The sequence below is a fragment of the Sminthopsis crassicaudata genome, chromosome 2 (assembly GCF_048593235.1).
Source record: "Sminthopsis crassicaudata isolate SCR6 chromosome 2, ASM4859323v1, whole genome shotgun sequence".
In the NCBI taxonomy this organism is placed as follows: domain Eukaryota; kingdom Metazoa; phylum Chordata; class Mammalia; order Dasyuromorphia; family Dasyuridae; genus Sminthopsis; species Sminthopsis crassicaudata.
Genome location: NC_133618.1, coordinates 431,471,058 through 431,543,146, shown reverse-complemented (window position 1 = coordinate 431,543,146; position 72,089 = coordinate 431,471,058). Strand labels below are relative to the sequence as shown.

Here is a 72,089-nt window from a genome sequence, read left to right as displayed (position 1 = left end):
AGCATGAGGTGATAACTTGCACCAGTGTGGTGGGCAGTATAAAAGGAGAGAAATGGGACTATACAAGAAATATTTAAAAAATAAAATCAACAGGATTTGGCAACTAAATGAATATAAAAAATGAAAGAGGTCCCTTGCCCTTGGGACTGCTGTAGTTCCACAACATTGATGGCTGTCAGATAACACTCTGTTGATCAATGATTACAAAGTTTCTGAGACAATAATGAGGGGAATGCCAAACCACTCCTCAAATCCACTTCTAAGCCAAAAAATTAGCCTAGCAGTAACTTGAAGCTCCTGGTCTTTCTAACTTTTTCCTATAAATTTACCATCTTGTTCCTGGTTTTTTGCCAAATTCTTTTGGAACTTAGCCCACTTTAACTGGTGTTACAATTACAACACACTTTGTCCCTTGACTTGGAGATGGGTCTGAGTCTGCAAATTCTTTTGAGGCACCTCATGACATCAGTTTGGAACCCCAACCTTTTTGGGGTCTCCTTTGAACCAGAACAGGAAGAGACAGTCATGGTATCAGAGACAACCAGGTGATAAAGAGCTGGCTGGAATCAGGAAGACCTGACTTCAAATCCAGTCTTGGATGCGTACAAACTCTGTGACTCTGGGCAAGTTATTCAACTCTGCATCAGTTTTATCAACTCAGTTTCACCAATTATAAAGTGAAGATCGTTTTAGCTCTTATTTCTTAGGATTACTGTGAGGGTCAAATGAGATAATATTTCTTGAAGTACTTCTCACACTGCCTGGCCTATAGCAGGCACTAAATCAATGTGTATTCTTCTTTCCCCTCCTCTCCCCCAATCATAGAATGGGCACTACTCTCAGACCAAAGAGACCTAGATCCAAACTCTGCTTCTGATGCTTGTGAGCCATGTGACTGAGCAAGTACTGGTTTCTTCATCTGTAAAACAGGGACCATATAATACCTACTTTGTTAAGAAAAAAGAGACTTGACAGCCTTAAATCAGTGCAAAAATTGGAATTATTGGTTTTATCATCATTATCCCTGCAATGTACTGGCCACCATTTCTCCAAATACAGTCTGACCCAAGGACATGGAGCTCTCATCTCTCTTTTTCCTACCAAAATATTATTAGCCCGAGTTATTAACACATAATAGCATAGGATTGAATAAACACCAACCACATACAATTGCAAATAACTGGCTCACTACCCAGAAAGTTCCATAGGATTTGGGCTAAATTGGAGCATAGCCCATGGGCTGCCCCTTCCCCACTAATGGGCCAATAACAAAGGTAGAATAATATTTCACAACCCCCCAATAGCTTCAATAAATCCAAATTTACTTCAGACCCCAGAGTCCACAAAAGCAGGAGAGTTTGCATGAAGTGTTCCAGAGTTAGGAGATCCACTTCCTCCTCATAATGACTACATTGGCCTGGTCCTCTTCACTCTAACCTTTCTATTGATCCTAGGTGAGTAACTATGCCCCTGTTCAGAACAGAGTTGGGGTTTTTTTGTTTTTGTTTTTGTTTTTTTGGAACTCTCCAATCCCTTGGCATCCTTAGAAATTAGATTTTACTAACTGGAATCCTAGACAAAACAGAATCTAGCTTTTCTTCTCAAAAACTGTTTCCTTAGATGTAAAATCCATGCAAGAAGAGAATTCAATAATAAAATGGAAAGTAGTACTACAGGGAAGGTTGATACTAATTAGAAATACTACACTATGACTTTTTTCCTTCTGCAGCTGATTGTTATAGACAAATCCACACAGAAAGTAGGATTTAACAGCTATATGACTCTCCACTTCAGTTCCCTTGTCTGTAATATAGGAATAATAACAGCATCAACCTCTCAGGGATGTTGTGAGGTCAAATGGGATAATATGTAAGGTTCTCTGAAAACCTTAAAGTGCCATATAAATGCTATATTATTAAATCCTAATTTATTGTGTATTTTTTTTTAAAAAGAGTACTGAACTTGGAATCAGTAGAATTAGTCATACAGCTCTAAAAATTTCTTAGCTGTTTGGCTGTGTATAGGTCACTTAACTTCTCTCCAATCCAGGTTTGAGCTCCCAGAACTGGAGGGATTTCTAAGTTCTCATTGTGCTCTAAATCCTAATTCTGTAGGCCATTTAACTTCCATAAACCACAGTTTGCTCATCTGTAAAATCAGAATAGTTCCTTATGCTATGTACTTGTGATCTTGTGGTAAGAAAACATATTTCAGTGCCAGACAAAAGTAACCTCTAAGAGCACAGAGGAATCACAGCTTCATAGTACTCATAGAGCTATAAGACCTAGGTTCATTTCTTGTCTTTGAATCTTAATGATTCCTTTCCTTCTTCCTCCTTGCTCTTTATTACAACTTCATTCTCTTGATGCACTTTTGAATCACCTTGCTCAGGACTCTTCCAGACTTAAAGCAACTCAAAAATAATCTTCCCTCTCAAAAAAAAAAAAAAAAAAAAAAAATCCATTCTTATCTGAATAGAGTCTTTTTACAAAATTAAAGGTTACTTAAGAGTTTGCCCCCTTCCCCAGGAGCCCAGCTTCCCTAATCTCTTGACAGGAGCTATAATTCACCTTTGTTAGCTTTTCCTGGACTGATTTCTACTAAACTCTCTCAGGGCAGCTCCTCACATTCCAGGTCAGTCTGCCTTAAGTCCCAGAAGAAGAATAATCAAATCTTAGAAGGTTGCCACATACACCACCAATCATTACCACTCCCCTTCAATTATGAGCTATATAGAGACTTTTCATTCTCCTAGGACATGAACCAGTTTTTGCCCAGCTCTGCCTCACTGACCCGAGCAGTCCTTCTAATTTAACCCTCTGACCACACTCACAGAGCTGAAAGGCACCTGACCTAGAGGACATGATGTTCAGTCCTTCTGTTTTACTTTGGGAGCCTGAGACTAAGAGAAGGGAAGGAGCTGGACCAAGATCAACAACCAGCTAAATGGCAGGCTTTTACCTAAAGGTAGATCTTCTGATACCAGGGCTTGTGTTCTTTTCACTTTCTCTGCAATAGATGCTATGGAGGAAATGAAAAGATTAATAAAAAATCTGGTCTTAGCCTCGAGAAGCTCATAATAGTTTGTGGGGAAAGGGAGAAAGAAGACACATACATAGAATAGTAGATCTAGAGCTTGAAGGAAACCATCTAGTCCAATAATATACATGCATTAAGTATCAATACAGGTCATAATAAGTCATAGATAGAGCTGGAAGGGGCCTTGGAGGCAGTCTAGTATGATCTTTTCATATTGTAGATGAGGAAACTAAGATCCAGAAACGTTATCATACAGGCAGTACATAACAGAGGCACGTGGATACATATAATTTGAATATTAGGTGGAATGTGAGCAAGGTCACAAGAGAAAAAAAGCCAAAATACTACAGGAGGATAAAAGAGAGAAATTACTTTCTTCTGGAAAGAATCAGGGAGAGTTTTATGGAAAAGAGAGCAATTTAACTGGTTTTCAAATTTAGGGAAGAACTCCAATAAACAGAGGTAAAGACAGGGAGGATCAAGGGGTATAGAATGAGCAAAGACAAAATAGCTTTATGGTCAGTGTGACCTAGGATGTAGGTTAAAGTCTCTAAGCAGCAGGTAGAGGTTTTCCAGCTTCCCAGGCATACAAGGATAGGTTCAGAGAATGTTACAAGGCTTTCTCACAATTCCCACAATTGAATAAAGTTCATAAGACAGAAATTGAACTAAATCCATAACTGAACAGCAACGGAACTGAGCCGACTCTAGAACTGAAAAACAAGATGGAGTCAGTGTGGTTTACTCAGTCCTCACTACTACTTGCTATTTTAATCTCCTCAACTCTACTGGTTTTAAACAGATACTGAGTTAGGATGGCAGTCCTGGAATACAAATTAAAAGAATGAATGTGAGAGAAGAATGACTCAGAAGATTTAGGACCAGAATGTAACTATATCTAGTTCAGCTTTTTCATTTTACAAATAAGGCAACTAAGGATCCAGAGAAATTAAACAACTTACCCAATACCCCATAGGTAATAAAGAGAAGAACTACAATTTTATGTCATTCCCTCTAATTCCAAAACTCATACTTTTACCACCAATATCAAAGAAATTAGTTCATTCTAAAATAAAAATCACAAGATTTCAGAGGAAGAAGGGAATGGGAAGATTTAATCAAACCTCTAGAATATCCTCCACCAATTAATAATTTGTTACTGTTGTTCAGACATGCTTAACTTTTCATAATACTATTTGAGGGTTTTTTGGCAAAGATATTGGATGCTTGTCATTTAACTTTTCAGTTCATTTCACAGATGAGGAAATTGAGATAAACAGAGTTAATGACTTATCCAGTCACATATATAATAAGAGTCTGATATAAGAACTCAAGAAGATGTCTTCTTGACTCCAGACTCTGTGCACTGGCACCACTGAGCTTGCCTTCCAATTGATTACATAATCGCCTTTTGATGATATCCAAGGATGGGTGTCTGATTTCTTCAGAAGCTATCCATTCCACTTTCCCACAATCCTAATTCTTAGGAACTTCTTCCTTTCATTTTCCCTCCAAGATCCTAGTTCTGCCTTATGAGATCAGACAGGAAAATTCTAGTCCCTTTTCTTCAGTGTAGTCCTTTCCAAAAATATTTGAAGACAGTAATCATACTCCTTTCAATTCTTCCCTTTCCAGGCTAAATTTCCCTGTTTCTTTACCTTATCTTTTTATGGCATAGTTTGCTATCCTTCATGTTATATGTCCTTCTTTACACACTCTGTGGCTTATTAGTGTCTCTCTTAAAATGAAGCTCTGAAAACTAGACACAGGATCCAGTCTGCCCCAGAATAAAGGATGGTAGGGAAGCCATCAGCTCCTTCATCCTATGTATTCTGCTTCTGCTGATGGGCCGATATCAATATCCAGGACTAGTGAGAAGTGACAGCAAGTTCCACATATTCAATGTACACTGAGGCTGGAGGCAGACACTCTTCCCAGGAGAGACTGCTCACCATCAGGCACTACAGATTACTTAAGAATCTGTGTGACCTCAACAAGTCAATTAATTTCTTTAACCCTCAGTTTCCTCATCCATGCAATGAGAGGCTTACATGAAATTATATTTAAGGTCTCTTCCAGTTCTAATTATATAAACTCACTACAATATGTGTTTATTAAAAGCACATACTATATCCAAGGCATTGTGCTAGTCCTTGGGAATAAAAAGACAAAAAAAAAAGTCATCTTGGAGGTTACATTCCAAAAATTTAATGGTGTAGGGGGAAGATATTACATATGCATAAAAAATACAAAGTACATACAAAATGACACTATGTAATTAAGAATAAGAAAAAACTAATAACTGAGATATCTGGAAAAGCCTCATGTAAGAGATTATATCTAAGAAGACATCCCTAGGGACTAATGGCAACCACAGGATTTGTTCAATCAGCTAATAAAAATGTATTAAGCCTTCCTTCTTGATCTGATTTTTTTTTTTTTTTGCACAACCAGAGAACTGTATAAATATGTATTGGATCTAACATGTATTTCAACATATTTAACATGTATTGGACTACCTCCTAGATAGGGGAGGGATTTGGGGGAAAAGGGGAAAATTTGCAACAAAAGGTTATGCAAAGATCAATGTTGGAAAAATTACTCATGCATGTGCTTTGAAAATAAAAAGCTTTAATAAATAAATAAATAAATGGAAATTTATTAAGCCCTACTCTGTGCCAGACATTGTACTAAGCACTAAGAATACAAAAGGAAATAAAAGATTGTCCTGTCCTATATAAAGTATAAAGTAAGAGACAACATAACAAAAAAAATCATACAAGTCAAGCTATAAGCTAGAATAAGGAGGAAATAGTTAAACAGAGGGAAGGCATTAAGTTATTTGGCATTTTGAAAAAGTCAAGGAAGTCAATAATTAGAGTGGAGGAGGAAGAAAATGCCCAGAGCCAAGAAATAGAGTATTTTGTTTGTAAAACAATAAAGAGGCTGGATTAAAGAGTACATGTCTAAAAGTGAAGGTTTATGAAAACTGGAAGGATAGGAGAGGGCTGGCTGATAAAGAGAATTTTGTATTTGATCTTGTAGGCAATAGGGAGCCAATGGGATTTGTTGGTTTGGCAGATAGGGGACAACATGATTGGACCTATACTTAAGAAAATTATTTTAGTGGTTAAATGGAGGATGGATTGGAGTGGGGAGACTTTCAGGGAAAGATGAGTAGCTCCATTTTGGACAGATTGGGTTTAAGGCATCTCTTGAACATTCAGTTGGAGATGACAGAAAGGCAGTTGGAAATGTGAGATCAGAGGTCAGCAGGGAGATCAGGAGAGGTAGACCTGTGAATCATCACTACACTGAGGGAAATTAAATTAATGGGATCTGATGCCATTCACATCAAGTGAAGTAGTGAAAAAGGAGAAAAAAAAAAAAAGCAGGACCAGGACATGGCCCTGAGGAACATTGACATTTAGGAGACATGATCCGGAAGAGGATTAAACAAAGGACACTGGGGCCAGGTCAGATACATATCTGGAGATAAGAGGAGAACTAAGAGAGTAATGTCATGAAAGCCCAGAGGCAAGAGTTGTTAAGGAGGGGAGTGGTCATTAATGTCAAAGGAGGATGAAGACTGAGAAAAGGTCATGGATTTGGCACCTAAAAGACCATTAGTAATTTTGGAGAGAACAATTTCAGCAGAATGCTAAGGTTAATATTCGAGAAGGCAGAACAGTTCCTCGTCCAGAAGAGAAGGTAGAGATACATCATGGCTCAAACAGTGACCACACCCAAGAGTAGAGTTGTAAATGCAGAGCAAGCTAATGAGTTAGAAACTAGAATGGTGATTCTTTAATAAAAAATGCACCCAAAGAAAAAGAAAAACAGGAGGAGTGCTCCCCAATGCCAAAGAGCATATATCTCTCATTAGAAGACTTAATCGGGATATGTGTCTTCAGGTGATCAAGGCAATAAAGAAAATTACCTCCCCACCCCTTAAATACAGTTTAGCTGGAGAGGACTGGTGAGGGGATTAAACAGATGGAACAAAAAATGCAGGAACTTCACCTTTGAGCAGAATCAGGAGACAAAGCAAAGGCTAGATTATAGCAATTAGAAGCAGAAATGCAACAGCTTCCAGCAAAAAGCTGAGGTAGGAGACAGAGAAAGGATTAAGTTAGAACCCAGGAAAGCAAGAGGTCTGGCCACAGGCTGAGGGGGAGAAGAGACAGGAGATTGCTTTGCAAAGACCAGCTGTTTTTCCCAATAGAATATAGAGAAAGCCACCCCTGAACAGCTTTACTGGAAGGTTTAATGAAGGCATCTGCTGAAGGGGAAGATATAGTGTCTGGGATTCTGACTGGGGCCTACAGGCCTATCCTGTAGAGAAAAATAGTTTGGGAGGTGGACACATGTTCCGATCCCATTTAAAATGTTAAAAGAGCTTGTGAAAGCTACTCCCGAACTCGCCATATATTATGCAGATTTTACAAATGATATCAAGTAGATATGCCCTTACCCCAAATGACTGGAAGTGTATGGCATCTGCTTGTTTTACTCCTGGTCAGTCAGTCATGTGGCTATCAGAATTTACTAAATCAGCTCAGAAATATGCTATAGCCAATGATCATCAAGACCCATAAGAGTCTGTGCTTATAATTACCAGCACAGGCCACTATTCCACAACTCAAGCCCAGATTTTGTACGATGTGAGTGTGTTTGCACCTATCTCACAGTGTGCTACGCAGGCTTGGGAGAGAATAAATAAGGAGAGGCTGGTACAGCGACATCTTACTTCAATAAAACAGGGCCCCGAGAGTCAAGATTATGTGTCCCAGTTAAAAACAGCAGTTGGGGGGGGGGACGGTGCCAAGATGGCGGAGAAGATACACGTGACTGTGTAAGCTCCTTTCTTCCCTTACAACCAACTAGATATAATCAGCCTCAGAAATAGCACTGGACTGATAGAATCCACAAGGACTGGAAGCATGACTTACCAGCTGAAAAGAATCTGGAGTTTCAATAGGAAAGGTCAGCACCCAGGGGAGGAAGAAGAAAGGCCAGCACAGACGGTGGGGTAGTGGCACGCTGCACTGATCGCACTGGGAAGGGCTCTGGGATCAGAGAAACCACTGAGATAGAGGAATCTGGCACAGGCTGTTAGCTCTTCTCTGCTTATAAAACAGCAGTTCAGAAGAGAAATCTAAGCCACTTTAAAAATTCAAAGATAGATTAGATCTTCCCGGATCCTGGGGGTGACTCAGCAGATCTCGGCACTGGGGGTGTGGCCCCTAGCTCCCACCTGAGACTAGTTAAGAGATTGAGAAGTGGGCTGTTACGGCCCAAGGCAACACACACTGCCAAGCTCAGCTGAAGGCTGTGGAACTCAGCGCCGGAAGTCCCAAAGAAGCGGAATCTTTGAACTAGGGACCGCGGTTTCTGGCAGACACTTCCAGTTTGAGTGCAGGGGCTTTTCACGTCACCTGCTACTGACATCCACGCCCCACCGGGACACATAGGTTGGGCTTTGTGTCGCCTTTACTGTTCAGTCTCAAACCTCAGGGAAGCCGCTAAAACACAGCGCCCTCAAAGCACAGCAGTGCTGATCACCTGTGAGACACTTCCAGGGAGGGGGTGGGGAACTCTCTCCCAGAGCTCTCTCTTAGCTCAGGCGCAGGGGCCGCTGCATCCATCCCGTCTGGGAGGTAGCTGGTAAAGAAATAAATAAATAATTTCCTACCCCGGGGACAGACCCCAAAAGATTTTTTAATCATGAGCAAAAAGCCAAGAAAAAATATAGATTCCTTCTACACAGAGAAAGAGCTGGTATCCAACCCCAAGGAAGTTAACAGCAGAGAGTCAGCAGATAACAGCCTAAAGGGGAACGATACCTGCCCCCCATCACATAACTCTCTCCTTGAAGAGACTATTAAAAAGTTAAGAGAGTTTGAAGAAAAATGGGGAAAGGAAAGAGAAGCTATGATAGAGAATAACAACGTCCTGAAATTGGAGTTGGAAAAAATAAAGAATTCACAGGAGATGCAGGGAAACAAAATTAATGAATTAGAAAAGGCAAAAAAATCACAGGAAAGTAGGATTTCTGAATTGGAGAAGATAAAAAAGTCTCAAGAAAATAGGATTTCTGAATTGGAAAAAGAAAATAATTCTCAAAAAAAATTAGGGAAATGGAAAAGAATTCAATAGAGCAAAATAACTCATTGAAAAACGAAATTGGGCATTTACAAAAAGAACTAAAAATTGTGAAAGAAGAAAATAACTCCTTAAAATTCAGGATGGAACAAATAGAAATGAATGATTCACAGAGAACCCAAGAATCGGTCAAACAAAACAAAACAAAACAAAAAAAAAAAAAAAAATGAAAAGCTGGAGAATAATGTCAAATACTTACTGGGAAAATCTATAGACCTGGAAATAGATCTAGGAGAGATAATCTGAGGATCATTGGACATCCTGAAAACTATGACGAAAAAAAGAGCCTAGATTCTATTTTACAGGAAATTATCAAAGAGAACTGTCCAGAGATAATAGAAACAGAAGGGAAAGTAGATGTGGAAAGAATTCATCGAACTCCTTCTGAAATAGACCCTAAAAAAAGAACACCATGGAATATTGTGGCTAAGCTGCAGAATAACCACACAAAGGAGAAAATCTGCAAGCTAGAAAAAAACAATTTAAATACCAAGGTGCCACAATAAGGGTCACCCAAGATCTGGCTGCCTCCACATTAAAAGATAGAAGGGCCTGGAACCTGATATTCCGAAAGGCAAAAGATCAAGGATTGCAACCAAGAATAAACTACCCAGCTAAGTTTAGTATCTTTTTCCATGGAAGAAGATGGTCATTCAATGAAATAGAGGAATTCCATATGTTTCTAAGAAAAAAACCAGACTTAAACAAAAAATTTGATCTACATCCACAAGACTAAAGAGAAACAGAAAAAGGTACACAGAACCCTTGAGAACTATATCTCTGTTGTGGGTATATAGAAAGTACGCATGGATAATTTGATTTTACTGATATAAAAGAAAAAAAAGGAGGGGGTATAGTAAAGGGAAGGGGGTAGTATTAGAAAAAGGGGAGGGAGTGATAAAAAGAGGGAAACTACATCCCAGGAAGAGGCACAGAAAATACACCATATCTGAGGGAATTTAGAGAGGGGGAGAATCATTGTGTAAATCTTATTCTCATCAGAAGAGGCTCAAAGAGTAAATAATTGTCATAGTTGTTTTTCAGAGAATTCTCTATCACCTCATTAAAAGGGGGGAGAGGAAAAGGGAAAAGGAAAAGGAGAATAAGGGAAGGGACATGGAGGGAGGGGGGAGGGATACAAAAAAAAAAGAAGGGAGGGCTGTGCATCACAAGGGGGATCTATAAATTAAATATTGGAGAAGGGGTTCAGGGGGGTCAAAGGAAAAAGCATAATCTGGGGATAATATGATGGCAGGAAATACAGAATTAGTAATTTTAACTGTAAATGTGAATGGGATGAACGCTCCCATCAAACGGAGACGGATAGCAGACTGAATCAGAAATCAGAACCCTACAATATGTTGTTTACAGGAAACACACTTAAAGCAGGGAGATACATACAGAATAAAGGTAAAAGGTTGGAGCAGAATCTATTATGCTTCAGGTAAAGCCAAAAAAGCAGGGGTAGCTATCCTTATCTCAGATCAAGCAAAAGCAGAAGTTGATCTAGTTAAAAGAGATAAGGAAGGAAACTATATCCTGCTGAAAGGTAGCATAAATAATGAAGCCATATCGATACTAAACATATATGCACAAGTGGTATAGCATCTAACTTTCTAAAGGAAAAGTTAAGAGAGTTGCAAGAAGAAATAGACAGTAAAACTATAATAGTGGGAGATCTCAACCTTGCACTCTCAGATTTAGACAAATCAAACCACAAAACAAACAAGAAAGAAATTTAAAAAGTAAATAGAACATTAGAAAAACTAGGTATGATAGACCTTTGGAGAAAACTGAATGGCAATAGAAAGGAATATACTTTCTTCTCAGCAGTTCATGGATCCTATACAAAAATTGACCATATATTAGGACATAAAGATCTCAAAATTAAATGTAGGAAGGCAGAAATAATAAATGCCTTCTTCTCAGACCACAATGCAATAAAAGCTACATTCAGTAAAAAGTTAGGGGTAAATAGACCAAAAAGTAATTGGAAACTGAATAATCTCATCTTAAAGAATGACTGGGTGAAAGAACAAATTATAGAAACAATTAATAATTTCACCCAAGATAATGACAATGATGAGACATCATACCAAAATCTGTGGGATGCAGCTAAAGCAGTAATAAGGGGAAATTTTATATCTTTAGAGGCTTATTTGAAGAAAATAGAGAAAGAGAAGATTAACGAATTGGGCTTGCAACTTAAAAGGCTAGAAAAAGACCAAATTAAAAACCCCCAACCAAAAAATAAACTTGAAATACAAAAATTAAAAGGAGAAAGCAATAATATTGAAAGTAAAAAAACTATTGAATTAATAAATAAAACCAAGAGTTGGTTTTATGAAAAAGCCAATAAAATAGATAAACCTTTGGTAAATCTGATCGGAAAAAAGAAAGAGGAAAATCAAATTGTTAATCTTACAAATGAAAAGGGGGATCTTTCCGCCAATGAAGAGAAAATTAGAGAAATAATAAGGAGTTACTTTACCCAACTTTATGCCAATAAATTTGATAACTTAAGTGAAATGGATGACTTCCTCCAAAAATATAGGCTTCCTAGATTAACAGAGGAGGAAATAAATTGCTTAAATAGTCCCATTTCAGAAAAAGAAATAGAACAAGCTATTAATCAACTTCCCAGGAAAAAATCCCCAGGACCAGATGGATTTACATGTGAATTCTACTAAACATTTAAAGAACAACTAGCCCCAATGCTTATAAACTATTTGAAAAAATAGGGGATGAAGGAGTCCTACCAAACTCCTTTTACTGATACCTAAACCAGGTAGATAGAAAACTGAGAAAGAAAATTATAGACCAATTTCCTTAATGAATATTGATGCTAAAATCTTAAATAAGATATTAGCAAAAAGACTTCAGAAAATCATCCCCAGGATAATACCCTATGATCAAGTAGGATTTATACCAGGAATGCAGGGCTGGTTTAATATTAGGAAAACTATTAGTATAATTGACCATATTAATAATCAAATTAATAAAAACCATATGATCATCTCAATAGATGCAAAAAAAGCATTTGACAAAATCCAACATCCATTCCTACTAAAAACTCTTGAGAGTATAGGAATAAATGGATTATTCCTTAGAATAATCAGGAGCATATATTTAAGACCTTCAGTAAGCATAATATGCAATAGAAATAAACTGGAACCTTTCCCAGTAAGATCAGGAGTGAAACAAGGTTGCCCACTATCACCATTACTATTCAATATAGTACTAGAAACACTAGCCTCGGCAATAAGAGCCGAGAAAGAGATTCAAGGAATTAGAGTAGGAAATGAGGAAATCAAACTATCACTCTTTGCAGATGGCATGATGGTATACTTAAAGAACCCCAAAGACTCTGCTAAAAAGCTATTAGAAATAATTCATAATTTTAGCAAAGTGGCAGGATACAAAATAAATCCACATAAATCCTCAGCATTCTTATATATCACCAACAAAAAGCAACAGCAAGAGATACAAAGAGAAATTCCATTCCAAACAAATGTTGAAAGTATAAAGTATTTGGGAATCCATCTACCAAAGAATAGTCAGGAATTATATGAGAAAAATTACAAAACACTTGCCACAAAAATAAAGTCAGATTTAAATAATTGGAAAGACATTCAGTGCTCTTGGATAGGCCGAGCGACTATAATAAAGATGACAATACTCCCCAAACTAATCTATTTATTTAGTGCTATACCAATCAGACTCCCAAGAAACTGTTTTAATGACCTAGAAAAAATAACAACAAAATTCATATGAAAGAATAAAAGGTCGAGAATTGCAAGGGAACTAATGAAAAAAATTCAGAGGAAGGTGGTCTAAGTGTACCTGATCTAAAGCTATATTATATAGCAGCAGTCACCAAAACCATTTGGTATTGGCTAAGAAATAGAACAGTAGATCAGTGTAACAGATTAGATACAAAGGACAAAAAAGGGTACATCTATAGCAATCTAATCTTTGACAAACCCAAAGATACCAACATTAGGGACAAACAATTCATTATTCGGAAAAAACTGTTGGGGAAAACTGGAAATTAGTGATGGCAGAAATTAGAGTATGGATCCACCACTTAGACACCATATACCAAGATAAGATCAAAATGGGTCCATGATTTAGGTTATAAAGAATGAGATAATAAATAGATATAGAGGAAGACAGAGAATAGTCTACCTCTCAGTACCTGTGGAGGAGGAATGGAATTTATGACCAGAGGAGGAAACTAGAGATCATTATTGATCACAAAATAGAAGACTTTTGATTACATCAAACTAAAAAGTTTCTGTACAAACAAAACTAATGCAAACAAGATTAGAAGGGAAGTAACAAATTAAAAGAGGGAATAAATAAGCTGTGCAGGAGTATAGTGACTGGACTCTCTAAACAAGCCCCTATCTCTGAAATTATAGATAGATGTAATGAGGTAATGGCCTCAGCTTTAGATCAGGGAATCACATAGAGGGAAGACAGGAAGATAGAAGGAAAGAAATGTTATAACTGTGGCAGAAAGGGACATTTCCAAGCCCAATGCCATAAGCAGCCAATAGGGGGCAGAAATCCTTTTGCTTTGCTTGTGGCAAGATAGGCCACGTGGCAGAATTTTGTAGGACCAGAAATACTTTGGTCCAGGGAAATTCTCCAGGGGGTCCCATGAGGACCCCAAACACATACTAGATAGATTAGTAATCGGAGTTTCAGACTGTGCACCTGTTATTATACATACTATGATATTAAAACATATGGAACCATCGAACTTAAAGGGAGATCATCCAATTGCTAAAGCACTCCCATTACATTCTTTTGGTGAAGTGAATTTTACTCAGATGATTAGGCAAGAAAAACCCATGTGTACTAATTATATAGAAAACAGGCCATCCTTAGGAATGATTGATACAGGAAAAATTGATTGGGCTCCTGAATAGCCATGCAAATTCAAATAGTAACAGTTAATGGAGGAGGCTTTATAGTCAGAGCCAAAAAAGACTTGTGATGTCCTGAAGACAGTAACTGCTATAGCATTCAGAAAGTTTTTAAAAACACAGCTCAGTTAGTATCTAAGCTGACATTGCAGTTAGAGAGAGTGGAGTTTTATACCTATAGAACTGCAAGGACAATCTCTGGAGAGTTGGAACTCTCCTTTGCTTACCTCATGGATTTTTCACTCCCATAGGTTGGCTTGATTCCCCAACCCTCTTAGTATTTATAAAACAGTGTTTATTTATAGAATGATTTGGGAAACTGCTGTCTCAATCACTAGTATAGATAGACTGTGTGTGATCTATGACCCAGAAGGAGAAGTAACATCAGATTTAATGATTTACACTCCTGAAATACAATTCAGTGCTAGTTATTCAAACTTTGACATTTAGGCAAAAGAATATAGGGATATTGTGGACCGAAGCTTTCATAGCCAATTGCTTTTTTTGCTCATTATCATTGCTTTATTACCATTGAAAAGGTTGGTAGACACAGGTGTAGATAATATTGCTATTAGATGTGCCAGCTCATCTAGTAATTGGTTAAAGACCACAGCAAATGCCTATGTGTCTGGCATAAAAGGATCTATAGTAGCTAAAAATTAGTGCTACCTCTTGGAAAAGGGAATTTAAATATAAGACAGAAAAGTTTATTTATTTTACAGTCAAAAGGTCCCCATTGATAAGTGGGGAAGAGACTTCTTAAAAAAATGGAAAAATTCAGATTTCATTAGGCATAAGACAGAAAAAATTTAACCAAGGATATTTACAAGCTTCTCTAAGTCCTTGGAATTCCCCCAAATTTGTTATCAAAAGAAAATTTGAGGAATGGAGAATGTTTATTGATCAGAGAAAAATAAATGGACACATGGAGACAGAAGTTCTTCAGCTTGGGCTTCCATCTCCTCAATTGCTTGAGAAATGGTCTCTTAGAATTAAGAATTATATCCCTCTAGATAAGGAGGATATGAAGGAATTTCTCTTTTCAGTGCCCAGCATTAATTCACCTGAGCCTTATAAAAGATTTGATTGAACAGCTTTGCCACATGGCATAAAGAACTGCTCTCCTTTGAGTCAAAGGCATGTGGCTGATGACCTTGCTTCTGTGAGAAAAATATCTCCAAGAGTTAAGGTGGTACTACTTTTATTTTTAATATATATTATCAGTTCTTTAAAGAACTTCAAGAACGAGTGAGAGAGCACTCAGACAAATATATCCTACATGTCCATTTTCAGAGTGGACTTTCAAATCATATCTTTTATAATCAGGCTGCTAGAACCTTATATTTGCAAATTGTGATAATTAAAGAGGAAGCTAAGAGCATAGCAAAAGGCTCTACAGCTTGTCCTTCTTTTAACTCTCCTATGCTCCCTATAAGACAAAACCCTTATGGTTTGAAACTTAATGTTTTAAGACCAATGGACGTTACTCATTTTAAAAGGCGAGCACCCATGTAACTGTGAATATACATTCTCAATTCTTTATGGCTTCACTCCAGTCTGGAGAAGCAGTTAGACATGTGATCAACCATCTTTCCATTGTACGAATCTCACATGCATTTAAGACAGGTTATGGATTGGCTTATGAATCTTCTGCCTTTAATTCTTTTTGCATTGAATTTGACTTTGCCCATTTCATTGGCATTTCTTATAAGTTTATAAGTTTAATGACTAGCGAAGTCATTACTGGACAGAGTATTTATACCCCCAAGATGTTCCCATTTAAACAAGAGAAGGGAATTTTGGGATATGTACAAGATGTGGCAATGCATTCATGTGATTGTAAAATCAAAATAATTTAAAAATTGCAAACATTTTTTAATTCTTTTCATTTTACATTTTTTAATTATTTTGATTTTTACATTTTTAAATTCTTTGGACTTTACTTTAGCAATGCACTTCTGGCATACATAGAAAGTGTAGCTAAATGACAGACTAATTGACAACGATAAAAATTTTCTTTCCACAGTGATGTGGAAAGGCTTAGATTGCACCTGGAAAGGCCCAAGTTGGGTCAGGGTTTGGGACCCCGGGTACATTCTTTCCTAGGTGCAGATCCAGCAACAGAGTTCATCCCCACCAAAGACATTCATGACCTGGAGATCCAAGAGAAGGACCAAACAACAGCCCAGAGGGACCAGCCAGATGTCAGCAGCCCTCCAGACGCTGATGTCCCTCCTGACCGTGACACCAGAGACAGCAGACACAGCTCCAGTGTAGCAGCTGAAATGGACTGTCTTGGGTGATGTGCAATATAAACAGACAGTTAAATGGGCAGTGGGGTTGTATGCTTCCTCCATAGCTGCTCATCATATGGTGGCTTGGGGAGAGGCTTTGACCTATGTTTTCTATTTAAGGACTATGTCTCTAAATTAGTGGATGAAAAACCAACATGCCCACCTGCCAAAGTTACTAACAAAATGTTACAGGACATCACTTTGCTTATGTGCACCGTTATTTGTGTTTTGCACCTTTATCTGTGATTTTTTTCAAAAGATGTATACAAATGCAATAGAATTGTGACAAGTGTCATGTATACAAGTGCATTAAAATTGTGACAAACTAAAATTGTGAACTAGACTTGTGAGAATTGTGCAGAATTGTGACATCCTACCATGGTGACATCCTATTTCATTGACATCCTGCCTCTTTGGTATCTTATCTCTTTGAACATGACACTATTGAGTGGGTTAAACACCATGTTATCCATGTTTGGTTAAGGCAACAGTTGAGCCTAGTTCTCACTGTCATACCTTTGTCTATTGGTCTGTTGCTTCCTACCTCCTTGAGCATGATACTAGGTGATCTCATTGATCAAGCAAACTATAGCTGATGATAAGTAGCTTAATGAGATGAGATCCCTGCTTTGAAAGAAAGGGGATTTGTAATCTATCTATATGCATATAAGTGTGTAAATAGATATATATAGATTGATCAGATCTTCAATCTATTGTTGTCTTAATCTCCAGATAATCTCTTGTCTGTGCCTTCCTCTCCAATGACACAGACACTGTCAGTCCAGGGTTCATCATCTCTTTACTAAAGTATTATAATTGTGTCATCTCCTAATTTGTCACATGCTTCTCTTCTCTCCTCTTTCTAATTTATCCTCCTTTTGGAGAAATTTCCTAGATTTCCTAATTCCTAGTTCCTAGAACACAGATCTATCAATTTATTCTACTCAAAAAACTTCAGTGGCATCCTACTGCCACTAGGGTAAATGCAAACTCCCACCTTAATAATTAAAGTACCCCAATGCGGAATATATAGTGAAACTGGCCCATCCCTTTCTTTTCAACCTCATTCTTTTCAACTATGTTTCCAGAGTACTAAATTGAGAGCTAACAGGAAATTTCTCCCATGGACTTCCTCTAGAGTAAAAGAGAAAAATATTAAATATATATTTATATATACAGCTCTGCATCTTCTTCTTCTACTTCTACTCAAAAAGGAATAATTAAAACATACTTCCTATCTTTCGTTGTTTCTATCGTGCTTACTTTAATAATTGTACAATTATAAACCACGAACAACTTCTAATACTACTAAAATGGTAATAAATAAAACGTATATATATATATATATATATATATATATATAAAAGAAAAAAAAATTTTTTTCATGTGCACAGCAGAACATGAGAAGATTCAAAAACCGTAACAAAAATTTCCATTTCAAGAATACATATATAATAATAGAACAGTGTATTCATAAATTCATAAATATCAATCTTTTCTTTGCTTCCCTGTAAGTTTTCTTTTGTTCTCTCCTATGCACTTTTTACTTTATTCTTTTTTCTCCTCTCTTCCCTCTCACTTCCCTCAAGCAGACTACAATTAAGTATGGACAGATAGACAGACAGACAGATAGATAATGTGGATACAGTGTGAATATGTATGTATGTTTATGTATGTATATGTGTATATTAACACTTTATATACACATACATATATATACTTACATACACATATATATGTATATATATATATATGCATTATCTTTTGATTCCTATTCCTAATTCTTTTGCTTTATTTCTAACCACTCACATAGCTATTATTTAACCTCTCCCCCATAAAAACTTCCTGTAACTTCTCCTCCTATCCTAACCTTCCCTCTTAATTCCATTTCCATTAATCTATATACTTTATCCCATTCCAGCTAATCTATAAACCCTTCTGTACTCTACCTAAACCCCCTTATTTCTTTATAGATTTTGGAGTGTGATATATCCTTTTGATATATATACACACACATACATAATTTTGTCGGATATATTTTGACTGTCAAGTTATAGTATCCTAGAACCTGTGATCTTTTATTGTAGCCACTGATAGGCCTTCTGTGACTTTAATTATAGTTCCAATATTGTTTTCTTGTTATTTCTTATAAAATTTTCCCTTTGATCTGGGGGTTATGAAATTTTGCAATGCTGTTCCTGTATGTTTTCTTTATAGCATCTTTTTTCTGGTAGTGATTGGTAGAGTTTTTCATCTATTTTTATTTTTCCTCTGGTTCTATTATTTCAGGAAATTTTTCTTTATTTATTTCTTGGATTATTGTTTCAGGGTTCTTTTTTTTTTTTTTTTTAATCATAGCTTTCAGGTAGTGTAATTATTTTTATATTTTCTCTTCTTGATCTGTCCTTCAGATTTGTTCATTTTTTTATGAGAAGTCTTATATTTTCTTATATTTTTTCATTTTTTATATTTTGTTCTATTATATCTTCGTCTCATAATTTGACTGGTTTCCCCTTACTTAAGTCTAATTTTCTTTGAAAAAAGAGTAAGGAAAAATGAAAAGAAAAAGGAAAAAGAGGACATTGTCATGTGCCCAGCAGAACATCAAGGAGGATTCAAAATATATAATAACACATTATTAGATTGAGAAAGTATATATATATATATGTATGTAAGAAATTATATTCATGAATGACCATTTTTTCTTTACTTACACATAAATTATTCTTTGGTTCTCTGCTGCTCACCTTATTTACTTTACTCTTATTTCCCCTTTCATTTCCCCACCACAACTACTCCCAAGCAAGCTACATTTAAGAAAAGATATATTTATGTATATGTATATAGATATATCAATACATACACTATCAATACATATACTAACAGCCACACCTACTCCATATATACACACGTCTTTCTTATCCTTGCTTCCACTGTAATTAAATTCTGCTTCATAACTTGCCTTGCTATTACTTAACCTCCCTCCATCCAAGGATCCATCACTTGACTTCTTCCCTCACTTTTACTTTCCTATCCACCCATCTCTCCTCCCTTATTTCTTTACAGATTTTGGAGGATGCTATATCCTTCGTGGTATATATGTAGTGTTACCTACTAAACCCATTCTTGATGTAAGTAGATTTTCACAACTACAAGCCCTCCTCACCCTTTCAAATGTCCCTGTCTATTCTTCTTCTGAATCCCATTTGAAATACATTATTATTTTTACCTTAACTCTGCCAGACTTACTTTTGAACTACCCTATTATTGATGTGAATCTTATATACATACATATATATACACACATATATACATATATGAAAAACATGAATAATTTGTTCATGTGAAAACAATTTGTCCATGTTAAGTTTCTTATAATTGATCTTTCATATTGGCTATTATATGCTAAATTTTCTGTTAAGGTTCTGTTGGGTTTGGTTGATAGAAAGTCCTGAAAATCTGCAAATTCATTGAATATCCATTTTTTTCTCATTAAGGATTATAGATAATTTTGCTGGATATGATAACTAGACCATAGGCCTAGTTCTTTTCATTGTCACTAGAAAGGATTCCAGTACATGCAGTCTTTATTATAGCTGCTGATGTCTTATACAATTCTAATTGTATCCTCAACATATTTGAATTGTGTCCCGTCCAGCGGGACAAAAACGTGGACCCTAGAAGAGAAGAATATGGAACAGGAGACAGGAGATGCAAAGAATGAGACAAGACAGGCTTTCTGATCAAGTCTCGTTTATTGTTGGGATAAGCATAAACTTATATAAGGTATAATGGAGTAAGACACAAAGGCTATTAATTCATAGAAAGTTCTTGTAACAGGAGTTATTCCAGAATGTAACTTGTCCGGAGGCAGAATTCTTTCCCCAGGTAGTCTACCTCTCAGACCTGTGGAGGAGGAAGGAATTTATGACCAGAGGAGAACTAGAGATCATTATTGATCACAAAATAGAAGATTTTGATTACATCAAACTAAAAAGTTTCTGTACAAACAATACTAATGCAAACAAGATTAGAAGGGAAGTAACAAATTGGGAAAATATTTTTAAAGTTAAAGGTTCTGACAAAGGTCTCATTTCCAAAATATATAGAGAACTGACCTTAATTTATAAGAAATCTAGCCATTCTCCAATTGATAAATGGTCAAAGGATATGAACAGACAATTCTCAGATGATGAAATTGAAACTATATCCACTCATATGAGTTTTCCAAATCACTACTGATCAGAGAAATGCAAATTAAGACAACTCTGAGATACCACTACACACCTGTCAGATTGGCTAAGATGACAAGAACAAATAATGATGAATGTTGGAGGGGATGTCGGAAAACTGGGACACTGATGCATTGTTGGTGGACTTGTGAAAGAATCCAGCCATTCTGGAGAGCAATTTGGAACTATGCCCAAAAAGTTATCAAACTGTGCATAACCTTTGACCCAGCATTACTGTTATTGGGCTTATATCCCAAAGAAATACTGAGGAGGGGAAAGGGACTTGTATGTGCCAAAATGTTTGTGGCAGCTTTTTTTGTTATAGCTAGAAACTAGAAGATGAATGGATGTCCATCAGTTGGAGAATGGTTGGGTAAATTATGGTATATGAAGGTTATGGAATATTATTGCTCTGTAAGAAATGACCAGCAGGAGGAATATAGAGAGGCTTGGAGAGACTTACATCAACTGATGCTGAGTGAAATGAATAGAACCAGAAGATCGCTGTACACTTCAATGCTGTATGAAGATGTATTCTGATGGAAATGAGTATCTTCAACATAAAAAAGATCCAACTCACTTTCAGTTGATCAATGATGAACAGAAATAACTACACCCAGAGAAGGAACACTGGGAAGTGAATGTAAATTGTTAGCACTACTGTCTATCTACCCAGGTTACATATACCTTCGGAATCTAATACTTAATGTGCAACAAGAAAATGGTATTTACACACATATATTGTATCTAGGTTATATTGTAACACATGTAAAATGTATGGGATTGCCTGTCATCTAGAGGAGGGAGTAGGGGGAGGGAGGGGAAAATTTGGAAAAATGAACACAAGGGATAATATTATAAAAAAAAAAAATTACTCATGCATATATACTGTGGAAAAAAAAATTCTAAATTAAAAAAAAAAAAATTCTTTCCCCAGGGATAGTAAAAATATAACCTTTGCCCCAGGCGTAAATTGTGTGGAGACAGACTTCTTTACCCTAGGTGGGTATTTACCTAGGAATATGACCTTTGCCCTGAGCTCAGTGCTGGCTCCCCACATTCTTGCTCCTTGCAAAATTTTCTCTTTGATTTGGGGTTTTTGAAATTTGGCAATGATATTCCTGTGTGCTTTCCACATAGGATCTCTTTGAGGTGGTAATCTATGGACTTTTTTCTATTTCTACTTTCCCCTGATGTTCTTGAATTATTTCCTGCATTATTATGTCAAGATTCTCTTTTTGGTTACAACTTTTTGGCAAACCAATTATTCTTATATTTTCTCTTGATTTGTACTGCAGATCTGTAATTTTTCTGATGTTTCACATTCTGTTCTATTTTCTCATTGTTTATAATCTGTTTTGTTATTTCTTGGTCTCTCATAGCTTTACTGGTGTCCCCTACCCAATTCTAATTTTTAAAGCATTGTTTTCATCTCTGAGACTCTGTACCTCTTTTTCTAGTTGCTTAACTTTTTTTTTTTTTTAAAGCTTCTTGTTTCTCTTGGATGATTTTAATTTTTTCTTTAGTTTTTCCTCAATGTCTCTCATCTGATTTTTGAATTACTTTTAAAATTCTTTTGTAAATTCTCTCTGGGTGGAGAACAATTTTGTTGGGGATTCAGGCTAATGGTGTGAAAAGCAAAGCTGGAGTCTGGTAAAAGAATTTACTCTTAATCGATTCTGAGGCAAAGAAAAAGAAAAGTTTATTTTTAGATCACTAAGCAAACTAACCTCTTAGTGGACCGTAAACTCCCAAAATGGGATTAGGAGTTCTGCAGGGTGGTATGTGTGGAGTACTTAGTTTTATGAACAGAATTCAGGTCTTGGGGGCTTTTGAAACAATAAGGAAGTTTGAGTTTGAATAGGCTTCAGTTCAACTCTATAGAAAGTTACAGAAAGTTTAATTGGTGTTACTTAACATTAATTCAGCTCTATTGAAAGTTAATTAGTGGTACTTAACTTTAGTTCAGCTCTATAGAAAATTTGGTTAGTGTCAGCTGAACTCTATAGAAAGTTTTAATTAGTGGTAGTTAACAGAGTGGGGGGTTTGGTCTCTACAGTAAGATAGGATTAAGGAATCTGAGTTCAAGGTGACTGACTTCTAGAAGCAAGGGGTTTCCCCTGTCAATTCAATTCACATTGGTCTTTGGGAGAGAAGCTTTTTTTTTTTTTTTTTTTTTTTTTTTAAACTAACGTGTCCTTCTTTGAAGATGAATCTCAGTCTTCCCTGTTCCCATAATATGGTTCAGTGATGGGCTTCTTTGTTTGCTGGTTTGTTTGTTTGTTTGTTTATCTATCTATCTATCTATCTATTTATTTATTTATGGTAATAAAAGGTATTAATGTAAGCACCATTACTCAAGAGCTGCAGGAATGGTGTCTCAAGCTTCCCTTCAGCTATCCATTCTGACCAGGAATTCCAAACCAAGAGCTTCACCCTCCTACAAGTGCCTACAACTAGAAGTGCCCCTAAATTACTGCTTCTGCACTCACCAGGTGCTGGTTCATTCTCAACCAGGGCTGAGTCACAGCTGGGCCTAATGTTCCCCATCAGTTGAAGTTCACTCAGTCTTCCTGGACACAATTCCTGACTCCACAAAGAATCTGGGACTCTAGAGTAGTTCCTGTTGAGGTTTCAGTTATAGCCAACTAGCCTGAAGAACCTAACCTGATAGCATTTCAAGCAAGTTAATTCTCAGCCTGAGGCCTTTTTTCAGATCTTCTCAAATTGTGTCAGGAGAACCCCTGTTCTACCCCGACTTTTCTTGATAACTCTATGTTTACCCTGAGTACAAATTTGTTCTATTTGTGGGGGAAATTAGGAGAACTTGAAATTTACTAACCTATTTTCTCTCTTCCCAGAATCCTCCCCTCAACTCTAATTTTCAAAGAATCATTTTCTCTCTTAAAATTCCGGATCTCCTTTTCTAGCTGGTTGACTCTCGTCTTCTTGTTTTTTCTTGGGTTGTTCTTAATTTTTTTTTTTCCCTCAATCTTTTTCATTTGATTTTAAAGTCTTTTTTGTGCTCTTCTATGTATCGTTTTGGTGCAAGTAACTACTTAACATTGTTTTTTGGGGTAGGAGAGACTTTTTGTACTTCAATGTCCTTCTGTGGAAATGAACATTGGTCTTTTCTTTTTCCATAGTAAAATTCTATAATTGGATTCTTTTTTCTTTGCCTGCTCTTAAAAAAATACATAACTTGTTAGAAATGTAATCACTTCTAATCTTGTGGTAGGGGAGCAGGGATGGTGCTTCTGACTTTATGTATTTCTTCAGTTTTCTCCTCTGGCCTGGAATCCCAAACCCAGAAATCGATCCTCCTATACCTACCTTCAAACAATAGCTTCTCTGCCTCATTGTTTCTGTACTCACCAGATGTGTGCTGATTCCTTCCCACCTAGGGTCACAACAGCTGGGCCTGGTGTTTCTTATCAGTACAGGTTCCCTTAACCTTCTCATACTTAAGATTCCTGACTCTCTACATTGTCCCAGAGGGGAAAGTTCCTGTGGTTGATGCCAGGATACTTCCAAACCCAACTAGTTGGCAGTTTTCAGTGGAGCTAGCCCAGAAGTGTTTACACTTCACATTGATTAAATTTTAGCCTTGTTTTCTTTTTTTTTTTCCCTTTGCCTTGTTCTGCCCCAAGTCACTTGTTTTTCATCTAAATTCTCTGTGAGGAGCAGTTTTGTTTGTGGGAGAAATCTGGAAAGCCTAAAATTTTCTGCCCTATTCCATCATTGTCTCAGAATCCTGAGCAAAATCATTTTCCCCAAATTATTCATGGTCAATCCAGAAGCTAGATAGATTTTTTTTTTTTTTTGCTTTTCTTTGAAATATATTTTAATGTATATATTGTATCTCTTCCCATTCAATGTATGTAAGGGGCCTTTAAATGGGTGCCACAGCGCATCAGGAGATTGAGGCACGGAAGTAATTTCTGTGGATATTAGGACTGCCCTTGGGCGGGATCCTGGCCATATTGAGATAGCTTCGTAATGGGTGACTCTCTTGCTGATTGGCTGTGTGTGTGACCTCACAGGCCCTATGTAAGCCCACTGCAGGCAGCAACCGCCCTCTTTAACTTCGTGCTCTTCACCCTGGCTCCCCAGCCTGGGTGGCCAAGCCAAGATGGGTAGCCAAAAGAGGTAAGGGTTTTGCTAGTGAACACATGGGTCTTCTGACCAGGTGTTCACTCGGGAACCAACAAGTCAGGGCATCAGTTAGGGCATTATGTGAGTAGGTATAATAAAGGCTTTTAAGATTACACGTGGCTGTTCTTGAGTGCGCTACCGGTTATTAAGCTATAGATTCAAGAGATTGTGGCCAGAGACCTTTGAAGGCCTCAGAGGAGGCGAGCCGGGTAGAGTTCACACTGCAAAGGACAGTGGTCAAAGGTACTCTGGTGGGTCTAGGACAGACTAGTAATTGTAACTGCCAGGAGAGCCCCAACGTGGGGCGCCAAATGCTGGAACTCTATCTTTCCAGAAATCAGCAGGAGTCAGGATCACTAAACGTCTTTATTCTAGATCTTTACCGTCGCCTCCAACGCCAGGTCAAGAGTGCAAGTGAGCGTGAGTTCCACCACCCAAGTTTCTCTTACTCCTCCCACACAAGTCACTTCCCTCTCTTTGTCTCACCAATCAAGTCAGCACAGAACAGCTGGGGAGGGTCAACCTTAAACAAGTTAATAGGGAACCGTCCAATTGGCAATTAGTGTCACGTGCTTCATCATCCAAGTGCATTGCTCAGTTCTAGCCCTTTACAAATGTAAAGTCCTTGAAAAGAGAGATTGTGTATTTGTACTTTTGTTTTACGATGTATGCCCAGAATGTGGTATATGCGTGCATCTACATGTAATTTGTACATAAAAATCTTTGAAATTGAGGAATTCCTTAACTTTGTATTTCCTAATTTTTTAAATGAAATTAAAAATCATCATCTATTTTCTGGTCACCATCTAAATACTCAATCTATTTAAAAACCAGTGATCAAATAAAATAATAAGTTTTTCACCCTTACCCTATTCAATCTCAGATATATAGATCCAAGTAAAGAATGAATATAGCTGTGGCCCAGAAATCAGAAAATGCAAGGATGAGTCCTGTTTCTGCTGTTAACTCATTATGTATGATGTTGGATAAGTCACTGAGGTTCCTATTAATAAAATGGCGACAGCATATTATAGTGACAAGTACGTCACACCTAAAATCATACTGCCTGAGATCCAACACTTACTCAAAAACCTTTATCTCTCCGGGCTATAAAAATGGGGATAATTATATTCACATTATTTGCCTTGTGGGCTTGTCATGAGGGAAGTGTTTTTTAAACAATAAAACTTTATAGAAATAAGAATAGAATATTGTTTTATGTATGCTAAGCCCTCAGTAAATATTTTCACTAATGGGTCAATAGGAATCAAGCCCACTCACTGCAGAAATCATTATCTCTTTTTTCATCAATCTCTTTTTTTCATTAAAACAACCAAAGATGATTTGAGAGTAAGTACTGTGATTTTGTTATATTCTGTTGATCAAAGATGAAAGAAATTGCCTAATAAGACTGTCCAATGTTTTGTTTTGTTTTGTTTTGTTTTTTTACAGCTGGATTGTAAGAGGTTTAACATACTGCATCCAAGCCAGGTGAGGTACTGTGATCTGATCTTTTCCCCAGGATGTGGCACTGATGGCACAACCAATGAAAACCCATGTCAGCTATGTATTAAGATTAAATGAGGGGATGAGCTCAAGAAAGGATTAAACACTCAAGAAAAAAAAATGTGCCATTTTCCCTAGAAAACTAAACCTGGAAAGTTTTAAACCTCAATGTCTTTCTAAGCCAGCTTCCTACCTGAGACAGGAATTTTCCTAATAGGCTCTTAAATGAGTATTCACTTTCACTTTCTGAGGGAAAACAATTTGGTGATGCCAGACTTAGGACCAAATTCTAGCTATTTATCTGTTTCCTACCTGTGTGATCTTTGACAATTCATTTGCACTCTTCATCTGTAAAATGAGAAAGTTGAACAAAATGTTTGCTAAGATCCATTCCAGCCCTAAACCTATGGCCCCAAGAGTCCTTTCTGGGTCTTGGTTTGCCAAGTGGTTTGACTACCAGGCTGCTAATTTCACTTCTATATCCCAACCACCCCCTCTGATGATATTCAATGATAGAAAGCATGGAGACATGAAAAGAACATCATTTCTGAATCTCAGGCCTTCCACTTATTCCTTATGAAGTCTCAGACAAGTCAGTAACCTTCTCTGGGCAACAGTTTCCTCCTCTCTTTAAAATGAGGGGAGTGGATTCAATTATTTCTGAGGTCCCTTTCAATTCTAAGTCTGTGAACCTCTGATTATTATTTGCAGAAACAGCCCACTCTCTCTAATTAGTTCTGATCCTTATCCTTGTGTAAAATCTGCCTCTAGGTGCCCAGCACCCCAACACTGCTCCTTGCTTTGCTCTCTCTGGGGCCAAACAGAATAAATGTCATCAGTGAACACAAAAAAATTCTTCAAATATTTAAAGACCACTACCAGGTCTGGCCAATTCTTCTCTTTTCCAGAATAAACATTCCCATTTATTTTAATTTACTCACACAGAATGGCTTTCCAGTGTCCTCATCCACCTTCTAAATGTACCAATATGCCAATGTCTTCACCAAAACTGTGATTCCTAGGCTTGCACATAGTTCTCAATATGTGGAGTATAAAGTGGAATTAGTCCAACTCTCATTCAAGGCTCAACTTATATTTATGCATCTAAACTCATATTAGCTTTCAGGATGGCAATTTTCTTCAAAAATACCTGAGAAAGCTTTTTTCCTCAAGAAGCTTGGGACAATGTAGCCCTTCAATGTGGTGGAGGAATATGGGCCTAAAAGTGGAAATATAGATGGAGATAAGGAATAAGACAGACAGATTATATAGCACACATGGAATCATGCATTATTACTTCCTTTAACTGACACTTTTAATGCCAGAATATTCTTTTCTTTATGCTATATGGCTATTTGAGCCTCAGTTTCCTGATCTGTAAAATAAAGGAAATAGTTTTTCCTTTATCTCTTCGTGGAGCTAATACAAGATTAAAGCTTTACAAAACTTAAGCCACTATAGATAGAATACAAGATATTATTTATGTTATGGTCTCTGACTGTGTGTAAATAATAACTGACATTTATGTAACATTTTAAAGTTTGAAAAGTATTTCCATGGTTTCATTATATTTATTAAGCTACTATTATATGCCAGGCACTGTTCCAGGCACTGGGTGTTCAAATACAAATATATACAGATGATACAAATGAAACAGTTCTGACTTTAATGAGTTTATTTTGTAATAGTGAGAGATAACATATGTTAGGGAGTAGTGGCCAGCAAAGAGAGTTTAGATCTCCAGAATGACAGGAATGAGGAGTGTAGCCTTAGAACAATCAGTCATCAGGTCCTGAAAGAAGCAGTGTAAATATATGGATATAATTATTTTTCCCAGAGCAAAAGGTAGAAAAGATGAGAAGAGTGAAAGAAAATACCTGTAGGAAAAGCCTGCAGACAAGAAGATGACCAGAATCAATAGTATGCAAATTGACCTGGACCTCACTAAACAAAATCTGCCCCTTGGAGTTGCAGGGGGTGCTCTGAGGATTGGGAAATACCACTTCTCCCTCACACATGCTCTAGCAGCATTCCACTATTGTTAAAGGGCCCCTATTTAGACCCACAGTTCCATCTAACCACTTACTTAATATATATTGGCTTTTACAAAAGGATATTTACGAACATAGGAAAGTTTACCTCTCAGACTTGTGGAGGAGGAAGGAATTTGTGGCCAAAGAAGAACTAGAGATCATTATTGATCACAAAATAGAAAATTTTGATTACATCAAATTAGAAAGCTTTTGTACAAACAAAACTAATGCAGACAAGATTAGAAGGGAAGTAACAAACTGGGAAAACATTTTTAGAGTCAAAGGTTCTGATAAAGGCCTCATTTCCAAAATATATAGAGAACTGGCTCTAATTTAAAGTGGAATTTGGGATCCTTTGGGCTATACAGTCCATTTCTCTCTGTCTTATTCAACAATATATCCAGCCATCAATTACTAGGTGCCTACTATGTTATAAAATATGATGTTAGTCACAAAGGAGAATATAAAGTGTAGCCAGGACATGATTCTGATTTTTGCAAAACTTGCCATCTGGGATTTTTTGTAATTTTTCAAAGTCAACAATAAATTACTCCAATGAATGGCCTTTGCAGCATGATCCTATTAAATAGCAAGGATCATTAGATATGCTGAAGAACAATCCCTTGGCCCAGCTTTCAGGTGCATCAGCCAACAATTGAGCAATCGGGGCTACGTCATTCACAGTGCTTAGGGCTTCTCTCAAGTTATACTTGTCTCTTTGCCTATGATTCAGATTCTTAGCTCTTGAGGCTTGCACTTAATCAAGGCCTTTCTCTCTTCTCCCTGTGTGATAAAGACTCTTCCTTGGAATTCACATATTACTGGCACATGAGGAGAAAAGTAAATCCCAGGAATAACTAAGTAGCACCACAGTAAATAGAGAGCCAGGCCTCAAGCCAGGAAAGTTCCTCTTCCTAAATTCAAATCCAGTCTCAGACACTTACTAGCTGTTGGACCCTGGGCAAGTCACTTAACCCTGTTTACCTCAACTATAAAATGATCTGGAGAAGGAAATAGCAAACCATTTCAATATCTTTGCCAAGAAAAACCCAATTGGGGTCATAAAGATTCAGACATAACTGAAGTGCCACATGAGGAGAAAAGTTGCAGGTGATACTACTGACCATCATCTCTCCACCAGAGTCACCATGAAGTCTTGAAAGCTTGGAACTACTTTTTTTCTATTTGTTTGGCTCTATTCTTTTCTGTTCTTAGACAAATGAATAGAGGAATCAGAATGGACCAGGTTATGACCTGGTGAGACTTGAAAGATTGAAAGACAAGAACCATCAGATGTTTGAGACTAGAGTCCATAGCATAGTAGTCCAGCAGTCAGATTTTGAGTTTCAAATTTTTCTCCCTCCCTGTCTTCTCCCATTGCCAAAACAGCAAACAATCTGATATAGGTTGTCTATGAACAATTATGTTAAACACATTTTCACTTTGTCATGTTGTGAAAGAAGATTCAAGAGCTAGTCCCTCCTTTCATAAATTCCTTCCCTTTCTAATATAGGTGTTTATGCCAAAAACAACTAGTTTTGCACCTATGACCTTATATTTGATGAACTTTGAGGAAATCAGTTACAGGATATACTTGAGCTTCAACTGACAACATAAGATATCTTCCAGAATTCCAGGGCCAAGAAACAAGAAGACAGGCTTTTTAACTTTTTTTTTTTTCTATCAGTGATATCTTTAGCAGAGCTAACACTAAAACCTGACATAAGTCAATTCTTTGTCCCAGTATAAAGAGAGGTTTTGCCTCTTCTCAGGTCTCTGGATATAGGGAAGGATGAGAGGAGAAGGTCACACCATTAGAGCTTTGTAAACAACCCTCAATGTGAAATCACAGGCTCAGTGTGAAAGAAACCTTTAGGATCTATATGTGCAAAAAATGTTTGTAGCAGCCCTTTTGGTAGTGGCAAGGAATTGGAAACTGAATGGATGCCCATCAATTGGAGAATGGAGAATGGCTGAATAAGTTACAATATATGAATATTATGGAATATTTGAAATTATCAGCAGATTGATTTCAGAAAGACCTGGAGAGACTTACATGAACTGATGCTAAGTGAAGTCAGTAGAACCAAGAGAACACTGTGCACAGCAACAAGATTATATGATAATCAATTCCTGATGAGCAACAAGATTATATGATGATCAATTCTGATGAGCATGGCTCTTTTTAAAGGCAAGATGATTTAGGCCAGTTCCAGTGATTTTGTGATGGAGAAAGCCACTGCACCTAGTGAGAAGATTGTGGCAATTGAGTGTGGCTAACAACATAGTATTTTCACTTTGGTGTTGTTTGCTTCCATTTTGTTTTCTTCCTCTTTTTCCCCCTTTTTTGATGTTTTTTTTTTTTTTTTCTAATGCAGCAAAATTATTGTGGAAATATGTATAGAAGAATGTGTAACATACACTGGATTATTAGCCATCTAGGGGAGAGAATGTTGAAAACAATGCATGTGTTTTGAAAGTAAAAAGTTTTATTAAAAAAAGAGAGACCTTTAGATCATTTCATGTGAGCCCAACTTCCTACAGATGAGTAAACTTGTTCAAATATAGTTAAGTCTATGGGTGAATATTTCTACTCAGCTTACTCATTATATCTCAAGACAGTGAATTCCATTTTTATATAACATTAATCATTTGGAACTTCTTCTTTATGTTGAGCCAGAATCTATTGTCCTGAAACATATGATTCAACCCTAGAATTCAGAGCTGGAACAGCCTTAAAAGATTATCTAATCAAACTCTGTCATTGTATAGATGAGAAAATTGAAAGTCAGACAAGTAACACTATAGTATCGTGATTCATTGCCTAAAGACCAAGTTATCAAGATCAGGTGGCTAGGATCTCTGCAAATAGATCTAGCCTCTCTCTAAAAGTATTCCCTCAATTTTAGGGGATAGGCAATTGTACCCTAGTTTCATTTAGCCAGTGACAAAAAACTTAGCCCTTACATAGAAATATTTACTTCTAAAGGAATAACCACAAAAAGACAACTTACTCAAAATGCAATGGACATATTCTTCCTTCTCTTCCCCCATTTTGTACCACTTTATTCTCTGAGAAGGAAAATGGATTTATAGCTTAATTAATTTATATAGAGCACATTCCCAGTTCCATGTCCAGAAATACTCTTCAGTCTCAAGTCTCAGGTACCCTGATTCTCATGGCATCTAATTTTGCCTGGCTGCTCTACCCTGCCTGCAGCCTTGGTTCTAATAGGGTCATCATTTGGGATCTTGTGGACATCACCTCTGTAACCTGAAACTGAGGAAAATTAACTATATAGAATGTAACAAATACCACCAGACCCATTTCTCAGAGTGAGGAAGATAAAAGAGAGTAGGGAAAGAAAAATTCTACTTCTCTAATCAGTTCATTTCAAGACATTTAATTACTCTGTGGCTTAATTGTGATTTTTGTCCTCTGGATGTAGCACATAAGAATGGGGAGAAAGGAGGTGGTGGAGCCAAGATGGCAGAAAAGACACACTTCATTCTAAGATTCCCTTCTACCCTCACTACTAATAACCAAATTCAGCCTCAGAATTTGTGCTTGACTGGTAAAATCCAGGAATATTGGGAGTATAACAAATTATCTGCTGAAGATAATTGGGAAGATTGCCAAAAAAGGTTTCTCCTGATTGGTGGGAGCAGGCCAGCACTGGCAGGGAGGGCAGAACACAGAGGCTAGCACATTGAGTGAACCTGAGCAGGGGTGTCTCCGTGGGTGGAGATTTTGTAGGGAGGACTCTATCACAGGTTGGCTGCTCTACTTTGGTTGCAAAGCAGTAGATCAGCAAAGAAGTTAAAGTCAAAGGTAGAGTGTACGTCAAAAAACACCAGAATCTAACAGGATGTGGCTACATCTACCTAGCACTGGAAGTGACTCCACACAGACCACAACACAGCCATGCAGCCTCATTCTGCAGTGGGCGTAGGGGTGGGGGTGGGGAAGGTGGGGGTTTGCCCAGGGCAGTCACACTTGTGATCACCAGGTGGGGATCTGCCTGTAGCAGCAACAAATCTGCACCACAGTGGGGCTTTGCCAGGGGCAACAGAACTTGCAGTGTGGCTGCACTTCCCAGGGAAGAAACACTTAGGCTGAGGGGCTCTTCCCAGAGCACTTCTGCGGCTCGGCAGCTCTTTGCAGCCCATACACTCCATATAGCTATTGCTGCTCTGCAGAAGAAGCAGGTAACCTTCTTGCTCTGAAAGCAGACCCTAAAGGCTTTTAAAAAATGAGTAAAAAAGCCAAGCATATACTAACCATCGATAGCTTCTATACAGAAAGAGAGCAGGTTTTCAACACCAAAGAGACTAATAGCAGACAGTCTCCAGACAAAACCCCAAAGGGGGATGTAATCTGGTCCCCATCACACAAAGCTCTCCTAGAAGAAATTATAAAAATTCTTTAAAAAGAGCTAGATGAAAAATGGGGAAAGAGAAACTCTGCAAGAGAGTATGGAAAAGACATATAACTCACTTAAAGAAAAATTTAATAAAGTGGAAAAAGAAAACAACTTCCTGAAATGTGAATTGGAAAAGGTAAAGAACTCCCAGGGAGTGCAAGGAAACAAAATTTATTGGCATAAAGTTGGGCAAAGTAACTGATTTCCTCTTTATTGGTGGACGGTTCCCCCTTTTCATTTTTAAGACTAACAATTTGATTTTCCCCTCTCCTTTTTCTAATCAGATATACTAAAGGTTTATCTATTTTATTGGTTTTTTTCATAAAACCAACTCTTAGTTTTATTAAATCAATATTTTTTTTTTACTTTCAATATTATTGATTTCTTTTAATTTTAGAATTTCAAGTTTAATTTTTGGTTGGGGGTTTCTAATTCGGTCTTTTTCTAACGTTTTAAGTTGCAGGCCCAATTCATTGATCTTCCCTTTCTCTATTTTCTTCAAGTAAGCCGCTAAAGATATAAAATTTCCCCTTATTACCGCTTTAGCTGCATCCCACAAATTTTGGTATGATGTCATTATCTTGAATGAAATTATTAATTGTGTCTATAATTTGCTGTTTCACCCAGTCATTCTTTAAGATGAGATTATTTAGTTTCCAATTACTTTTTGATCTATTTACCCCTAACTTTTTGTTGAATGTAGTTTTTATTGCATTGTGATCTGAAAAGAAAACTTTTACTATTTCTGCCTTTCTGAATTTAATTTTGAGATATTTATGTCCTAATAAAGGGTCAATTTTTGTATAGGTTCCATGAACTGCTGAGAAGAAGGTATACTCCCTTCTGTCACCATTCAGTTTTCTCCAAAATCTATCATACCTAATTTTCCAAATATTTGATTTACCTCTTTAATTTCTTTCTTATTTGTTTTGTGGTTTGATTTATCTAATTCTGAGAGTGCAAGGTTGAGATCTCCTACTATTATAGTTTTGTTGTCTATTTCTTCTTGCAACTCTTTTAACTTCTCCTTTAGGAAGTTAGATGCTATACCACTTGGTGTATATATATGTATATGTATATATATATATATATATATATATATATATATATATATATATATATATATATATTTAGTATTAAAATTGCTTCATTGTCTATGCTACCCTTTAGCAAGATATAGTTTCCTTCCTTATCTCTTTTGAGTAGATCAATTTTTGCTTTTGCTTGATCTGAGATAAGGATGGCTACCCCTGCTTTTTTGACTTCACTTGAAGCATAATGCATTCTGCTCCAGCCTTTTACCTTTATTCTGTATGTATCTCCCTGCTTTAAATGTGTTTTCTGTAAACAACATATTGTAGGGTTCTGACTTTTGATCCAGTCTGCTATCCATCTCCGCTTAATGGGAGAGTCCATCCCATTCACATTTAAAGTTAAAATTACTAATTCTGTATTTCCTGCCATCTTATTATCCCCTGATTATGCTTTTTCCCCTTGTCCCTCCTGAACCCCTTCCCCAGTATTGAATTTATGGACCCCACTTGTGATGCGCAGCCCTCCCTTTTTAGTATCCCTCCCCCCTCCTTTTAAGTTCCTTCCCCTTTCTTGTACCCTTCCCTTATTCCTCTTTTCATTTTCCCTTTTCCTGTCCTCCCTTTTAGTGAGGTGAGAGAGAATTCTGTGAAAAACAAATATGTCAATTATTTACTCTTTGAGCCTACTCTGATGAGAGTAAGATTCACACAATGTTCCTCCCCCTCTCTAAATTCCCTCAGATGTGATAAATTTTCTTTGCCTCTTCTTGGGATGTAATCACCCTTTTGTTTTATCTCTCCTTTCCTGTTTTCTAATACTATCCCCTTTCCCTTACTAATTCCCTTTTTTATGTTATATCAGTAAAATCAAATTATACATGTGGACTTTGTGTATATCCACAACAGAAATACAGTTCTCAAGAGTTCTTTTTACTTTTTTCTGCTTCTCTTGAATCTTGTGGATGTAGATCAAATTTTTTGTTTAAGTATGGTTTTTTTCTTAGAAACAAATGGAATTCCTCTGTTTCATTAAATGTCCCTCTTCTTCCATGGAAGAAAATGCTATTAGCTGGGTAGTTTATTATTGGCTGCATTCCAAGTTCTTTTGCCTTTTGTAATATCAGATTCCAAGCCCTTCAATCCTTTAATGTGGAGGCAGCCAGATCTTGAGTGACCCTGATTGTGGCACCTTGATATTTGAATTTTTTTTTCCTAGCTGCTTGCAATATTTTTTCCTTAGTCTGGTAGTTCTGAAGCTTAGCCACAATGTTCCGTGGAGTTTTTTTTTTTTTTTTAGGGTCTTTTTCAGAAGGTGTTCGATAGAATTCTATTTTCCCTTCTATTTCTATTATCTCTAGACAGTTCTCTTTGATGATTTCCTGTAAAATAGAATCTAGACTCTTTTTTTCATCATAATTTGTGGGAAGTCCAATGATCCTCAGATTATCTCTCCTAGATCTATTTTCCAGGTCTACAGATTTTCCCAGTAAATATTTGACATTAGTCTCCAGCTTTTCATTTTTTTTGTTGTTGTTTTGATTTGTTTGACTGATTCTTGGTTTCTCAATGAATTATTCATTTCTACTTTTCAGTCCTGATATTTAATGAGTTATTTTCTTCATTCACATTTTTCAGTTCTTTTTGTTTATGTCCAATTGAGTTTTTACATGAATTATTTTGTTCTGTGGAATTTTTTTCCATTTCACTAATTTTTCTTTTTTAGTGAGTTATTTTCTTTTTCCAATTCACATATCCTACTTTCTTGTGAATTTTTTATCTTTTCCAATTCAGAAATTCTACTTACCTGTGATTTTTTAACCTTTTCTAAATTCATAAATTTTGTTTCCCTGCACTTCCTGTGAATTATTTATTTTTTCCAACTCAAATTTCAGGATATTAACTCTTTATTATAGCTTCTCTTTCCTTTCCCCATTTTTCTTCAAACTCTCTTAACTTTTGAATAGTCTCTTCTAGGAGAGAGTTATGTGATGGGGGACAGGTATCATTTCCCTTTAGGTTGTTATCTGGAGAGTCTCTGCTGTTAGCCTCCTCGGGGTTGGATATCCGTTCTTTCTCTGTATAGAAGGTGTTGATCGTTCTCTTCAGTTTCTTACTCATTGTTAAAACTCTGTAGGGTCTCCCCTTGGGTAGGAAATTTATCAGCTTCCTCCCAGCCCAGGGATAGGATGCAGCAATCCTGTGATGGGCTAAGAGAGAGCTCTGGGAGAAAGTTCCCCTCCACCCCCTAGAAATGACTCAGAGGTGATTAGTAAGGCTGTGTTGTGAGAAGTGCCCAGTAAAGGACCCTCCACTGTGTGCTCTAGCGACTGCCCTGAGGTTTGAGGCTGAACAGTGAAAGCGTCACAACCCCACCACAGTCCCCTGTGGGGCCATGGATATTAGCAGCTGACCCGAGAAAAGCCCCTGCACTCAAACCAGAAGTCTCTGCTGGGGAAGCACAGTCATTGCTGCAGGAGTTTCGCTGATGGGGGAGTTCTACTGCCTCAGGCTGAGCCCCACACTATGTGGATTAGAGGCTGCCCTGGGCTGTGTCCCCTGCTGTTCAGGTTCTTAACTGCCCCAAGGAAAAGCTCCGGAAAGCAGAAGGTGGCTGCACAGCCGTGCCACAATCAGTGTCAGGTCACTTCTGGATTCGGGTAGTTATAGGATCTTGCGTTTTTTTTGTTTGTTTGTTTGTTTGTTTGTTTTTTAAAATGGCTTTGATTTCTCTTCTGATCTGCAGTTTTACAAGCAGAGTAGAGCTATCAGCCTATGCCAGATTCCTCTATCTCAGTAGCTTCTCTGATTCCAGAGTTCTCCCCAGCCCATTTGGCACAATATGCTAGCCCCTAGTCCAAACCTGTCTGTGCTGGTCTTTTTTTCCTCCCCTTGGAACTGACCTTTTCTGATGAAATTCCAGATTCTCTTCAGCTGGTAAGTTGTACTTCTAATCCTTGTGGTTTTTATCAGTCCAGCATTATTTCTGAGGCTGATTCAACTAATTGGTATTGAGGGTAGAAAGGAACTTAGAAATTCACGTGTATCTTCTCCACCATCTTGGCTCTGCCTCCCGAATTATTTTCTTCATTTACTTTTCTTATTTCTTTTTGTAATTGTCCAATTAAGTTTTTAAGTGAATTGTTTTGTTCTATGGAATCTTTTTCTATTTTGCCAATTTTACTTTTTAGAGAGTTATTTTCTTTTTCCAATTCACTAATTCATTTTCCCTTGAAATTGTTTACCTTTTCCAATTCACTAATTCTGTTTTGTAAGGATTTGATTTTTTATCCATTCCATCTTTAAATAAGTGGGATGACTTATCCAGATTCTTGCTAAGCTTCCCTTTTCTTTTCCCATTTTTCTTCTAGCTCTCTAGCTTGTGAAAGCCTTTTTAATTTCTTCTATGAGAGTCTTGTGTGGTGGGGACCAGATCATATCCCCCTTTGGGGATTCATCTGGAGACAGTCTGTTTTTAGTCTCCTCAGGGTTTAAAGTCTGCTCTCTATCCATATAGAAACTATCTATTATTAGAGCACACTTTAATTTTTTGCTCATTTTGTCAAAGAAGAATCAAAGAAAACAAACTAACAAAAAAAGCAAATGCAGTATGTTTTGTTTTTTGTTTTTTTTTGGGGGGGGTGGAGGGGCTGGATGGTATTACCGAGCTTCCTCTATAGATTGTAGGGGGCAGCAATGAAGCACTAGCAGGACAGCAATGGGTATGCTGTGTCTGCACTCTGAGACTCTCCATATGGGTGTGGCCAGGTCTCAAGAGACCCTAGCTTTTTAGGGTTATAATATTTACCCCCTGTGTTCATAGCTTCTCTGCTGATCTACTGGCTTGCTTCCAGAGCAAAGTAGCCACACTGTGGTAAAGTTCTCCCCATAAATTTTCTGCTGGCTGAGACCACACCTCACCACCCTCTGGTCTGCCATGCTATCCCTGCCTGCCTGTCTTCAGTCTGCACCTGTTCTAACCATTCCCATCCACAAACAAAAGCAGGCCTTTTCTGGCAAATTTCAAGGATATCTTCTGTTGGTAATGTATTTGTGGGGTTTTTCAGTCAAGCACTAATTGCAAGGCCTTGTCATGAAAAAAAAGTATTCTGAGGGCAAGAAGGAGCTTAGATAGATGCATGTGCCCTCTCTGCCATCTTGGCCAGAAGTTCAGTCTCATTTCATAATTCAACTTAATCACTTAACGGATTGTCTCAGTCAAAGTGAGATCTATTAAAGACCTCAGCCTTAAAAGGCCAAGATTTACCACTGCATCTGGAGCCACTTCTAGTCATGTGAACTATATCTTGCCATGGGTCTCAGAGGGCTCCTGAAAAGAGAGTGAGGTTCCTGTCTTTGCATAGACCACTCCCATTTAAATCCAATCTACTTACAAATCATGATATCACCTTCCCTGATCCTCTTGGAGAATGAAGAACAAACAATTAAGCAATAATTCCATAACATCTTACACCTGGCTTTTCACATATTAGGTGCTTAAAAATATGTGTGAAATAAAATACTGCTATTAAATTATGGGTTAAAAAAAACCTGAATAACTTATTACTATTAGAAATGTTTCTAATTTTACAGTTGCTGATAATAATGTTGATGATGCACATTGTCAATGATGACCTTGTTCAAAACACATCAAAATAGACAGGTGGAGCAAATAAGAGAAAAGAAAGAGGGCAAGTCACAAATTAAAAGTGAAAAACAGTCTATTATTCCTAGCCTGGTGCTACACTATAATCTGAAGAGAACCATAAAAAGTTAGATAATAATTTCTGGATCTTTTCAAACAAGAATATGAATCATCCAACAGGATATATGGAAGTCTTCCAAGCTATGTCAGCAGAGGGTGACTGACAAACATGAGATTATGGATCAGCCACAATACCATAGCAATATTTCTTTTTAAATCATTAACTCACATTATATAGGACTTTAAGATTTCAGAGCAATTTCGGCACTACAACTCCATGAGAGGGCAGTAGGAATAGTTCTATCACCATCTTATAAAAAAAGATATTGAAGACCAAAGATAAGAAAACATTCTCAGAGCTATATTTGTATAGATCATCACATGCAGGAAATTGGACCCAGGTCTTCTGAATCCATGTGCAGGATACTTTAAATATCATATAAAACAAATCATAAAAAGATGAAGGACAGGGAAGGAGAGGTAGAAAGAATAAGAAGCAAAGGAAGAGAATGGGAAAGAGAGAAAGGTGATTAAAAAAAAGTAGAGAAGATGGTTTTAATCTCCAATCTGGTACCCAGGCATTTGTCTTCTTCTTGAGTAAATTACCATGTCATAATATTTTGACTATACTTACAATGTGACTTTATCAACTCATTTTAATTTAAAGTTCTCAATTTTCCTCTCTATAAATGAGAAGTCAGAACCAGACCTCTAAAGTCTTCTACCTCTACAATTTGATGACTGTATTTTTAAGTTCACAATACTAAATTTTCTTCTAAAAGTATAAGGAATGAGGGTGGAGATAGAGAAGTCAGGTGATCAAGAGGACAATGGAAAGATGGATAACAGCAAGCTGGGGAATATAATCAATGACTTTTTTTTTTTTTTTTTTTTTGCCTAAGAAGTGTCACCATAAAAAAAATATCATCAAGAATATGTTCACAAAAGAAGGTGGATTTCTCATGTAGTGAGAACAAAGAATAGCAAATAGGTATCCCAAACATTATAGTATTAACTTTGTGATAATAAAAGAAAACAAAGAGGAAGCCTCTTAGAGATATATTTAAAAAGACTTAGACAAGGTTTACACAAGAGAAGAAAGTTCAAATGAAAGGCCTGAAAGCTATACCTCTGGATAGACTATACATACAAGGAAAATGCAGATAAAGCTAAGTATCTGTATAACATGGCTCATATTTATGTGGTACTTTTTATTCACAAAGCATATTCAGAAATTTTCATTCTTTTTTGGTTTGGTTTTATTTTTTTCCCAACAATCTTTTGACTGAAGAAAGGAAGAACTTTTTGTCTTATAGTTTATAGAGTAATAAGCCCCTTGATTTACCAAGTGGGGCAAAGTAACAATAATATTTGCCTTTAGAAATAACAATAATTAGACAATCACATGTACCTATCAAAGTGACATATTTAAAGAAATACTCTTATCTAGTTTTTGAAGAAGACCAATGACATCATGGCATAACATTTAGACTTGCATATGGACTGGATTTAAGTGAAGTAGACTTGCACAAATTCATCAGGCTCACTGTCTTCTAAAAACACCAAAGTTCAAGAGCAGGTAAAAAAATCAGGATAACTGGTCCAGGATGCTGTGTGTGATCTTGGCTTCTTTAAAATGCCTGACCAAGCTCTAAGCACTCTATACCTACTTTAGCCACCTTCATGGCCTTTGGAACAAACTATTCTCATTCACCTATTCCACCAGAGGAAAGTCTCTGCATAGACATCCCCCATGGGCATCAGACCTAGATTTGGAAACAAAATTCCTGAATGAAATTCTTGGCTCTGTAACAAATGACCTAAGCATCCCTGGGCAAGTCATTCCTTTCTGTTGGGTTTCAGTTTCCTTGCCCCTAAAATAAGAAGCTTAGACAAGACGTATCTAAAGTTGTTTCCTACTCTAATTATTTATATTCTAAAGTCAGAGTTTTTTTCTTAACTTCTGTAATGATGTGCTTACTTATTGCACAAATCTTCTTTCCCTAATAAGCCTGAGGCATCTAGTTTCCTTCCTATAGAACACATAAGGATAACACACTGTCTGAAATTGTGATGGAATTAGTAAGAAGCAACAATTCATCTTTAGATGAATCACTTAGAATTTTAGACTGGAAATATGCCTCTTTGTACTGTTCAAATAATGTTTTCAGTTTGATCTAGGAAGGGTGGCCTTGAATAAACAGCCTACTTTTTCTAGAATCTTACTACAAATTTCATTAAATCTTAGATGTCAATTATACAAAAGATTATCCAGTATGATTGGAATATATTTATGCTAAGAAAGGGGAATGATTCAACATAAAAATCTAAAAGCATAAACTTTTATATTAATAAAAAAGATTAAAATGTAATTATTTCAACATAAATAGTAAAATCTTTTGCTTAAATACAATATATATTTATGTTAAAAGTACAGAGAACCAGGGGTATAAATGGATCTTCTCTCAAAATAACAGGGTATCAAAAACTAAGAACTAATACTATCTTTAATGTGGTGGTTGTTGTCATTTTTCAGTCACATTCAGCTCTTCTTGACCCCATTTGGAATTTTTTTGGCAGAGATATTGATGTGGTTTGCCATTTCCTTCTTCAGTTTACTCTATAAATGAGGAACTGAGGTAAACAGGATGGAGTGACTTGCCCAGGGTCACATGACCAGTAAATGTCTGAGGCCTGAAATGAACTCAAGAGGATGAGTCTTCATGACTTCAGTCCCACCTTGCTTCCCCTACTATCAGTAATAGTAAAACATTAAAGGCCATTCAATATGAACATGAGCAAAGCAAGCATTCTATTCTCACTGCTACTATTTACTATAGTCCTAGTAATGCTAGCTATGGCAATGAAACAAGAAAAAGACAAGGATGAAATAAGCATAGATTCAGAAAACAAAAATATTATTATTTACAAAAGATTCCACAGGTCACTGTCAGAAGTTTAGAGATTCAATTTAAAAAATTCATTGAAATAATTTATAACTCAGTAAAGGAACAAAATGTGAGATAACCATGTAAAAACATTATCAGCCTTTCTATCTAAAACTATTAAAAAAAAAAAAACTAGGGTGACAAGAAAAAGGAATAAATTTACCACTATGACCAAGGGAAGTCTTACCTTAAAAAAGAAATAAATGATCATAAAAGGCAAAATGAATAATTTTAATTTCATAAGATAGAAAGTTTTCTGCAATAAATAAAACAAATGCATATAGAATCAGAAAAGAAACAATTCATTTGGAAAAATTTATCCAGCAGATGTCTTTGAAAAAAAATTAATAGTAAGACCATATAAAGAACTGATACAAATAAATATAATTATTATATATTCTTAATAGAGTAGTCAAAGAATATAAACAGTAAATCCTCAAAAGGAAAAAATTCAATTTATCAAGAACCACATTTTTAAAAAGTATTATTAACATCTTATTAAGTCTAGACAATCAAGGAAACATATCAAGTTTGTACCAACTACCAATTTCTATGTAAATTCTTTCACTGAAAATTTAACATTACTCAATCTAGGTAAAGCTAAACCCAATATACATCTGGGGATATTTGTACTTAAGCTTTACTAAATATCCAAAAAGGATACTGAAAAGCAGTAATATATACAGGAGAAAATCTAGGATAATATGATGTCAGGAAAACTTAGAGAAAAAAGAAAATCAAGAAAAAGGAAATCAATAATGTCAAAAGCTATAGAGAAGTCAAGAGGGATAAGGGTACTTCCTAGAAACTAGAAAAGTATCCAGGAGCCGGATGATAACGAAGGGAAAGTTCTTTTTTTTTAATAATATTTTTCCCAACTACATACATATCAAGACAATTTTTATCACTTATTTTTATAAGACTTTGAACTCCAATACATGTATGATCATGTAAAAACATATTTTCATATATTAGTCACAGTGGTGAAAGAAGAATCAAATCAAAAGAGGAAAAAACACAAAAATGAAAAAGTGAAAAAATACTCTTTGATCTGTATTCAGATTCCTAGATTTTATTTATTAACTCAGGAGTTTGTGGAATTTTTTTTTCCAATCTTATTAATTTTGCCTTTGATTTTTAGGATTTCCAATTTGGTGCTCAATTGGAGGTTTTTAATATTTTTTTAGGTTTCTTTTTAGTTGTATATTCAATTCATTAATCTGCTCTTTTTTATTTTGTTGATATAAGAATTTAGAAAGATATTTTTTTCTAAATATTACTTTGGTTACATCCCATAGATTTTGGTATGCTGTCTATCACAATTTCTGTCAATCTCTTTAATGAAATTGCTGATTGTTTTTATGATTTGTTCTTTGACCCATTTATTCTATAAGGAATAGGTTATTTAGTTTTAAATTAAATTTTAATCTATCTTTAAGTATATTCTTTATTGCATATATTTTATTGCATTATATTCATCTAATATTTCTTCATTTCTACATGTGATCTTGAGGGTTGTATGCCCTAATACACGGACAATTTTTGTATAGGTGCCATTGGTACTGAGAAGAAGGCATAGTCCTTTCTATTTCCATTTCATGCTCTCCAAATGTCTGTCATATTCAAAATTTTAAACATTCTAATTATTTCCATAGGATTTTCTGTGTTCATTTTTTGCTTGAATTTATGGAATTCTAAGAGAAGATAGTAAGGGTCCCCCATTAGAGTAGTTTTGTTTTCTATTTCTTTGTAATTCATTTAATTTCTTAAGAAGTTGGATTCTACACAACTTGTAGGTATGTTTAGTATTGATTTTGCTTCATTGCCTATGGTACTTTTTAGCAAGTTTTAGTTTCCTTTCTTATGTCTTTTAGTTAAGTTTCTTATTGCTTTCACTTTGTCTGAAATCAAGATTGCTACCCCATTTTATGTTTTACATCATTTTAAGCTTAGTAGATTCTTCCCCAGCCCTTTACCTTAATTCTGTATGTATCTCTTTACTGCAAATGTATTTCTTATAAACAACATGTTGTTGGAGTATAGTTTTTGATCCACTCTGCTATCTACTTTTATATTATGGGAGAATTCATCAAATTCACATTCACATTTATGATTACTAATTGTGTATTTTCCTCCATCCTATTTTTCCTCTTTTTTCTCTCTTTCACTCATTTCTTCATTAACAATTTTTCCTTCTGTCTACCACCTCCTGCAATCTATCCTCCCTTCTGTCACCCTCCACAGCCTTTGTTTAATATCCTTCCTCCTACTTCCCTATGGTATAAGATAGATTTCTATATTTAACTGAGTGTTACATCATTCCGTTGAGCCAATAGTGATGAGAGTAAGGTTCAAGGGATGCCTACTATCTACCCCCTCCACCTTTCCTCTTCATTATAATTAATCTTTCAAGTCTCTTCATGTGAACTAATTTACTCCATTCAACCTCTTCCTTCCTTCTGCACCCTAAATATGCCTCTTTCTTCTTCCTTAATTATTTTTTTTATTTTCTCAAATTCAGCTTAATACCATTTCTATGTATATTCATTCTACTTGTACTATTAATGATATGATTTTTTAAGAATTATAAGCATCACCTTTTCAGGTAGGGATGAAAACAATATAGTTTTAATTGAATCACTTATATTTTCTTTCCCTTTTTATCTGTTTATGATTTTCTTGCATCTTGATATTAGAAATTGGTCTTATTAAAGTTTGAAATATATAGTTGAATGACCACTTTTTCCTTTGATATACTATGATTAATTTTGCTGGTAGTGATTCTTGGTTACTGTAGTCCTAGCTCCTTTTCCTTCTGAAACAGCTTATTTCATCATCTTCTGTCTTTCAGTGTTGCAACTGTTAAGTTCTGTATAATGCTATTTTTGGTTCTCTAATATTTGAATTATTCCTTCTTATACACTTCCAGAATTTTTGACTTGACCTGAGAGTTCTGAAATTTTGTTCTAATGTTCCTTGAAGCTTTTATTTTAAAATCTCTTTCTTGAAGTGATCAGTGGATTCTTTCAATGCCCACTTTGCCCTTTAGTTTTAATATGTCAGGGCAGTTTTCTTAGAAAATTTCTTCAAATATGGTGTTAAGGTTTTCATTTTGATTATGGCTTTCAGCCAATCCACTGATTCTGATATTGTCACTTCTGGATCTGTTTTCCAGGTCAATTATTTTTCTCATAAGATATTTTACAATTTCCTTTCTTTTTTCATTCCTTCAAATTTGTTTGATTGATTCTTAATGTCTTCTTTCTTAATGATAGAATTATTAACTTCCACTAGCCCAATTCTAAAATTTTAAGGACTAGTTTTCCTCAATTAGTTTTGTGCCTTCTTTTGTATTTGGCCAATTATATTTTTTCAAGAGTTGTTTTCTTCAACAGATTTACATATCTACTTTTCTATTGACCAATTAAACTTTCTAAGTAGTTGCCTTGTTTTACCAAGCTTGTTGACTTCTTTTAATAAGTTTCTCATGTTACTCTCATTTTATTTACCAATTTTTCTTTGACCTCTCATATATGATTTTAAGCTTCTTATTTTTTAGCTCTTCTATGAGTTCTTTTGAAGTTTGGAAACACTTTTCATTTGTCTTTGGGGGGTTTTAACAATGTTGTCCTCTTCTAAGTTTGTGTCTTGATTGTCCCCATCACAATAATAATTCTCTATGGTCAGATTATTTTTTGTTGTTTTTTTGCTCATCTTTTTTTCCTTTTCTTTTAAATTTAAATTTTGTTCCCAGGATGGAAGGATCACTGTTTCAGGCTTCTTGTGCTAGGGGCTGTAGGCCCTGGATGTTTGCCTGGTGTTGCACTGATGTTGCCTGGAGATCCACAGAGAACCCTCATGTCTGATGCTGTGTGAGGGGGTGAGGTAGGAGATGGCTGGTGTATCTGGAGGTTAGAGAGGTTAGCTGGGGTCCTAGTGTTGCTGTCTACCATGCTGAGGTCAGTGGGGGTGTGTCTGCATATCCCCAGGAATACAGTGAAGCACCCAGTGACCTGGTCACTGTTTGCCCAGAACTAAGATAACACACCTAGCAGAAGTATCATACTGGCAAATACCTGTTTGCTCAGGTATCCATAGGACTGGCATCTACCTGTTGGTCCAGGGCTATATTCTAGCAAGTGGAATCTGACCACTGGAGGTTGCCTGTTTGTTCTGCTCTGCTCTGAAGCACATGAGGATTTTTAGAGTTGGAATCAACCTGGTCCCCTGGCTATGAGACAAGTAGGGTGTCCACGTAATGTTGTTTCCCTACTGCACTGCACTGGGGCTCAGGATCGACTACTGGTTTGTTGAGGTGAGACTTACTAATGCCTTGCTGGAACACTTCCCATCCTGGATGGCAGTCCTCTTTAACCTGAACAAAATAGACCTTCCCTCCCAATCTTTCAAGTTTCAATGGCTCAAAGATTATTTCACCCCGTCTTCTTGCTGGTTTTCTTCACCCAGGATTTGTTTTAGGGTTTTTTTTTTTTCAATTTTTCAATTTTTTTTAAATAATTGTTTAGAGGTGAATATGGAAGATTTATGGTTATTTACTGCTTACTCCACCATTTTGGCTCCTAGAAGTTCACTTTTCAAGAATTACATTTTAAATGATTCAATTAATTATTAATACAAGAAATGCAAAATGCAACAACACTGAAGGTTCACTTTATATCTATCAAAGATAGATATGACAAAGATACAAAAATAAGCACTATATGATGATGTATTCTGATGGAAGTGGATATCTTCAACATAGAGAAGAGCTAATCCAATTCTAATTGATCAACGATGGACAGAATCAGCTACATCCAGAGAAGGAACACTGGAAAATGAGTGTAAACTGTTAGCATTTTTTGTTGTTCTCCCCAGATTATTTTTACCTTCTGAATCCAATTCTTCCTTTGCAACAACAACAACTACAACAAAATTTGGTTCTGCACATATATATATTGTACCTAGGATATATTATAACATATTTAATATATATGGGAATGCCTGCCATCTAGGGGAGGGGGTGGAGGGAAGGACATGAAAAATTTGGAACAGAAGGGAGTACAAGGGATAATGTTGTAAAAAATTACCTATGCATATGTACTGTCAAAAAATGTTATAATTATAAAATTAAATTTTAAAAAAGAGATACAAAAATAAGGAAATTAGGAAAATAACAATTTTGGAAGGGATTGGTAGAAGATAAGCACACTAGCAGATTAAATTGTACAAACTATTTGACCCAACAATATTACTAAAAAACATGTATCCGATGGAAATTAAAGACAGAAAAAAGGACCATGATGCAAAAGAATACTTATAATAGTCCTCTTGTTGCTACAAATAATTTATTCCTACTAGTTGTACATCAATGGTATAAACATTTGAAAAAATGATGATATATAAATATAAAGGAACCCATCATAAGAAACTTACATCACTAGAAATAAAAAAATATGATGGATTTAGAGAAATATGGTAAGATTTATATGAACTGGTGCAGGGGATAAAAGAAGTGAGTTTGGTAAACCAAACAAAGGGAAAACTTTATGTATAGACCACAATAATGTTGTGAATGAAAATAATTTTGAAAATTTTCAACATTTTTTTAGAACTCTGAGTAAATTAGCCACTGATCATAGTGCCTAAAGCATAGTCATGATCCCTTGACAGAGGTACAGAACAAGATTTACATTCTCAGATATGCCCAATGTGTTAATTTGGCTTTTTAACTGCACATATGTGTTATGAGTGGTGGAGAGAAAATATGCTAAAGAGGAAATCCACTATCCATATAGTGGATAGTGATAAATTTTTAAAAAGGAAAAGAAACATAGAGGAATAGTGAGAAGATACAGATGAAGGGGAGAAACATATATAGAATAGTTAATTGAAACCTTTTTACATAAACAAATAAATGTATGTATATGTATATACCTGTGTAGAGATATCTTTTAAAAAAAAGAAAGAAAAAAAGAAAAATTCTACATTTGGCAGTTGACTAACTTTCATACAATTCTATTACCTTTTCTTGTGATCTCAAAATTTTTGTTCTGCATAATGATTGCTGAATTGGCAAAAGAAAAAGAAAAAAATAATACAGGATTTATAAATTCCTATTCTTTGATTCAAGAGCTGTAGAAGGAAAAAAATGAGTTAACAAAAGGCTTATTTTCAGAAGTTCAGACAGTTCCTTTAATTGTCTTAAATAAAAAAAATTCAATTTCTTCAATTAATTAAAATTTTAAGATGAAATCAAATTTCTAAGGAAAAAGGAGTTTGAATTTCAAAGATTCACAAATTCACCTGAATTAAAAGCTATTTGTTTGTTAATTTATTATTTTGTTTGTATTAGAATTTTTGGCAGTTTGAGGGGCAGTTCATTCATCATATGTAAGGACTTTTATAGAGAAATACTTGCTCATGGGCACAGTTGTAGCATTGGAGGTGCTATCCTAGGGTAGTGAGAGAAAAATTTAAAGCTTTGAGGACTAAAGTCATCATTATGGAGGAAGCAGCCTCATTCCAAATATCTGCACTCTGATGCAAAATCCTGAGAAAAACAAACATTGAATTAGTATTTCATATTTGATTTCACTCTGTAGTTGAGTCTATTCTTTAACTCTATATTTTGTATAACAACATTTTTCTCTGTTTCTGAATGAAGAAGCTCATAACTTCAATAGTTCAGTCTTCAAAACAAAAAACAAGAATAGTTTTCCTGTATTTGTTGCTACAAAGAATTTATTCTAACTAGTTGTTCATCAATGATATAAACATCTGAAGAAATGATGATATATAAATATAAAGGAACCCATCATAAGAAACATCACTTGAAATAAAAAAATATGATGGATTAAAGAAATATGGTAAGATTTATATGAACTGGTGCAGGGGATAAAAGAAGTGAGTTTTCCTATTTATACTTTTCCTATAGATCACATTTAATTAAAGAAAATCTCTGAGCTAAGTTTAGAAGCACAATGCTCTCATAAAATATTTTAATTCACAGTGAACTGTTATCTCAGAACCACCTGCAAATAATTTTTAATCAAAAAAAAAATGTATTTTCCCTCAAAACTTCAGTTCCAGAAAAACTCTATGACACCTGTTTGCTATCTTAGAAAGCCTAGTTTTGACCAGGTCTTGTGACCTGGTACATTAACAGAAGATACACTCCCAAAACTGTCTAAATAAAAAAAAAAAAGTTACCTCTTTCCTAGTACCTAGGAAATCTGTCTCCCTGTTTACAATCAGTAGCTACAGGATGCATATGTGTTAATATAGTTGTGACAGAGAGGGTTGTCATCATGAGTGTTAGCTGTAGTGGTAATGTAACCTAATGTAACGGATCACATTGTCTTCAACCACATGATGCTGGCAATCACAAAACCACTGTATTATTTTCCTCACCTATACTGTTCTGTTCTTGGCCTTATGCTTACATAAGGACTGTCACCTCTTTCTTTGTAGAGTTTTTTGGACAGAGGTAGCCACTCAATCCTCTTTTTTAAAAGGTTCATACCTCCTAATGAAGTGCTATCTTGTTTAGAATTTTTTTTAAATGCCTCATTTTGTGTTAGTTCATTTTTACTCATGACAGTACCATAACGTTTTTCAAATTTTGCTTGTGATCTATAAGCCAGACAGGTAAGGAAAACAAAAAAGAGCTTAGAAAATACTGTCAAAGTAGCTGCTGTTAGTCTTGTAATAAATAGTCATCATTTTTCAAACCTTTCCATATGCTCTATGTCTAAGATTTCCAGTAGCTCCAATTCCAACCCAGAAAACTCTCCCCAAGTCACAAAACATGGAAGAAAAAAGGCTCACACATGTAGGGGAAATCACAGAGGTAAAGAGTCACCAGAGCCACACCATTCTATCACAATGTGATCTCATCTTGCTATCCCTCTTACTATAAGATACAGCTCTAATGTCACCGTAGAAGACCTCCTTAGTGAACATCTCCTCCTAATCCCGGAATATCTCTGCTTTCATGAACTTCTTACAAGCAGTCTCAAAAGAGTCTGCCACTAACTCATTGACAATGTCCTTCTCAGTTTTATCACCTATATTAAAAACAGTTTTGCCTATAAAACAGTCTCACTAAGTAACTTTTAAATACTGTTACCCTGTAATAATAAGCCTAGAGTTCAATCTCTCCTCCTATATAGGAATGCCACATAACATAGCTATAATAAATAGCTGTCCTCTGCTAGAACAGTTTTAGTGATGGGGAGACCTCTATATCCTGAGAAGTAGCCTGGAATGGTGAGGAAACCACTTCATTGCAAGTCCTGCAAAATTTGAGACAAAGCACATCATTCAAATGCTCTGCACCTATTGTCTCATCTGAATAAAGAGCATCCAAGAATTACCAACCATTCTTACACATGTGTCATGAGGGCTCAAATGACATAAATCACATAAAGCACTTTTCAGAACATAGGGCACTATATCAATATGAGCTATTAACACAAAAAGAAATTCTACTGATTCCATATATTTGAGAAACCAGACTAGAAAAAGATTCAATATGACTATCAGGAGAATGATGAATATTCCTTCATTTCTGGCTCTTAGCTTTAAGGCTAACTTTTTCAAAAGTGCCCTATGTTCTGAAAAGTGCTTTATGTGATTTATGTCATGTGAGCCCTCATGACACATGTGTAAGGATGTTTGGTAATTCTTGGATGCTCTTTATTCAGATGAGACAATAGGTGCAGAGCATTTGAATGATGTGCTTTGTCTCAAATTTTGCAGGACTTGCAATGAAGTTTTGGAACTCAGAATTGAGTCCTGATTGAATAGAAGACCTCAAAAGATACTTAACACATCCTAGCTATGTGACCCTTGGCCTGACAAGCCACTTAACCCAATTTCAGGAGGAAAGAAAAGAAGGGAGGAAGAAAAGGAAGGGAGGAAAGAAGGAAGACAAGATTGTGAAAAGAAAGACCACCAACTAAAAAAGGAAATCCAGAGTTTTAATGAAGAAAATGATTCTTTGAAAATTAGAGTTGGGCAAGGAGAAGTCAGCAAAGTGTAAGAGATCAAGAAATAATAAAGCAAAATATGAGGAATAAGAAAATAGAAGAGAACAGGAGACATAAAAGGAACAAATTTGGAGAACAAATCAAGAAAAGAAAAGCATAAGAATAATTGGTCAACCTGAAAGTTATAATTTTAAAAAGAACTTTGATATAATAATACAAGAAATAATCAAAGAAAATTTTCCTGAAGTAATAGGACAAGAGGGAAAGTAAAAATAGAGAAAAAAAAAATACAGTGATCATTGGAATACAAATTTAAATTAGCCAACCTAAAATAACCATTTCAAAGGAAGTAATAAACATTAGAGAATTAGAGAAAAATAAATAAAAGAAAAATTAAAAGCTAATTTTAAAGCCAAATAAAGTTGATAAACTTTTATAAATTTGGTTAAAGGACAGAAAATAAAATAAATAACAGCGTAAATGACTAATATAAAACTACACTAAAACCAGAAGGAAAAAATGTTACAGAAACTATTGCATACAGTTATATACCCAGTTAAACATAACTGAGAAAATGAAATATATATAAGATCACCTTTAAGTGTATAAATAATATTCTGGGGAAAACTGTCTTCTGTAGCTGAGCAGAGAAACATCTTAATGGCTTTGATGTGACTTACTCCCCTGTTAGGAAGAAACCTGTATCCTATAAAATTAGGGTCTATTGTTAATTTATCCATCCAGTTTCCAATCTAATTAGCATCTTTAAAGACATTCACAACAACCGTGAGATATCAATTAGCATGTTTTTAAACAGGTCTAGGACCAAGTCTGCCAGGAGTATTACATCTAGCTTTTTACTGAGAAACCCCCAAGGCTTTATTTCCCCTATAAAAGATTTGGTTATGAGGGTCTTTGCCAAATCCTTTTCAGAACTAAGCCACTATGAGGTTACTCTCTGTCCTTCCTCATGCCTTTCCTCTAAAAGAGTCTTTCTGCTTACTCAGGCTAACTACGGTTAGTCTAACTATATGCTCTCCCAACTCTTATCTCATATTTGCCATTCCTGGTGTCTATTGTATCCCTTCATTTTGTTTGTAACCTCTTCCTCTAAATAAATCTATCTTTTGCCAAAGAGAATGGCTACTGTGAATTTGTCACATCAGTTGCATAATTTCATTTTTAGGAAGACATGATAATACTGACCATAAATTTTCATATATCACTACTGCTTTTTACATTTTTCTTTCCCTGCCACATTTAGGTTGAGACATTAAGATAAGAAATGGCCACCATAGCTAGTGGCCCTGTCCTAAGGAGCTAAACAGGGAGGAGGATGCCATTTATTTATACTGTTGTACTGTTGATAGAACAGCTAAAGAATTTTCCTCCCATATGATTAGAAATTCCCTAGGGTTGTGAGAAAGAAAGCAGCTGCAATGCCCATCCCCTAAATCTTCAGGAGACCTTCCCTCTGCCTCAAAGGGAATTCATTCCCCATAAGTCTTGGGTTTACACAAAGCTTTAGGATCTATGAAAGTATTCCACAGCAGAGTTTTCACCTCAACAACAAATAAATCAATATTTACTGTATTTCAATTAATAAGTTTGTATGCTACCTTGAGTGTTTATTACTTTATTTTATTCTTTACTTTATTCCTTGCAACTTAAATACTGTTATGTTTCTGTCTATTCTTTCTCATTTTTTCATTAATAAAGGGACTCTACTGCACACTTAATTGAGAATGTCCTCTAAGGACTCAACAAACTAGAAATTCTGTATCCATCAAGAAATTAAAAGGACTAGGAAAATATCTTATACCTTTCCCCATAAAGATTCTGGGCTTTTCTTGTTTTAGACCTAAAAATAATAATCACTTGCATTACCATAAATTCATAGATGTCAACTTGGAATGAATCTTAGAGATCATGAGGTCAAGTCCCATCCATTTCACAGGTAAAGAAAGCCCTGGATATACAGATTGTCTTTTCTAAGCTCACTCAGTTCTTGGAGACACTAGTGCATTGTTGATGGAGTTGTGAAATGATACAACCATTCTGGAATACAATTTGGAACTATGCCCAAAGAGATATAAAACTGTGAATACCCTTTGATCCATCAGAGCCACTATTGAGTCTGTATTCCAAGGAAATTATAAAGGAGGGAAAAGGACTTATATGTGTGAAAATATTTGTAGCAGCATTTTTGTGGTGGCAAAGAACTGAAAATGAGTACATACCCATCAATTGGGGACTGACTGAATAAGTTATAGTATAGAGAAATAATGGAATATTATCATTCTATAAAAAATGATGAATAAGCTGATTTTAGAAAGGCTTGGAAAGATTTATATGAACTAATGCTGAACAAAACAAGCAAAATCAGGAACACATTGAGCACAATAACAGCAAGTTGTGTAATGATCAACTCTGAAAAACTTGGTTCTTCTCAGCAATTCAGTGATCCAAGATAATCCCAATAAATTTTGGATAGAAAATGTCATCTGCAGCCAGAGAGAGAACTATGGATACTGAATGTAAATCAACATATGCCATCTTCACTTTTTTTCTTTTTCTTATTTTTTCTCTCATGGTTTTTCTCTTTTGTTCTGATTTTTCTCTCCCAACATGATTCATAAAGAAGTGTATATTTTTTTAAAAGCAAATAAATGTACATATATAACCACAAAAAATAAAAAAATATTGAAATATTGACTCATATGTTAAATTTTGTTAAAGTCAGGTTTGGTTAACAGCAAGTTTTGAAAATCTGTAAGTGTTGAATGTTCATTTTTTTTCTTTATTCAAAATTATAGATAATCTTGCTGGATAGGTTATTTTTTGGTCATAGGCCTAGTTCTTTTGATTTTCAATAGATATAATTCTAGGATCTGTGCTCTCTTATTATGACTGCTACTAAGTCTTATGTAATTCTACTTGTAGCTCCAACATATTTGAATTGTGTTTTTCCTTGTTTCTTACAAAATTTTCTCTTTGATCTGGGGGTTTCATAATTTGACGATAATATTCCTTTATGTTTTTCACAAAGGATATCTTGGAGTTGGTGAACAGTGGATTTTTTCCCCAAATGTTCCATCACTCAAGGGCAATTTTATTGGGTTATTTCCTGCATTATTATGTCAGGGTTTTCTTTTGGGTCACAATTTTAGGGCAGTCCAATTATTTTTATATTTTCTCTACTTAATCTGTTCTCCAGATTTGTTATTTTTCTTACAAAATGTTTCATATTCTGTTATAATTTCTCATTCTTTATAATCTGTTTTGTTATTTCTTGGTCTCTCATATCTTCACTGGTTTCTCCTCACCTAATTCTAATTTTCAAAAAAAGTATTTTCATCTTTGAAACTGTACCTCTTTTTCTACTTGGTTAACTTTTTTTATAATCTTGTTTTCTTGGATGGTTTTGTTTTTGTTTTTATCTTTTCCTCATGATTCTCACTTGATTTTTAATTTTTTTGAGATCTTTATGTATTCTCTTTGAGTGAGGAGCCTTTTCACATTACTCTTTGAGGTAAAAGATTTTTTTTTTTTTTGCTGAAATGTCCTCTTCTTCAGATGAACCCTGGTCTTCCCTGTTCTCATAATGTTTCAATAGTAAGGTTTTTTCTTCTTTGCTGGTTCATTTTTTTAAAATAAGAGGTATTAATATAAGTACCTCTAATCATGGAGTGGGGGAATGGTGCTTCAAGATTCCCTTCAGCTCTCCCCTCTAATCAGAAACTCCCAAGCCAAGGGCTTTACCCTCCTCCAAGAGCCCACAGTCAAGCAGTGTCCTTGTCCCACTGCCTCTGCACTCACTAGATGCTAGTTTCTTCTCACTCAAGGCCACATGTCTGAAGTACACATGGGGCCTGGGGTTCCTAATTAGATAAAATCCATTCCTGGACTCAGACCCCAACTTGACAAACAGTCCAAGTGATGAGAATCACAGAGATTTTCATGCTTTGTCCTAAGTCTTGATTTTTCATGAATCTATGTTTGCCCTGAGGTGCAAATTTGTTCAAATTGTGGGGGAAACTGGGAGAACTTAAAATTTACTAACCTACTCTGCCAACATCCCAGAATCTTCCCCAGATCTCTAAGATTGACATGAATTCCAGACAGTTGTAGGTATTAGAACCAAGAATTGGTCAAACTGTTCTACTCACCCAGATGGATCTTCTAAAAGGATCTTCATTTCTTTCGTAAAGTTTTTCATCTCAACGTTATTCAGGGGAGCATTCATAAATCTGCTCCCTCCTGGGTGATGGGATTTCTCTAATTAGCAATGTCAGAGTTTGTGGAAAGCAGAAAGTTCTCTTGATATTCTAATATTTGCTTAAGTTCCCTTGAAAAGGGCCATGAGGAGAAGAAATAGATGGTGGTTCTAAATCAATCAAACTCCCATCCTCTGTCCCTCCTTGGGAAGGAGGCAAAGAAGGGAGTTCTGGAGCAGCAACCATAGGAGCAGCAGCTTGCTGAGGAGCATAGGAGGAGGTAGAGCCATGATGGGATCTCAAGAATGGGGTTTCTCTGGCTTCTTTGCCTCCTTCTTCAATACAATTGTCTCACCATTGACAACCACAAGGTGGAATTCTCACTCTCCTCAGTATTAAATGGCTCCTTTGAATTTACATATAAACTCAATTGTTAGCACACTTAGTCCTTGGGGGATCCACACTTTGGTCAGAAAACATTTCCTCCAAGCAAAGCACCTGACCAAACAAAACAAATGTAAATACCAATTTCTTTTTGTCCTTTCCTTTATATTTTGGTACTCCATCCCAATTCTCAAGCCTTTTAGGCTGTCTTCTAGAATACTAGAAACGTTTTTAGAGCCAGCTTCCTTTCCCATGATTCACAGCATCTTATCCACCTTTGATGGAGGACTCACCCAAGCTTACCAAGAGGAAATAGTCACATTCTTAAATACCTGAACCAATCAGAGTCCCCATGTTCACCAGTTTTGCTTACCTGGATTGCATGCACAACTTATGTGATTGATTCCAAACTTTTCTTCACTGGATTATCTCCTGAGCCAACTTAATTCTCTGTCTTCTCTTTTGTTTTGTATTCCTTTTCTGTTTTTCTTTTTTCTTATTCTTTTTTTTTAAAATAAAATAATTTTTAAACTACTATCTCACACATGCATTGTGAGGGATCATATGATGTAAATCTCATAAAGTGCTTTATAAAACTTAAGGTATGTTATCACTATAAACTATTACTACAAAGGGAAAGTCTACTGATTTCATGTGTTTGAGAAACCAGAATAGAAAAAGATTAGCTGTGACAGGACCCAGGAGTCTGGTAAATGCCCTTTATTTCCGGCTTTAATTCTAAGGCTAAATGCAAGTAATTCAATATTTATTTCCAAGGGCCTGCATTTATCCAGGCTGATTTCACAATCAAGGTGCATTCTTACCTATATATAATGCTGGTCCCACAGAAGGCAAGTACAGAACAGCAGCTCACTTTGACTCCCTTCACTCCATGTGGCTGGGAGTGGAACCTACACCATGAAGGCAGTAGCTATATTCCTAATGCTGACAGTGATAAACATGGTAAGTGTGCATCTTTTTCCCGTCCTAGGCTTAATCCTGATGTTAGTAGTCCCCTTACAATGATTGACACAGAGAGTCCCTGGATAAAAATATCTGAGAGGTGGGCAGGCTTCCTGTTCAGTATAAGAGCCTTACAAGAAACACATTTATATTTTTCCATGCCATATCAAGCCTAGAAGACAACTCAGGAAACAGTACAGGTATTAAAAGGGCTTGAAGGGATCTTGGAACAAACAAGATTGTGAAGGAAGAAACATACATCATAGAATGTTGGTCCTTAAAAAAGTGATAGATAAATGTACTTTTAGAGATGAAATGGAATTCTGAAATTAATATCAAAGCTAATATCAAAGACAGAATTGAATTTGTTGGAATATAACAGATCCTAGAACATAGAATTTTAAATTTGAAAGTGTTCTCAGAGGTGAGACTATTCATTCACTTCATTTAAAAAAACAGAATTTAAGACAAGTTGAAAGTGGAAGAGAGAAGATATTTCCTTTCAATACATTGAATGGAACTTTTTGTCAGATTAGAAGAAAAAGATTCCTAAGACTAAGGGAGCAGAAGGGGAGCACTGTGAGATCATTTAGACCATGTTGAATTCTCCTTATTTGACTTTCTTTATTTCTCCTTTTTTATTTCTATTCTAGATGTGGAATCAATTTCCAAAAAACAAAAACAAAAACAAAAAAACCCAGTAAGTCTCTCTCAATACCAAAACTTTCAGTATTGCTTTCCCATCTTGCAATGATATTGTATTTTACATAAATGTGGTACCAAATTTCAACCAAATTATTTTGAAGAAAAACCAGTGCAAAATTTATTACATATGGGGACTTTGCCAAATGGCATTCTGATTCAGCATCCAATAGGCTTTTCTCCAAATGTAAATATTAACTCATGTTCTGAATAAATACAAACTAAGTCCATAAGGCCAGCAGCCAAGAGGATATCCAGATAAGATAGATAAAGCTCTAGGTCATGAATCAAAAAACAATGTTACAGGGGCTTTTAGTATAGAAAGATCCTCTACCTACATAGATCAGCAACTTGGCTGTCAGAATCACAAGAGTTGTTAAGAGACTTGTCAACATGATTATACAACCAATGTAAAAAAGGACTAGGACTAAGTTTTTTCCAAAGCAGACTGGCTATGCATCTTTTCTGCCATGCTCCTTCTTGCTATGCATGGTCTGCATAATCAATAATTGTCTGCTCAATAGAAGATTACAACTCTGAAAAACAGAGCTCCTTATCTTTCCATGACTATGAAATATAGAAGAAGTCGGTAGAAGGTGGGTAATTGGTCTCAGAGGTTATGTGTGAAGATGGTAAGCATGATTTTCACAGTGTTTCCTAACCATTTTCCTTTTCAGACCCAGAGACCTAAGCATCCCAGGTTTTCATACTTGACTTTACAAAAATCCTATGATCGAAGAGGGATCATGTATGTTATTGATTTTTCAGATTGACTGCTGCCAGTGCTGTTATGAAAAACTGCCACCAGTTGGATTTATATCCAACACTAATAGAAGTAAAGAGAATTGATATCCACCAATTTGGAGAAGTATTCTAATTGCTTTTGGGCTATGAGTAATAACCATACCAGATAACAATATTATAAATTAAGGATAAAGAATCTAATTCCTAATTGACTCACCATAAATTCCCACACAAGCATCTACTTTTTGACAGGGCACATAACCTGATCTTGCTAGAAGGAGAGAGAAAAGTGCAGAGAAACCATTTGGATGCAGTACAAAGGGATTGACTTCGTTAATATAAACCTAATAATAAATGGAGGGAAAATGGATCTTTAGTAAAGAAGAAATCTTCCAAATACTTATAGAAAGAAAACTAGACCAAAGAAATATTTTGCTTACCAGACATCCCTGAAAACATAAATGAAGGGTCAATAAATAAATCAACCAAATCAATGAAAATAAAACAAGGAGAGAGAAACAATTCAGAGATTTCTTTCTAAATGTACAAGAGAAGACAAGAAAAGTTGTGAGGGAAAACAGACCTGCACTAAAAATCATCACATCCTAACTACAGGAAGATCACTCTTCTTGCTTTTCTTTTTAATGAAGCTAAATGGCAGAAATGGAGGGATAAAGAAAGGGAATGGTGTAAGAAATATACAGAAGAAAGTACAGGAGGTACCTTAATCATCTCAAATCAAAAATAAATCCTCCAGACTAAAAGAGAATGGAAATAGATAAAAGAAAAATGTTAGAAAAAGACAGAAAGAAAGAGGACAGATATTTTCAGGGATGACTTAAGTCAGCAGTGTTAAATGATCCTTTAAGAGCATAAAACTACTCTATAAAACAAGGCAGGAATATCATAATTTCCATGATATGCAGAGGATTTATGCTGAGAAAACCACTCATGCTCCCTAAGGAAAAGGGAAATCAGAGTCACTAAGGGCAACTCACATCCAGAGGCCTGAGGCAACATGGTGCCAGGCAGAATTAGAAGAATTGGAGGAGGTGAAGGTCTAAGGCAATACAAAAAGAGGGCAAAGGTCAACGATGGACCACATAATCAGAGACATTGGACAATTTCTATTAGGAACAATATTTTATCATCATTTGGAGAAATTGTCATTTCTATGAATGAAGAAGAATTTGGAAAAGCTTGAGAAGGCATAAAGGGCTGATAACTGCACCATAAGAGAGAGTACACATGCAATGAACTGAAAATATCTATATAACAAGGGGATGTATAACAACAGCTTACATTCATGTGGCACTTTTTGTTCACAAACCACTTTCATAAAGTCTTTCTCATTTGTTTCCAGCATTCCTGTGGCTGAAGAAAAGAAGAGATTGCTATTTATTTTACAAAGAAGGAAGCTGAGGTCAAGGGGATAAAATAATAATTTAGGCAGGTTTTTTTTCTTTTTAGACAATTATATATACCCTTTCAGAGAACCACATTTAAAGCTTTTTTGTCCTCCCTTTTCAAAGAGGACCAATAGCCTCATGGGATGATGTTTTAATGTGCACATCACTTAATTTAAGTAAGGGAGAACCTCACTCTCTGTTCTGGAGTCATCCAAGTCCAGTGGCAAGACAAAAGTCAAAATGAATGGCAATAGTCCAGGATATCATAGATGACTAAGACATTTTCAACATTTGAGCAAGCTCTAAGCACTACACAGCATCTGCTTCCACCATCTACATGGCCTTTCCTATGTGGTGTTCTCATCAAGCAGAGGGAAATCTTCATGTGGTTGAGGCAGACATTTTACCTACTTTATCCACCTTATGAAGCCTAAATTTTGAATTCAAAGCACAGAATGAAATTCTTGGTTCTGAAATTTTCAGCTTCCTTATTGCTAAAATTAGAAGTTTGGACCAGATGGCCTCCAAGGTGTTTCATAACCTAATTTTTTATGTCCTAAGGGCCCTTAGAGTTTTATGTGCAGATATATTCTACAGGTAGATACTTCTTTCCCCAATATTCATGAAGCATCAAGTTTCTATTTTGTAGAATTGGTGGAAACTCATTACTTACTCAAATTGTACTGCAGTTAGTAAGGAACAACAATTTATTGGATCTCCTCTTTGGTCTTGAAGCACCTCATTGGAAGGTGTTTTGTAATTTTGCTCACATATTTCCCTACTTTCCTTTGACAGATAGATTCCCAAATATTTTATACTATCAATAGTTATTTTAAATGAAATTTCTCTTTGTATCTTTTGCTATTGGATTCTGTTGGTGATACATAAAAATGCTGATAATTTATGTGGATTTATTTTGTATCCTGAAACTTTGCTAAAGTTAAGAATTATTTCTAAAATTTTTTGGTTGATTCTCTGGGGTTCTCAAGTATATCATCAAGTCATCTGCAAAAAGTGATAATTTGGTTTCCACATAACCTACTCTAATTTCTTTAATCTCTTTTTCTTCTCTTATTGCTAAAGCTAGCATTTCTAATACAATATTGAATAGTAATGGTGATAGTGGACAACCTTGTTTCACTCCTGATCTTATTGGCAATGGTTCCAGTTTATCCCCATTATGTATGATGCTTGCTGATGGTTTTAAATAGATGCTACTGACTATTTTAAAGAAAAGTCTATTTATTTTTTACTGGTTTTAATAGGAATAGATGTTGGATTTTATCAAATGCTTTTTCTGCATTTATTGAGACAATCATATGGTTTTTGTTAATTTGATTACTCATACAGTCAATTATGCTAATAGTTTTTCTAATATTAAACCAGTCTTGTATTCCTAGTATAAATCCTACTTGGTCATGGTGTATTATAAGGGACATGATTTTCTGTAATCTCTTTGATAATATTTTATTTAAGATTTTTGCATCAATATTCATTAGGGAGATTAATCCATAATTTTCTTTCTCTGTTTTCAATTTACCTGGTTTCTCTGTTTTTGTCTTATTTGGTTTAGGTATCAGTACCATGTCTATGTCATAAAAGGAATTTGGAGGAATCCTTCATTCCCTATTTTTTTCAAATACTTTATATAGTATTGGAGTTAATTGTTCCCTATATATTTCGTAAAATTCACATGTAAATCCATCAGGTCATTGGGATTTTTTCTTAGGGAACTGATTAATAGCATGTTCTGTTTCTTTTTCTAAAATGGGACTATTTAAATAATTTATTTCCTCCTCTGTTAATCTTGAGCAATCTATATTTTTGTAGGTATTTCTCCATTTCATTTAGGTTATCAAATTTATTGGCATAAAGTTGGGCAAAATTACTTTAATTATTGCTCTAAATTCCTCTTCATTGGTGCAAAGTTTTCCCTTTTCATTTTTGAATCTAACAATTTAATTTTCCTCTTTCCTTCTTCTAATCAAGTTAACTAAAGGTTCATCTGTTTTGTTTTTTCATAAAACCAACTCTTAGTTTTATTTATTAATTCAATAATTATTTTTACTTTCAATTTTATTCATCTCTTATTTTTAGAATTTCAAGTTTGGTATTTGATTGGGGAGTTTTAATTTGTTCTTTTTCTAGCTTTTTTAGTTGCAAGTCCTCATTAATCTTCTCTATTTTATGCAAATAAGCATCTAGAAATATTAAATTCCCTCTTATTACCACTTTAACTGCATCCCACAAATTTTGGTATGTTATCTTATTATTGGCATTTTCTTGGATGAAATTATTAATTGTATCTATGATTTGCTGTTTCACCCATTCATTCCTTAGGATAAGATTATTTAATTTCCAGTTACTTTTTGGTCTATTTTCCCCTGGCCTTTTATTCAATATAATTTTTATTGCATTGTGATCTGAAAAAAATGCATTTACTATTTTTGCCTTTCTGCATTTGATGTTGAGGTTTTTTATGTCCTAATATATGGCCAATTTGTATATATTCCATGAATTGCTGAGAAGTGTACTCCTTTCTGTCTCCATTCAATTTTTCTTCCAAGATCTTTCATACCTAACTTTTCTAGTCTCCTATTTACCTCTTTAATTTCTGAGACAATAAGGTTGAGTTCTCCCACTTTTGCTTTATTTCTTCTTGCAGTTCTCTTAATTTCTCCTTTAGGAATTTCCATGCTATACCACTTGGTACATACATGTTTAGTGCATATATATTGATATTGCTTCATCATCTATGTTACTCTTTAGCAAGATATAATTTCCTTCTTTATCTCTTTTAATTAGATCAATTTTGTTTTTGCTTGATCTGCAATCAGGATGGATATCTCTGCTGTTTTTACTTCACTTGAAGCATAATAGATTCTGCTCCAGCCTTTCACCTTTACTCTATATGTATTGTGTTATATTAAATGTGTTTCTTATAAACAACATATTGTAGGTTTATGGCTTTTAATCCAGTCTGTTATTTGCTTTTACTTTATGGGAGAGTTCACCCCATTCACATTTATGAATAAAACTAGTAATTCTCTATTTCCTGCCATCTTATTAACCCAAAATTATACTTTTCTCTTTCCTTTTTCCCTTTCCCTCCCCCCAGTATTTTAATTATGGATACCACTTGCCTCAAGCAGCCCTCCCCCTTTAAAATCATTCCTCCTTTCTTATACTTTCCACCTACTATTTCTGTGTTCCCTTTCCTTTTCCCCTTTCCTCTCCCATTTATTCTATAAAGTGAGAGAAGTTTCTTTGTAAACCAAATATATCCAATATTTTCTCTTTGAACCAAAGCTGATTAGAGTAAGATTCACACAATGTTCATTCCCCCTCCCTTCTTTCCCTCAATTATAATAGGTTTTCTTTGCTTCTTTCTGAGTTGGAACTTCCCTCTTTTTACCTTCACTTTCCTCTTTTTCCAGTACAATCCCCTTTCCACCTCTAATTTGTTTTTTATATTACAATAGTAAAATCAAATTATACATGCATTCTCTATGTATGTCCATAACAGAAATACAATTCTCAAGAGTTCTTTTCTGTTTACCTTTTTATGCTTCTCTTGAGTTCTATATTTGGAGGTCAATTTTTTTTTTTGTTTAGTTCTGGTCTTTTTATCAGAAATGAATGGAATTCACCTGTTTCATTGAATGTCCATCTTGTTGCCTGAAAGAAAATGTTCAGTTTAGCAGGGTAGTTTATTCTTGGCTGCATTCTAAGTTATTAAGGGACAGGTCAATTCTCAGAAAGCCTCCACAGCTAAGGATCATAGCATCTGAAGGAGTTTCAGGGCAGACTTTGCTGACACAGGTGTTGCGGACTGGGAATGAAATAAATAGGAAGCAGAGGGAAGAGGAAAGAGGTCAGAGAACAGCAACTGCCTCTCAGTCTCCTTGTATCATCCTCTCAAAAGAGGAGATCCATTCTGGGTTGGATTTCCAGCAGCCACTGTCAGGTGATTCTTGTGTATTCCAACAGCTCTCATGTATTCCAACACTAAGTTTTTTTGATTTTCAAAGTATCATATTCCAGGCCCTTTGAACCTTTAAGATAGAAGCTGGTAGGTCCTGGGTAGGCCTTATTTTGGGGCCTCGGTATTTGAAATTTTTTTTTCTGGCTGCCCCTACATAATATTTTTTTCCTTGGTCTGATAGTTCTGAAATTTAACCATAATATTCCTTGGAGTTTTAATTTCAGGGTCTCTTTCAGTAGGTGTTTGGCAAATTCTTTCAAAGGCTATTTTATCTTCTGATTCTATAACATCAGGACAGTTCTCTTTGATAAGTTCTTAGAAAATAGTATCTGGGCTCTTTTTATTATCATGTTTTTTTGGAAATCCAATAATCCTTAAATTGTCTCTCCTAGAGCTATTTTCCAAGTCAGTTATTTTCCAAACTAGGTATATTACATTTTTTTCTATTTTTCTTTTTTTGTTTTGTTTTGTTTTGCTTGACTGATTCTTGATGTCTCATTGAGTTATTCATTTCCATTTGTTCAGTTCTGATTTTTAGTAAATTGTTTTCTTCATTTACTTTTTTTACTTCTTTTTGTATTTGTCCAATTGAATTTTTAACTGAGTTGTTTTGTTATATGGATTTTTTTCCATTTCACAAATTCTGTTTTTTAAGGAATTATTTTCTTTTTCCCTTTCACAAATATTGTTTTTCATGGAGTTGTTTTCTTTTTCTATTTTGTCAAATCTATTTTTAAGGAGTTATATATTTTTTCCATTTCACCATTTTGTAGTGAATTTTCCTCAGATAATTTCTGTGTTGCCTTTTCTAAATACTCTTGTAAAGTTCTTATTTTCTTTTCCCATTTTTCTTCCAGCTCTCTTTTAAGATCTTTTATAGTTTCTTCTAGGAGAGTCTTGTGTGAAGGGGACCAAATTATGTCACCCTTTAGGGTTTCATCTGGAGATGATCTGCTTTTACTCTCCTCAAGGTTTGAAATCTGTTCTTCTCTTTTACCATAAAAATAATCTATGGTCAGAGTTCTTTTTGCTTTTTTATTCATTTTTTTAAAGTTGAGATTTGTAAAACCAATTCCAATTGTTCAGTGATGAAGAGAGCCATCTACATCCAAAGACAGGACCGTGGGGGCTCAGTGTGGACCACAACATAGAATTCTCACTCTTTCTGTTGTTGTTTTCTTTCCCAGTTTTATTTTACCATCTTGATCTGATTTTTCTTGTGCAGCAAAATAACTGTATAAATATGTATACATATATTGGATTTAACATATATTTAATATATTTAATATGTATTGGCCTACCTGCCATCTAGGGGAGAGGATGGAGGGAAGGAGGGGATCATTTGAAGTAGAAGGCTTTGCAAGGGTCAATGTTGAAAAATTACTCACGCATATGTTTTATAAATTAAAAAAAGTTAATAAAAATAAAAAGCTAAATTAAACAAAACAAAACAAAACATTGAGAGCTGGTTTTAGGGCAAGTGAAATTGTCCAAACTTCCTCTACAAGTGATAAGTGGCAGCAGCAGCACTGAACCCGTACTGACTCACTTCTGGTATTGGGTGGGTATGGCCAAGTTCCATGAGTTTCTGGCGTTTTGGAGTTCATATTTACCTTTTGTGTTTGTGTTGGTTGTTTTATAACTTCTCTGCTGATCTACTGGCTCGAAATTAGGGCAAAGTAGCCAACACTGCTGTAGATTCCTCCCCATAGATTTTCCACCATGGAGCTCCCATCATCCTAGGTTGGCATTGCCTGAGCTTTGTAGCTGTGCTTGGTCTTGTGCTAGTCTCACCTCTCTTTGTGCCTGATTGAAACAGACCTTTTCTGGTGATCTTCGAAATTGTCTTCTGCTGGTAATTTGTTACACTCTCAATATTTGTAGATTCTGCAATCCAGAGCTAATTCAGAGGCTGGATTACATAATTAGTGTGAAGGTAGTAGAAGATCAGAAAGAAACATGTGTCCTTTCCATCACTTTGGCTCCATCCCCTGTTTTCAGTTTTTGCTGGGAAAAAAAAAAAAAAGCTTGGCTTTATATTCTTGGGTTTTGAGTCATATGGTTTCACTTTACATTCACACTCTGTCACAAATTATATAATCTGTGATCTATAGATTGTATGCTTTCTGAAAAGCTACTTAAACTCGCTAAGTTCTCCATCCTATTCCTATAAAATAGATATTGTTTTATCTATATTTTGTAGGTAGAAAAAATTAGCAAAATATTAAATTTCCTATTTATGAGGAATATATGAAGTGAAATATCACTATTATTGATATCTAGCATAACCTGGATATAATTTATGGCCAATTTCATGGATGAAGCAAATTCTCATACTATAACATTGGATAAGGGCTTTGTAATATGTGGGCTAGCTTTCTGGAGGTCTTCTGGATGGGCCTTGGTCTCAGCAGGATAGACACCACAAGAATGGTTAGGAATATAATCTACAGTCTTTATTGTCTCCTTTAGAATCTGTTCACTCTGCCACAGTTTGTCTCCTTCACAGTCTGTCCTAGTCTGATTGATTGTGTCCCCAGTTCTCTCAGCCCTTAAATACTCTATTACAATTATATCATTAGAGCATACTGAGTATGTGTGAAATAGAGAACCATTACAACACCATACTAAGTACTAAGTATATGTAAACTAGAGAACCATCATCTCATCAATCATACGGGAGTTAACACCCTGCTGTAAGTATCTTTGCTTCAAATATCTGCAGTCCTCTACAGGGTTTGATCTACTTTAGTAGATTTAGTTGAATTTTGAGGTGAATTCACAATGTTCACACCTTTGAACAAGGAAAGGACTATCTACTTTAGGAATTGGCTCAAGATTGTCAATGTAGGCAGTGAAATTCTGTGGAGAGAAGGAGAGCACTCTGGAAATGGAAAACATTTGGTTTCTCACCCTCAATCTCTTCACCTTTTTAGGTGACTTGTATATAAATATATAGTCTTTTTTGTTTGTATAGCACCAATATCTCCATGATATTCCATATTCTTCCCTCATGTTTGAATCAGTTTTTGTGTATCTTGGTTAGATAAATTAATAGGGCACAGGACTCATGAGGCCAAAGATATCAATTTCATTATTTTGTTCTGATCCAGCCATTAACATGGCCACAGAGAAGGTATTTGTTTTTAATGAGCAAGAAAGTCTTTATTTACATCTTGAGAAATAGCATAGAATGGTGAGGAAATCTAGGACTCAAATCTGAGTTCAAAAACCTCATTGCAAGTCGTGGTATCACCATCTGCAATCTTTGAGATGGAGTACATCCTTCAAAAGCTCTGTACCTGTTTCCTCATCTTAAAAAAGAACATCTAGTAATTATTATCTTACATGTACACTGTAAGGGATCAGATTATATAAATCATATAAAGCACTTTACAAAAAAAGGCTATTATATCACCTTAAGCTATTACTTCATAAAGAAAGTCTACTGATTTCATGTGCTAGAGGAACCAGTCTAGAAAATTACTTAACAGTCCTTTAGTAGTATAGTATAGTATATAGAATTTAGCAATCTGGTGAACATTCCTTCATTTCTGACTCTTGTCACTAAGGCTAATTTTTTTACAAGCAAGGCATTCAGTATTTGTCTCCAGGGATCTGTATTTATAGAGGCTGATTTCACAACCAAAGTGAATTCTTGCCTATATATAAGGCTTATCCCACAGGACAGCAGTTCACTTTGACTCCCTGCACACCATTTGATTGGTCGGTATCTACACCATGAAGGCAAGAGCTCTATGTCTGTTCCTAATGCTGAGTTTGGTGACCATTTTAAGTAAGTATCTCTTTGCTGAGGTAGGGCTAAGGCGAATATCTTATATTAGCTCCCTTACAATGATTGGAACAGAGAGTCCCTAAATAAAAATATCTGGGCAGACTTCCAATTCAGTATAAGAACTTTAAAAAGAAATACATTTATGTTTCTATATGCAGTGTCAAGCCTTGAAGAAAACTGAGGAGACAGAACAGGTATTAAAAGAGTTTGAAGGGACCTTTGCAACAACCAATGTTATGAAGGTAGAAGCATATATTGTAAAATGTTGGTACTAGAAGTAATCACAAATAAATGTACTTTTAGAGCTGAAATGCAATTCTGAAGTTTATATTAAAGACAGAAATAGATCTAGGAGACAGAATTCAATGAAATAGAAATATAACAGATCCTAGAACACAGAATTTTTTATTTGAAAGGATCTACAGAGGTGATTTCATTCATTCCCTTCTTTTTAAAGAGGCAGAAACTGAGACAGGTTGAAAAGGAGAGGAAAGAAGGTATTTCCTTCCAGTACATTGAATAGAATTTCTTGTCATATCAGAGAAAAGACTTTCCTAATCCTAAGGGAGCAGAAAAAGGAGTATTTTGGGGTCATTTAGACTATATTGGCTTCTCCTTAATAATTTTCCTTTCTTTCCTTCTATTCCAGATGCAGAGTTATTCTCAGAAATAATAGTAAGTTGTTCTCAATCCCCAAACCTTTTGCTATTGCATTTCTATATTCTATTGACTACATTTCATATACATGTGGTTCCAAATTATTCTGAAGGAAAATCAATGCAAATTTTATCAAATATGTAGACAATGTCAGATGGCATTCTAGGTCAGCATCCAACTGGCATTTCTCAAAGTACACACAATAAAGTAATATCCTGGTTAAACAGAAACAAGGTCCACAAGGACCAAAACCCAAAAGAATGTCTAGGTAGAATAGGTAAAACTCAAGGTCATAAATCAGAAAGCATTATTATGAGATATTTAGTGTAGAAAAATCCTTAACCAATATGCATTAGCAATTTGGCTATCATTATAATTGTGAAGGGTTGTCAAAATCACAAGAGTTGTAAAAATAGTGAGAGAAGCAGATTTTTCTGTTTCCAAAGCTGACTATCATTTCCACTATGCTGATTCTTATTCTGTATATTGTAGAGTCAATAATTGCTTGTTGAATAGAAAATTGGAACTCCTAGGAAGAGAGTTTCCCAATCTTCCAGGAATAAGAAATAGAAGGGAAAGAGTTAGGGGGTATAGAAATGACCTTAGTGGTTCTGTGTGAAAAATGTAAACATGATTTTCAAAGTATCCCCTGACCATTTCCTTTTTGGATCCAGATACCTAAGCATTCCCAGATTTTTAGAAACTTGTTTTTGTAACAATCCTGACACAAGAGGGAGATAATATATATTATATATTTTTCAGATTGACTGCAGCAGATATAAAAAACTGCCACCAGGCGAGTTTCCAGCATGCACCCGAGAATTTATACCAATCTGTGGTTCTGATGGAAAAACATATGCCAACAAATGTATTTTCTGCCATGCTGTTAAGTAAGTACACCCATCAAATGGAAAGGAAGAGAATTAATAAGAATGAGATAGGGGTGAAACAGAATTCAATAATTAACAGAATGGAAAGATATGTGAGAGTAGGATGTAAGAAATCATGTTCATTATCCATAAAATATACTCCAATCAGCCGATTGGTGTATACCAGCAGTTCTCCTATCTACTTGAATCACATCCTTCTTTGCCACAGTTATTCTCTCCATTATCCTTCCCTTCCTCTGTTTCTACTGTTATGCCCATGTTATAAATAAGGAAACTATGGCTTAAAGGGGTAAAAAGGATTGAAATACGTACAAAGAACAAAACCTGGATTTGAACTCAGTGTTCCTTCTATACCATGTCATCTCAATCAGTAGAATCAACAATGGAAAAGTGCCTTAATCTCTTTAGGCCTTGGTTTCCATTGGAAAAATTAGTTCAATGCTTTTAGTGTTTGTATAGGTATAAAATTAGGGTAGTGAGGGTAGTCATTAGGCAGGATCATCAATATATTGCTTCCAGAGTCAACAATTAGGTTAGCAATTTCTTCCATAGTAAACCATCAAGTATTTATGCATTTATGAACTAGTTGTTTACTTTTGGGAAAGTCACTCAAATACTCAATGTTCATTTTTCATCTATAAGATCAAAGGATTCCATGAAATCTGTCAGATCTGACATGCTATTCCTCCAACCGTTCTCCTTAAAGACATCCATAGTTATTTACGTTACTGTTAGGGTTGTATTTCATTCTTGAAGGACTAGTACATCATAGAGGTAATGTTATGACATAAAAGTGAACTGGATATAAGTGAAAGAGAGCTGTGCAAGGTTACCTGCCTCATTTTCCCTTCTAGTGGCCAGATATAGATCAGGATGAATAGGAATGGCTGTTGAGGCAATGAGAGACTTTGGCCTTTTTATGCATATTTTACTCCACACCCAAGATTCATTCTATGTATCACTTCAAAGATCAGAGGCACATACATGTATGGTTGAATATATAATTGCCATGAAGTGTGTGTGTGTGTATGTATGTTTCTGTCTCATATTTATGTCTCTGTCCATCATACTTCCTTCAAAAGATTAGTCTCATTTTAGACCAGTAACTCTGCTTTAAATTTCAATATGTCTGCATACCTCTATTAAAGAGCTCATCTGAGGCCTTATTGTGACAGAAGTAGCCCTGGATTCTCAGAAGTCGTCTCAGGTGTATGCAAGTTGCTGCTCAGGTCTTACTAAATGCAAAAAGGCTTCCAGACTGAGGACAATAACAGACTCTCTCATTTGGAGATCTGCCTACCTTTAATGGCTTATGGCAAGAATGCTGTCTTCAGGGAGGTGAATTTTCTTTGGACACAGCAATTACTTGAGACAAGGAGGAATTGATATCTGCTTTATTGTAAAAAGTCCAGAAAGTTGTAGTAAAATGAAATAGAGTGAAGCAAAGATCTGATGTTGATTGAATGACAACCATCAGCTGTGATGGTTATTTTTTCCAAATAGGATTTCCTAATAGAAATAGGACATGACATTAGAAGCCTGATATGTGTTCTTTCCCAAAAGAATCTTAATGGGCTTATCAGTAAGAAATGAGAAATATATTTTAGAATACAGCCAATATGTTAATTTCTTTGGAATTTTGTGGTTCTTCTTGGTTTTTGTTCCTATACTAAAATGTTTTGAGTGGTGGCTCCTTGTTAAATAGAAGATTTGGGAGTAGAGAGAAACTGAGCAGAGCTAAAAGGTTGGGGGTTTTTTCAATTAACATAAAAGATTTTAAAGAAACAATGTTTTATGAAAAAGTTTACAGAACAATATATCATATTGTTATTATATATTATATGATAATATCATGTTAGGATATTTGATATACATAATATCATATAAGCATAGAATATAATATCATATAAGCATAAAATCTCAGTGGGAAAAGGAATATCAGAGATCCTGCTTTTATTCAGTGTATGAATCTGCTCTGCAACATCATCTCCAAGTGGTCATTTTGTTTTTAAACAATGCCTGTGACAGAAACTCAGCACTCCCCCAAAACTATCCAGAAACTTAAAATTTGATATCAGAAAATGGGCTTCCATATCACTGATCCTCACTTCACTTTTCTGTTCTCATTCCACAGGCAGAGTGATGACAGAATCAAATTTGTACATATGGGGGCTTGTAAATAACATCAGTTCTGAAGTGTCCCCTTTAATAGTGCAAAATAAATTTATTTCCAGAAGATTTTCCTTCTTCAGAATTCAGAATATTGGATCTTCAACTTTGTTTGATATTGCTGCTTATAAAATAAAGTTCATTGAAATTTTGTTTTGAATTTTATTAGTAAGAGATTTAAATGAGGAACCTAAGGAGGAGTGAAATAGCAAATGTCATAAAAAATTGGAATAAAGGGGCAGTTAGGTGGCACAGTGGATAGAGCACCAGCTCTGAAGTCAGGAGGACCCGAGTTCAAATATGGTCTTAGACACTTAACACTTCCTAGCTTGTGACCCTGGGCAAGTCACTTAACCCAAGTGCCTCAAAAAAAAAATTGGAATAAGGAATATTCCATCTGCTTAAGACTTGGTATTGGAGATGACAAGACAGAACATGTTCACTGACTTAAACACTATTAAAGAATTGAAGTTTTTTCCTGCTTTGCCCCAAAGGAAAAAGACTAAAACAAACTGAAGTTTGTATGTGGAGATTGGGAAGGAGGCATGCTATGGAGAGAGAATTTCATCTTGACATGATGAAAAACTTCCTAACAATTAGAAGTACTTAGGAGTGGAATAACTAGCTGCCCACAAAGCAGTGACTTTTTTATAACTGAAATTTTTCAAACAAATGCTAGATGACCATTTGTTAGAGATATTTTTAGAGGATAATTCTGCTTTTTAAGCAAAGGTTTAAACCTTCTATGAAATCCATAAAGAAGTCTGATCTCTTCACTCCCCAAGGATTTCCTACTAAAGTCTAAATACTCCATGGAAATACTGAGGTACATCAATTGAAAATAAAATCTCTGGATAAAGAATGCAGAAGAGATATCAGTCAGAAGTTGAGAAAATTCCCTTGCAGAAAAGAAAGCAAAGAATACAGAGAGATTTTCTGACCCTTAATAAGAGGGTGTTTCTATGATTATTTCCACTAGTCTGAGTACATTTTGGGATCACATCCATACCAATCTATGTCTGTCTCAAGGTTATCAGGACATCTGAAATGAGAGTTGGAATCCGGCCTCTACAACATTGTGTGTTCATAAGCTTTAGGCAAATCAGGAAACCTCTACTGACTTCATTTTCCTCATTGATCAAATGAAGTGCTTGGATTAGATGGTCCCATAACATTTCTTTGAGCTTTAAATCAATGGTCTATATGACCTAAATAGAAGACTCTGCAAGCCAATTTGTCATCCATGTTTCACTAGACAAGGCTTGTGGCCAGCTTGCCACTGGTCAAACGGCTCAGACTTATTGGCACTGCACACACATAACATTCAGAGGCACACGTCATGGGAATAACAAAACAGAGAACTAAAAATTTTATCAGCCACCATGAACTCTCACAAATCCTATAAAATAGGAATTATATCAAAGCCACAAAGTAATTACTGAGATCTCCACAAACCAATATGGCAGTGTAGCCAACATTATGCCTCACATGTAGGATAGGGTGTTAGTGAGTGACTTCTGGCTAAGATGATCCTCTACAAGGCACAGAGTATCAATATGTGACCTGGGGGTGGTTCACCAGATATTTCTAGCCCCTTGTCCCATCATCCTTCTCCAAGGGAAACTTTATTTCCTGCCCAGAAGAGAAGAAGCGCATAGAGCTCAGATTAGCCACTGTTTTCTTCAAGGACAGGAGATGCCAAGGTAGAGTTATATCT

General features: G+C 35.6%; 2 long non-coding RNA genes across 2 annotated transcripts; one reads left to right on the top strand and one right to left on the bottom strand.

Moving 5' to 3' along the window:
- Nucleotides 1-20,197: 20,197 nt before the first annotated feature.
- Nucleotides 20,198-55,193, bottom strand: LOC141553571 (uncharacterized). Its single transcript, XR_012485530.1, has 3 exons — nucleotides 54,626-55,193; nucleotides 21,128-21,217; nucleotides 20,198-20,338 (listed from the first exon to the last, which is right to left on the bottom strand). It is a non-coding gene; the product is annotated as an uncharacterized LOC141553571 (long non-coding RNA).
- Nucleotides 55,194-55,921: 728 nt separating this feature from the next.
- On the top strand, nucleotides 55,922-70,521 carry LOC141557055 (uncharacterized). The gene is made up of 5 exons (XR_012486700.1): nucleotides 55,922-56,020; nucleotides 66,547-66,656; nucleotides 67,306-67,331; nucleotides 68,076-68,203; nucleotides 70,338-70,521. It is a non-coding gene; the product is annotated as an uncharacterized LOC141557055 (long non-coding RNA).
- Nucleotides 70,522-72,089: the final 1,568 nt, after the last annotated feature.